Source organism: Vitis riparia, chromosome 8, assembly GCF_004353265.1.
Source record: "Vitis riparia cultivar Riparia Gloire de Montpellier isolate 1030 chromosome 8, EGFV_Vit.rip_1.0, whole genome shotgun sequence".
Taxonomy (NCBI): Eukaryota; Viridiplantae; Streptophyta; class Magnoliopsida; order Vitales; family Vitaceae; genus Vitis; species Vitis riparia.
Window position 1 is genome coordinate 4,845,511 of NC_048438.1, and position 72,089 is coordinate 4,917,599.

General features: G+C 35.6%; 3 protein-coding genes across 5 annotated transcripts; 2 read left to right on the forward strand and 1 right to left on the reverse strand.

The window, feature by feature from the left end:
- Window positions 1–14,712: 14,712 nt before the first annotated feature.
- LOC117920412 (E3 ubiquitin-protein ligase RHF2A-like) lies at window positions 14,713–24,703 on the reverse strand. 3 transcript variants are annotated; one of them, XM_034837914.1, is made up of 9 exons: window positions 24,544–24,703; window positions 23,766–23,906; window positions 23,584–23,630; window positions 21,046–21,108; window positions 20,850–20,955; window positions 19,437–19,819; window positions 19,203–19,307; window positions 18,738–19,099; window positions 14,713–15,066 (listed from the first exon to the last, which is right to left on the reverse strand). In XM_034837914.1, the coding sequence occupies exons 1-8, from the start codon at window positions 24,547–24,549 to the stop codon at window positions 18,793–18,795; spliced, it is 1,158 nt and encodes a 385-aa protein (XP_034693805.1). In that variant the 5' UTR covers window positions 24,550–24,703; the 3' UTR covers window positions 14,713–15,066; window positions 18,738–18,792. The 3 variants fall into 3 exon arrangements, with proteins under 3 accessions (XP_034693805.1, XP_034693804.1, XP_034693806.1); XM_034837913.1 differs by having other exon boundaries at window positions 19,203–19,310; XM_034837915.1 differs by lacking the exons at window positions 23,584–23,630; window positions 24,544–24,703 and having other exon boundaries at window positions 19,203–19,310; window positions 23,766–23,900.
- Window positions 24,704–42,027: 17,324 nt separating this feature from the next.
- Window positions 42,028–42,647, forward strand: LOC117920247 (60S ribosomal protein L15-1-like). Its single transcript, XM_034837672.1, has one exon. The coding sequence runs from the start codon at window positions 42,045–42,047 to the stop codon at window positions 42,645–42,647; it is 603 nt and encodes a 200-aa protein (XP_034693563.1). The 5' UTR covers window positions 42,028–42,044.
- A 16,534-nt stretch (window positions 42,648–59,181) lies between these two features.
- On the forward strand, window positions 59,182–59,801 carry LOC117920248 (60S ribosomal protein L15-1-like). Its single transcript, XM_034837673.1, has one exon. It carries the CDS (start codon window positions 59,199–59,201, stop codon window positions 59,799–59,801), a length of 603 nt encoding a protein of 200 aa, XP_034693564.1. The 5' UTR covers window positions 59,182–59,198.
- The last annotated feature ends 12,288 nt before the right edge of the window (window positions 59,802–72,089 follow it).

The following is a 72,089-nucleotide window of genomic DNA, read 5'->3' on the forward strand; positions in this document are numbered from 1 at the left end:
ATTTTAGCATGAATTAATTGCATAAATTCCATTATTTTGGAATCATGAAAATTTATTCATTTTTATTAAAAAAAAACGAGAAAATCGGAAAATTATTTGAAAATCAAAGAAAATTTGTAAAAGTGCGTTCCAGAAGGAGAATGGCAGCAAGCTTATTAAAATTAGGATTTTTGGTAGTAACCTAAAACCCTAATGAGGGATGAAAAGTTAAGGAATCAAAACAAGATTTTTGAAAATCAATTTTTGAAAGCATGCATGAAGATGAGGAAAGAAATGAAGCACGTGGGCTTTAAGAATGGCCCACCAAAGGTGGCCATGCATGCCATGCGAGAGAGAGAGAGAGATAATGGGTCCCAAAGGTAGAGAGATGCTGGCAGGAATAAGGGCTTGTTCTTTTGAGTTTGATATTTCATTATGTCTTCTCTACTTGTCCCACAAATGTTATCATTTTTGTAGCAGATTCACTCAAATGATTTTACCAAACCATGTGCTCTTTGGCCAAAAGATGACCCCATTGTTGGTGGGAATTTAGATAACAACTTGTTGGGTCCCCCACTTCTGCATAAGAGTGCATGGCCACCTTTGGGTGCACCATTTTCAAAGCCCACAACTGTCGAGAATGCAAAGGATGAAGAGGACTCGTTCAATGCTTCTTCTAGGAAAAAGTTTGATTAGTACCATATTTTTGAATGTCCTCTCGTCACTAAACATATAATGAAGAAAATTGGAGACAACAATTGACCTTCTACATGCAAGGTGTCAGAGTGATTTTCTTGTGATTGAGAGAATTGTACCACACACAGTGAACTTCTAAAGCTATTGGTAGTTTGGGGCAACTTTTTCAAGACAAACGCTCTCGAACCTCAAGACGTTTGATAGAATTCTAGATGGTGGAGCCTGAAATAACATTGGCAAGCACTCTCTAGAATTTTCTTGGTGAGCATGAAACTTAGAATTGCCACGGAGAAGTTTAGAACCAGAATCTAATTGATCTTGGGAGTCCTTGTATTCCAATATGGTCATATTTAAGGAGGCCCTGCTAACACCAACTCATCTGGCTATGCACATGGAATATGCTGCTGAAAGAGAACAAAGTGGTGATACAAATGAAAGTTTTGCTCATACTAATGCAACGAAAGCCTCTTAATTGGTGTTACTAGCAATATGGATCAAGAGAGACACACAAAAAGCTATTTCTTTGGGGGCCCAACGAGTTGTTATCTAAATCTCCACCAATAGTGGGGTCATCTTTTGGCCAAAGAGCACACGGTTTGGTAAAATCATTTGAGTAAATTTGCTACAAAAATGCTAACATTTGTGGCAAAAACAGAGAAGACATAAAGAAAAATCAAACTCAAAATAACAAGCCCTCGTTCCTGCCAACATATCTCTACCTTTGGGACCAATCCTCTCTCTCTCTCTCTCTCTCTCTCTCTCTCTCTTTCTCTCTCGCATGGCATGCATGGCCACATTTGGTGGGCCATTCTTAAAGCCCATGCGCTTCCTCTCTTTCCTTATCTTCATGCATGCTTTCAAAAATTGATTTTCAAAAATCTTGTTTTAATTCCTCAACTTTTCATTCTTCATTAGGGTTTTAGGTTACCAAAAATCCCGATTTTAATAAGCTTGCTGTCATTCTTCTTTTGGCATGCATTTTTACAAATTTTCTTTGATTTTCAAATAATTTTTCGATTTTCTCATTTTTTTAATAAAAATGAATAAATTTTCATAACGTCAAAATAATGGAATTTATGAGATTAATTCATGTTAAAATAAATTGGGCTTTAGTGGGAACGCAACATCCATGATATTTTCTTTAAAAATGATTTGAGTGAAATGCATAATTGACATTGATGGTTTTTGCTCTATTTTGTGACGCATGAGATGTATTTTGTATTCATTATTGTGTACAAACTTCATTTCATAATAGCACATTATTATTTGCTGCTAATGTACGATCCTGCTCCTACTTTGTTTATTTATTCTCTAGGCATGATTAGCTTTCAATGTATGATTATTCCTTAGTATTTATTGATTTCCTTATCAATTGTCACACTTGTCTCACCTTATTTAGTAAAGACCCGTTTTTAGGGACTTAGAGGGGTGCTACGGTTTTTCATCGTACCTTCCTAATAAGTAACATGACCCTTGGACCCAACTTTGGTTTTTTGCAGACATGTCTTTTCCAAATAGTCACACAAGATTTTTTTTTTTTTCTCTTATTTTGTTTTCCTTAAAAAAAACAAAAAACAAAAATAAGTGGCAACTCCAAGTTTTTTTTTTTTTTTTTTTCTAAAAATCAAACTTTCACCAAATAAAAAAATGAGTCTCACCGTCGAGTGGGAATGCATCTTGCAAAATACGGGGTCCACATTAGTATGAAAGATATGAAAATTGAAAGACAAATTTACCCTTATCACTTGTCATGTTAGAAAACACATCATCGAGTGTGTATGAGTTGGAGAAAGGTTCTCCTAAAATTGCTAACCAAACACGCCTTAACCTTAGATTAAAACCAAACTGAATATAAAAATTTATTTTATTTTACAAGTTTGGAAGAGAAAAGTTGAAAAGTATTTAACTCACTTTGGAATACCTTTTACAATAATGAATTTTTTGTCAAAATAGTTGGTTTTCTCAAGTTCAAATTCGCATAACTTTTTTCTAGAGTTCCCTTCATATCTTTCCTAATTCTACGATAATTATCTATTTTGTTTTAATGCAAAGTAATTTTAGACCTTGAGTTTATCAATTTTTATGTATATTGTTTAACATGTAAGTTGTAAGTTTACATGTACTTGTACGGCAGAAACAAGATTGGAGGCTTGCAAGATATAAAAGGTGGCATCCAAGAATTAGGCAAGGGGCAAGGATGATGAGCTTTTTAAGACAAAAACAAACACCATTACTAGAATGATTGTGATCCCGCATTTTTACAAGTGTTCTCACTCGATGGGGAGACTCGTCTTTTGTTTGTGAAAAACTAATTTTTTAAATAATGGAGTTGCCACTTATTTTTATTTTATTTTTTAAAAGGACAAACAAAATAAAAAAGAAAAACCCTAAATGTGACTCCTAAAATAATAGACAAGTTTGTGAAAACCAAATTGGGTTCGGGGGTCAGGTTACTTATTGGGAAGATACGGTGAAAAACCATAGCACCCCTTTAAGCCCTAAAAACTAGGTCCCTACTAAGTAAGTTTGAAGAAATTATGATAATTAATTGGTTAATCTACGGATACCGAGGAATAAGAATCTTAATAATAATAATAAAAAAAAGAGTAAGCGAGATAGATTCCGGGTGTACCTTAGATGCAAGCTGAATGCTATCATGATAGATGAGGTTAATGTATAATAATAAATATGAGATATCTCATGTATATTCTGTAGTAAAGTTAAATCAACCGTTTATTTTAATAAACAAGATAACCAAAAATCAATCCACAAATGAGTGCATCATGTATATTGAGTCCCTCCATCACCTATTTTATTTCATGTGGACGTGGGAAATAGAGGAATGGGCTGTCTGGGACTGTGGACCGAAGGTGGCCTTTCCTTGTTGACACTGAAACAGACACCTCCAGCTCTTTGTCTTCTGTTGTATCAAGTATCCAAAAATGCTTTATTTTCGAAGCTTGCTGTATTTGAAGAGCTTTTGGGCAATACCAAGTTATACAGTGTTGAGTAAATTGAGTATACCCCTTCTGGAAGTGTAATCTCATGGATTTCTCATCCACTTGTAGATGCTTTAATCAATAGAAGAAAGGAGGATGACCTAAGTAACTGGTATTCTTCTGATTTTCAATTTGATCCTCAATCGACCTCTTTGAGTCTTTCAAAATTTTCCAGTTCTATTCTTTAAGCTTCCAATGCTCTGTTCTGATTTCTCAAGCTGGTTCATCAAGGCCAGGTTATTATTAGTTACTAATTGTAGCTTTGCTTCCAAATCTTTCTTTGCAAATTCTATCTTTCTCAATTCGTCTTTCCGCCTCCTGTTTTCATGTACCTTGGATTCTTTGATTGCTCTAGACTAAAAGCATTAGGTTACACTCACCATTCCCAGGAAAAATCTAAGGTTCAGATCAATTTATCCACTTTTGTCTTTCCATGGGTTGTATTATCAACTTTCAAGGTTGGAGGGTCCATGGTTGTAATGCATTCTCCAAGCCATGCTTGTGACTGTTTGCCAGTCAGAGTAATTCTAGTACTCCACCTTACCTACTCACCTTCATGGGAATTTGAACATTTAGACTTATGCTCATGAGAGGAAAATATTCAAGCTTGTAGCGAATTATAGTCGATAAGTTAGCAATGAATGACCTCTCACCACTAACAACACAAACTGCTTATTTACTCTTTGGTGCAGTCTCATCCTCACTTTACCATTTGAAGAATCACTGGGTTGAGCTTCTAAATCTGATAACATGGTAGTCTCCCGAAGACTACCAAAGGAGTCTGCAGAAGAAATTTCCTTTTTAGTTGTGGCATCATCAAGTGTTGCTTTCTCTGCCATCTTCTTCATCGATGTGCTTTTGTTAAAGTGACTCTTATTAGACAGAATATTTTGGAAGAACAAAGTTAGTTTCAAGTTGGTTTTAGAGTTAGTTGACGAAGATCTAAGATCCTTTGATTCTTGCAGAATCACTAACCAAGAATATACATTATGGCATCGACAAGATCAACTCCTATTGAGTTGGTTATTATTATCAATCTCTGAAGGAGTGCTGGCCCAGGTAATTGGTTGTTCCACATCTTCTGAAGGATGGCTTACGCTGGAAAAACTCTTTGCATCCCAGTCAAAGACAAGAATATTACAATTGCATATCCAACTCCAATCAATCAAGAAAAATTCAGTAACAATGGGTGAATATTTTGCAAAGATAAAAAGAGTTGCTGACAATCTTGCAGCTGTCGGACAACCAATCTCCAATGATGATAAGATAATGTACCTTCTTGCTGGGCTTGGATCTAACTATGATCCAGTTGTAGTAAGTGTTACATCCAAACCTGATTCATTTTCTCTTCAAGAAATACAGGCTTTACTACTCAATCAAGAAGCACGCCTAGAACAACTACATTCAGAAAAATCAATTGAGTTTCAACAAACTACTGCCAACATTGCTTCACATACTTTTTTCAAAGGCAATGATCCAAAGGTATCAATAGGTGGTCATACCACCATTCCTCAAAATATTAGAGGTTACAGAGGTGGTCGCAATTGAGGAGGTCGAGGCAGTAGATACAACTTCTCAAAACCAATCTGTCAAGTTTGTGGCAAACCAGGCCATACTGCTCTCACATGCTACTATCGATTTGATCACAATTATCAATCTCAAAACTCTCAGGTTGCTACCTTAATTGATTCACCAGAAATGGTGGTTGATCCAGCCTGGTACGTTGATAGCTGGGCAACAAATCATGTCACAAATGAGCTGGGACGTATGCAAGCTGCCACTGAATATCTTGGAAACCAAAACTTAACTGTGGGCAGTGGCCAAGGTTTGCCCATTCAACATATTGGTCATTCTTTTTTATCTACTTCAGATAAAACTATTCTTCTCAAGAATATATTGCATGTTCCAAGCATTACAAAAAATCTTTTAAGTGTCTCAAAAATTGTTTGTGACAATGATGTGTTCTTTGAATTTCATGCCACTCAGTGCCTTTTCAAGGATAAAGTCACGGGGAAAATTCTGCTTTAAGGGAGAATCAATAATGGACTATATCAACTTCTAGGACCTAACTCTACCACAACAAAAGGAGCTCCAGTCAGCATTCCATATGGAATAAAGACTACTACTCAAATAAAGAGGAAATTGAACTCTTCTTTGGATCAGTTGCATTCATCCTTCAGCAATCTACTATAGAATAGACCTAGGTTCTCTTTCAAACATCAATGTTCCTCAGATAACTGTTTTGCCTTGAATGTTCAATCTAAAGACTTAAATACTTGGCATAATAGACTTGGGCATCCTTCTCATCGTATGCTTCATCAAATACTCAAGAAATGCAATAAATCGCATATTAGTAAGAAAGCCGTTAGTAATTTTTGCTCTGCTTGCCAATATGGAAAAGGACATAAATTGCTTTTTCATTCATCCCCTACAAAGACTAGAAAACCTTTAGAACTTGTCCACTCAGATGCGTGGGGACCGTCACCTCTTCTCTCTACTGAAGGGTATAGATATTATGTTAGTTTTATTGATGATTTCACCCAGTATACATGAATTTTTCCACTCAAGAACAAATCTGCAGTACCTTCTATATTTCTGCAGTTCAAAAAGTTTGTTGAGAATCTCCTTGAAGAAAATATCAAAGCCTTGCAAATAGATATGGGTGGTGAATACAAACTATTGGCACAATTTCTCAATGACAATGGTATAATATTGCGACAATCGTGTCCCTATACGCATCAATAAAATGGTCGTGAGGAACAAAAACATAGGCACATTGTTGAACTTGGCTTAACATTGTAAGCACAAGCCTTCATGCCTCTCAGTTTTTGGTGGGATGCTTTCAACACTGCAGTTTATTTAATCAATAGGTTACCTACATTGCTACTGAATAATAAGTCTCCCATGAGAAAATTATATCATCAAGAACCTGATTACTCTTTCCTCCCTATTTTGGATGTGCCTATTTCCACACATCAGACCATATAATAAGAACAAGTTTGATTTCCATTCACTCAAATGCGTATTCATGGGTTATAGTAGTCTACACAAAGGATACAAGTGCCTAAGTTCCTCAGGAAAAATTTATATAGCATACAATGTGGTATTTGATGAACAAACATTCCCTTTCTCCATGGGATTTTCAATTATCCCGACTCTTGGTTCTTATAAAAAAACTATGAGTACAACCCCAACTTCAAGACTTCCTGTGGTGTTACCCCAGCTTGACAAGCCAATATCATCTGTTGTTAAAAATCAGTCTACATCTTACACTCCCAATGGAAACTCAAGAGAACCAACAGTCTCCTACAACTAGTACTTCCAAAAATCATTCTACATCCCAGTCAGTTCCTCATAATGACTTGCATACTGATTTGTCTATTCCTATCTTGAATACACATCCAATGACAAGGTCAAAGGTAGGAATATTCAAACCAAAGCTACTCACAGTTGATAGCACAACAGGACAACCTGAGAGTGAACCCAATAGTGTTATGGAAGCTTTGAAATCTAACCAGTGGAAAAAAACTATGGAAGCAGAGATTTAGGCACTAAATCAGAATCAAACCTGGTTCATAATACCTTGTCTTCCACATTATAATGTTGTTGGCCACAAATGGGTGTATAAGTTAAATACAACCCAGATGGTTCAATTCAACGTCACAAGGCATGACTTGTAGCAAAAGGATTTCATCAAACACCAGGAGTTGATTTTTCAGAAACATTCAACCCTGTCATAAAGCCAACTACTGTACGCATCATCTTAACTATAGTAGTTACAAAGGGCTGGAAGATTCAACAACTTGACGTCAACAATGCTTTCTTAAATGGAAAGTTGCAAGAAATAGTTTTCATGTCTCAACCTGAAGGATTTGTAGATCCAGAGAAGCCTGAATATGTATGCAAACTACATAAAGCATTGTATGGACTCAAGCAAGCATGACGTGCTTGGTTTGAAGAATTACAAAGTACTCTCTTCAAATGGGGTTTCAAAGACTCAAAGGTTGACACGTCCTTGTTTCTATACAGTGAAGGTTGTAACTCTTTTTTCCTCCTTTTGTATGTGGATGATATTCTCATTACTTTGAATAACCCCAACTTAGTCACAAGACTTATTCATGATCTCAACTTCTCATTTTCACTCAAGGACTTGGGAGAGTTACATTACTTTCGTGGAATAGAAGCATTTCGAGATTCCACAGGACTTAATCTAACTCAGTCCAAATATATCCCTGACTTGTTAAAACGAACTAACATGGAACCAGCCAAAAACTGCCCTACACCAGCAAGTATGGGACTACAGCTATCTACTTCTAAAGGATAAAAATTGAACAATGAGAAGTTCTATCGCAACATTATTGGCGCATTACAATATCTCACGATCACTAGGCCAGAAATATCTTACATTGTAAACAAGTTGAGTCAATTTCTACATTGTCCAACTGATATGCTTTGGAAAGCTTGTGAACAAGTATTAAGATACTTACGCAGGAGTATTGATCACGGTCTACACATTCAACCAGCCTCCCGTTTTAGTCTCACTAGCTTTTCAGATGCTGATTGGGATAGTTTTGTTGATGATCGAAGGTCTACTAGTGGCTTTTGTGTTTTTCTTGGTCCTAAGATCATCTCATGGAGTTCACGCAAACAGAAAGTTGTTGCAAGGTCAAGCACCGAATAAGAATATAGAGCATTGGCTTACACAGCAGCAAAGGTAACCTGGGTACAAGGCTTGCTAAAAGAACTACAAGTACCTAACTCTTCATGTCCTGTGATATGGTGTGAGAACATTGGGGCAGCTTGCATTGCTGCAAATCCAGTTGCACATGCCCGCACAAAACACATCGATTTTGTACATGACAAAGTGCTACAAAAAGAACTGGACATTCGGTATATGCCTACAGAAGACCAGATAGCTGATATACTGAAAAAACCTTTGACTATATCCTGATTCAATACTCTTAAGGTCAAGCTCAATGTGAAGGTATCCCCATTTCGCCTCAGGGGACGTGTTAGACAGAATATTCTGGAAGAACAAAGTTAGTTTCAAGTTGGTTTTAGAGTTAGCTGAAAAACGGAATTTGTTAGTCTTTAATCAGTGCTTTGTAAGCTCTCCTATATAAAGGGAAAACAGAGATAGAAGAAATAAGAAAAGATCTGCTATATTTCTCTTAGAAAATACGTCTCCTCTGTTCTGCCCTGTTTTTTACTCTCTCTCTCCACATTCTTTCTCACCCAAACTCCTTAACAACTCCTCGTTATGATCATTAACTGAGGTGGTAGCATCCACGACTGAATCTGAGGCTCTATATATCCTTTCTTCTAAATGTCTCTCCAAGAGATGACAAACCAGTTTGGTTCAGGTGGATATTGCATGCATGAACCACGTCCATACAGGTAATTCATATGAAAATGCAACATCCGCGTCCTTGGTGAATTCATCATAAATTTGTTCCATTATCTCCCTTGCTCTCTTCTCACATTCAGGTTCTTTAACTGTTTTCATAAAAGATGCCTTAATGGTAGAATCAGGAGGCCATACTTGCCCATAAACCATCCCAGACATGGCAATCACCATTCGAATATTCAACAAAGAGAAATCTATCTGACATGGAGAGTGCATTGGGGAACACATGTGAGACTTCATTGTCTCCACGCTGTTGATGACATACTTGGAGTTGATGATTTTCCCTGATGTCAAATAATCTGCAGGTTCCACCGTCTGAACCTGTTCCAAATACATTCCTATCTAGAAAGGACCTCACAATATTAACATCGTCCTCATGGCCATGAAATGTACACGCAACTTGACTTGCAGCATGAGTGTCCTCTGCACACAGAAGTTCTGAGCCTTGTAGGAATATTCCATGGAATATATGTCTAAACACCGGAACTAATTGTTGGGTGAGTGTCTTCAGCATTGGACACAATAGAATGCAAGACGGTAGACAGAAGTGCAGTAATAGGTGCAACTTTCCTCTTATTACAGCCAACAAACAATATCTGAGAAAAACGAATGAAATGCCACATCATCTAAGCATTCACTTCATGGCAAGAGGACACATCTGATCCCAATTTTCTGAAGTAAGCAGCCCCAAGGCCAAACTGATCTTTAAGTTAAAACTGATATTCCAACTTTCAGTCATCTGGTGCACTGGTACCATTTCCAATTCATCAACAGTTTCAAACAGATTAGAAAGAGAAAGATTCTGGTGCACTATGAAGGTAGGGGCTCCCATATGGCCGAAAGTCTTGCTGAATCAGGCATGAATACAGACTTCATAATAATGCCGAATGATACCCTGGTGAGCCAACTGATTTTTCAGCTTAGTTGTGGCTTAAAACTCGGTCTGGAGCAATGTTTCACTGACTTCACAATCTGGGTCATAATGGCAACCTGAGAACACCTCTCTTCCTCTCCAAAGATCGGTAAGTTCTCTTTCTCTAAAACCAAAGAACCAGCTGAAATTCCCCTCTCCTTCTCAACATAGATGAACATGGTGAGACCCAGGCTTTCCATGCTACAACTTTCTTGGCGACTTTTAGGACAATAAAAAATGGGACCTAGATCATTGTCCCACACAGTTGAATAACATATCCTGTTGTTTTTCTTACTTCACTAAGCAAACTTGCAGATATTTTAACATCATCAACACTCCACTCGTGTCTTCCTCTACCTTACAAAGAGGGATGGGATATTGAGGTTCTCATGCCAACGTTAAAACCCTCACTCCATCAATTAAAACCCCAACTCCCCTCCATAGTACTAATTTAGCTCAACTCTTATGCAAATACAAGTATATCAATTTAAATAATCACATAATCACAATGAAGGAAATACCAAACACCAAATTTAAGAATTTCAAAATAATTATTCTCCTTTCGTCCGAATCCTTTTATTCCAAATACAATGTAAATAAAAATAAATAAATTAAAATCAAAATACAAAGAAATAAAGTTAAAATAAAAAATTTATATCAAAATAATATAGGCCAATAGATGAGAAAATTCGGTCTACTCAACTTGAAATCATTTCTCGGGTTCAAGGTTTTCATTTTCATAGATTCAGATTTTATGACCACTTATGAAATGAAAGCAAATATTAAAAGATGGTAAATAATTAAACTCTAACAAAACAAGGTAGTATTAAAAAAAATTCACAACCCTTTTGCTCTCATTTTCCCTCTAGTTTTCTCAAGAACCAAACAAAGGGTTGAAACTAGGGATTTTACCTAGTTTGATACCGCCTTAGAATATAGTTCCCATGTGTCATACCAAAGCTCCCAAAAGTCAATGGTTTTATGACAAAGTTTAGGGATGCTAGTTGGATTTTGAGAAGACTTGGAGTTTGAAAGCTTGAGAGATCTTAGGCAAGTTGGTAGGGATTTGGGACTGTCATAGATTTTAGGGATATCGATTTGATTTTGAGAAGATTTGAAACTTGAAAGATTTTGGGACGCTAGTCAAGAAAGGAACTATGAGAGATTTTAAGGTTTTCAATGTCATGTAGATTTTAGGGTTTTTAAAGTCACATTTACTAATGTTATGTCAAAGACTACTTTATTTTTAAAGGACAAGACTCTTAAGGGAATTTTTGACATTTATGACTGATAATTACCGTCATATCCTCTATAGCAATTTCATAAGTTTCTCCGACTTTTCACACTACTTATACAAAGTTTCACTCCTTTATACTAATTTTCAGCCCCAACAACCCCTTAATCATAATTGTCCTAAGAATTAATTGATTAAAAGAATAAAAGATCTTGTATTTGTAAATCTAATCTCCTCCACTTTTTGTTTTGAAAAATAACATGTTTTTAACATAAATATCCCTTAACATATTGATTATTTATATGTATATTTTAAAAGAAAATATTGATTTTATTAGAAAAAAAATTAGGGCATTTTGTCCAAAACGGAAATTTTTTAGGGTTCAAAAAAGTTGAGATTAGATTTATAAAATAGGAAAGATTTCATCCCTTTTAATCAAATAATTCATTTTAAATTTATACGGAGAAATATGGGATGATGTGTCACATAAACACCATGAGTTCATTATGAGAAAGTCGTCTAAGACACCATCTTTGTGTATTATGGTATGATTTTGAGAATAATTTTACCGCATGGAAGCATTAATAAGACCATCTAAAAACGTGTGAAGAAATAGTTGGATTGTATGGGCTGGAAGGACCTAATTGTAGATGGACTATATCATTTTGTTAAATTAGGCTTACTAGAAAGTTTTTGCTGAAAATGAAACCACTAAACAATTACCTACGTCATACGTGGGGCTGCTTCTCAGCAATGGGGGGATAACCTTTTTCGACACAGAAAAGGAGAGGATGGAAGAGATGTTCCAATTATAACATTAGTGGATGGGTACTAAACATATATTTGCTTTAATCATTCAATTTCTATTACATTCCTCCTCCCATGGACTCACTACCTCAAGTTGAGAAACGGATACATTTTGTCAAATGTTGCTGAAACCCATTTGTCTTTTAAGGATGGAACCATGGAGGTATGAGTAGAAATATCTGACATCCAATGTAGAAATGGTAGTTTGCAATCAATTTAAGCCTAAGAATAAAGAGTTAAGTACTTTTGATAGTGTTTTTGTGAAAATGTTTTCTATAAAAGTGTTTTTAAAAGAATCATCTACCAACTATTTCTCCCAAAAGCACTAAAATTTATATTTTAGCTTTTTAAAAGTGTTTTTAAAATTTGTCGAACATTTGAATTTGTTTTTTCAAACGGGTTTTTTATACTAAAAATGTTTTGATTTAATTGGTATTGATTGTCTCTAAGTGAAGGGAGAGGAGGACGGTTGGGTTATAGAAAGGTAAGGTGGAGGTAGTACTTTGAATGACGAAGAGAGGTGGCTCAATAGGGAAGGAATGGGCGATCATCAAGGATAACTTCTTTGTTGGTGAAATGAAGAGTTAAATAGCACCAATGATTCTCTAAGCTAGTTTAGATTTCCAACGCCTCAGGAAATTGGTCTAGCCTCACCCCACAAGCACCTTACCTTCCTTTTGCCCTTCGTTTGAATTTGCATCTACGAATAGGAATGGCAATGGGGCGGGTTCGGGACGGGTCGCCTCCATCCCAACCCCGCCCCGTTTATTAAAAACAATTTCTATCCTCGTCCCATTTAAAAAATTAAACGGCGGAGCAGGTATGGGAATTCCCTATACCCGCCCCGCCCTGCCCCGCGCCGTTTAGTTTTTTTCAACATACACCATTGGGAATCATATTGATGGTACACCACGACGATCTGAGCTAAGATTGCAGTGATGGTGAGCGGCTCTGTTCTATACCAGAAGAACTGGTTCAAAAACGAGAGGAGCACGCACGAGACCGTCTCGAGAACCCACATTTGGAAGGTAAGCACTGGCAGAGAAGGGTCGTATGTGGTGGGCACGGTCAGAGCCACCTGTTTGATCGGTGAGTTCTCTTCGTCTGGGTCAGGTTTCAGTGAAGAAGACGATGGCTCCAAGCTCGAATCACCGCCCTTAGATACTGCAGAAAACAGAGAGAGAGAGAATGTTAACTATCTTTTGCAAAGATGTGAAAAAGAAGAAGAAGAACAGAGGACTTACTAAGAGGGGAGGTGATTTCGTTTAATTTTTGGGATTGAATCATGAGCTAAGAATCTGATGGAATTATTATGGTTCTGGGGTGGACTTGTGCATTTTTTATCCTGGATCCTCATGTTCTTGGCTTGAAAAGTAGTTTTGGTTTCTGGGGTTTTGGTTTTCTTTGTTCCTGATCTTGTTTCATTTTTCAATTTGGGTGTTTTTGTTGTTTGGTCTTCACTCCAATCCCTGCTTTTGTCATTTCGATGAAGTTCTGTTTGAGTTCATTGCTCAATCTGTTATCTTTATGTTTATTTTAAAATTTTTTTTCTGTAATTTTATTATGGGTTGCTCTGAAAGCAGATGTATAGTTGAAGAATGGTACAAATCATATTGATGGTACATCATTGGAAATTTTATATGTAAACGGGGCGGGACGGGATGGGGTAATACCCGAACCCATCCCGAACCTGTCCCGGGTTTTTTAAAAAATCTCATACCCGTTCCAAACCCGTTTATTAAATTTAAACCCTATCCCATTAGGGACGGTACCCGAAAAAACCCGCCCCCATTGCCATCCCTATCCACGAACATGCCACCTAGGAGCCCTACTCATATCCCAAAGGCTACCTCAATTCAAGTGCAACCCCCATCTATTGCATAATCTAAAAAAGTGTTTAGCAAAGTACCATAGTAGTTACCAAAATGATTAGATTTGGTAAACAACGATCGCTTTCAAAGTTTCTTGAGTTTTTTTTTTTTTTTTTTTTCTGAATTGAAGTAGTCTTTCGTCGCCCGCCCAATCAAATGAAAGAAGACGCTATCAAATAACTCAACCTATTGAAGTACCAAAGGGGCACTCCAGTCAACTTAGAAATTGGTTTTTTCTTGAATTTTAGTGATGAGGTTGGTCATAGATATTAGGCAGACTGACCATAGATCTTAATGGGCTCAAGAGGGAAGGTACAGCTCTAATTCTCTCCCTCAGGAGACCAATTTTCAATACTAGTTACATGTTACACTACCATTTTTCTAATATTATTGAATAGCATGACTTGGGGCTAAGGTAACTAAAATGGGAGAGCCATGTTATGGGTAACCTTGTTCAGAAAGCACTAGTGTATGTTGTTATGCAAATGAACGTGTACGAAAAAACTGTCATAAAATTTCATTGTTCATTTCTTCGTTGGCCATATCCATGTTTCAACGATGGCCCAAGGCACTGAAGTCAACATGACCTACTTCAACAAACCCAAGACAAAGGGCCCCTCCCCACCACATTCCCCAATCCAAAAATGTGTCGAGGTCCACCCACATCATCTGCCTTGTATCCCCAAGGGCACTGCCCCTCTTAACTTTTGATAACTTTTCAAATCAGAGGCCACATACTCACCTTTTGGTCTGCAGGTTACCACCATAGATCATACACACAGACACACATGCATGCGCCCCACAGCTACTATAACAATATTGGGCGCAATTAGGTTCCTAGAGTTCTGGCACCTAATTTTCCCTCTGATTTATTAATATTCAACACAAATATCTGCACGAAATTATACCCATTCAGACATTAGATAAATGCATTTGGTACTCAAATCTCTGGGTAATATGTATAAACAAATTTACAAGCAAATACCCAATTTATGAATCTGTCCAAATGGAAGCTCTCTCATTCTCTCTCTCAGCACCTTATCTTTTATTCTGAATTAGACCACCACAACCACCATGGTTCTTTCCATATGCACTCTGCCCTATAAATGCAATGCATCTTCTCCTCAGCATGTCATATCCGGAGAAAAGGATTGAACAACCTGAAAAAACAAAATTAATCTCAGATATAAAGTTAACTATGCTGTAAAATTTAGGCTCAAAGAAATATGCATGGCCCAAAAATATAAAAGCAAGTTTCCAGGATTGTGAACTCCAACAGCACTTAGTTGTCTCAAAAACCATGCCATTGCCCATATGTTCTCACAAAAATGAAATGGTCCAGTGAACAAACAGTCTACTGGTGAACAGTTAATTGATACACCATACAAGAAAACAATAATCAAAATGATCAACTTCTTTTATCATGAGTGGGTGTTCACAAATACAAATATGCAAACGTAGGATTCATGGCCCAACAAAGCAACATAGTGATGATACGTTCTTTTTCCATTTTCCAAAGACATGCTTCATAAATTAGAAAAACACACTAAGGCATTAATTCCATAAGTATTAATTCAATTGTCAGGATGACAGTTTTAGCCAAGTCATCTCCCTTTCCCTAGTATCAGCACCAAATACAATCAATCAAATCCCAAGGCAAAGGATCAAGGAACTTAAAATCACTGTACTACTGAATATGGAGCCAATCCTCCTTTCCACGCTATTAAAGATAAAAAAAAATAATGGGATGCTTTTGGATCAAATGTCGAGCTCTAAGGAAATAGGAATTAAGGTGGCTCTTAGCACCTGGCTTCATAAAACATATGATTTTCCAAGATTAAATCAAGCAGTTTTACATGAGGAACTAGATTTGAAGAGAAAAATATTAACAGAGACTGCTAAATACAATGGGCATGCGTGGATACAATTTATACATATGGAATACCATTGGTTTGATAAATTTGGGAATTCAGACACATGCGTACGAGCATGCGCACACACAAATCCTTGGATTGGAAAGGAATAGGAAAATTAGCAATGTTCTTATTCATAACCTTTGGACATCTTTGAGTTTAGAATTGTATTTATCTCACTAGCTTGTGCTTTCCTCAAGTACCACAACAACCAGACACCCTTTTTCCTTTACATTAGATGATTGGCCCATGGGAGGACTAACCTTTCACAGGAATAACAATCCACACCTTCTAAATTTATCTTTATCCATCTTTCTTTTGGTAAGATATTTTCATCCCCTCTCAAGTTGTAGTACATGATCAATACTTCAAATTTTAGCCATGCCATATCGTTCTCAATGGTTTCATAACTTTTGAGAGGGAACCAACTTTATAACAGAGCTCTGTATTTGTCATGATGATAGATTTTTGGTTTTTTGATAGGCAGTAACTTTTTGGCACATGAAATTGAACCTGGAATCTTTCCATCCCCAATAATTTATCATCAGAGTCAGGCATCAGGGGTTCTAGTCATGATGATAGAAAGAAAGAATGATAGAATGAAATCAAACACTTCAGAAAGGATTATTAACTGTGGAACTGATGCCAAACTGGTGCAAGATCTTTCAAAGTTGCACACTACAATGGAGAATTCGGACTAGGGTTTATAGAATAGGTTAGATGAATAGCAGTTGGTATAAGAGGGTGGTTCCAGAATAAAATTAGGGTTTAAGAGCTGGTTTCATGGTCTCAATGTTTTGTACATCAATCACATAGAAATTACAAAAAAAGACTTAACCCCCTTGCTAAGTAGATTAATCTCAACCAATAATTACATTATTAATGGAACCTAAAACCTTTAACACTGTATAAAGCATTGAAAATCTCAAGTAGACAAAAGGAATTTACTCACTGGACATTTGCAACTTGCCATTTCAATGATACGTTAAAAGCACCAAATCACATTTATCTGACCACTACTAACAACCAAAGTTTTTAAAGGCGGAAAGTTTAAGGTGTAGAGTTTTCACTGTGAGGCCAGGCAAAAGCCTCGAAGCATTGAAGCATAAGCCTTTTGAGACCCTCATTTTTATAATTAATAAATATTAAAATATATAAAAAAATTAAAATATAATTGAATTATATAAATTTTTGCTATAAATATTAAATCAATCACATAACCTTTTTTTGGAACATAAAAGAGTAAAATTTCAATTATATAATGACGTTCATATTCTACAAAGTCATATTTTAAATAATTTGAATATTAAATCAATTGCCTAATTTTTTGTTGTTTCAAAATAATTGAAGCTAAAGAATTTTAAAAAGAAAAATAAAATCAATTAGCTATTTTTTTTTCTATTTGAAAAAAAAAATCATTTGTCTAAAATTTTTTACCATTGGAAATCAATTATAGAAAAAGAAGTTAAAGTTTATCTAGTTTATTAATTTTCTACACACAAAAAGGAAAAAAAAAAAAAAAAGGTTGGCCTCATAAAACAAAGAGATCGAGATGCTACTTTAAAAAAAAAAAGGATAAGAAACAAATAGGCGTGAAATAAAGCATTATTTAAGGTTAAAAAAAGAAAAGGGAAAAATATAAAACCAATTCATGAGAAGAGAAGGAATTAGAACTACAGAGAAAAGAAGAATGGATAACAAATAGGGGGAAGAAGGAAGAGCCCCTCTTCAATAAAAGAGACACTCTTAAGTTGGCACAGATTTTTTGTGGGTTAAAAAAGGAAAAAGGTGTGACAAGCCACTCCTCTATGCCTCTTTCAGACAATTTGGAAGGAAATGAACAGTAGGGCATTCGATAATGAAGAGCATTCTGTCCAAAGGATTAAACTTACTTTTCTTTGTAATCTTTGGGTGTGGTCCAAATTGTTTATAGCTCATGACCCTTCTATTGTAGATTTTATGGATTGGTTGGGGTCTTGTTGAGAGGTGCTGTTTTTTGTTGTCTCTCTTTGTTTTTTAGAGGTGCTTTAGGCACCCGCTGTAGACTCTGTACTTTGAGACGCTTTTTTGGTGTTTCTCTTTATATCATATGTTTCCTTTATCCATCAAAAAGGAAAAAGAAAGAGCCAAGGACCATACTTGGATATCTTGTCAGAGTAATGGGAAGATGTCAAAGCCACCTACACCAGAGTGAGACGCTATTGATGGTCCACCAACAATGAGTTAAGAGTTAGGGTTCTCTATGTTTTCTCCTCTTATTGCACTTTCCACAAGCTCTTTTGGTTAAAGGACAACCTTTTGTTTTTTTGATCTGGTTGCAACAACAAAAACATGTTAGAGGCTTACGCCTTTGACAATTTGAAGGCCTTACATACACTTTGACTCCTAAGGTGTTGCCTTTTAGGAGTATAGCACTTTTGTGAACACTTCGATGCGTTTTGGGAATGCTTCGCCTTGAGGTGTGCCCTGAAGAGCACCTCACCAATACCTTTAAAAACACTACTACCCATGCCATAACAAATATGCTAATTATCCAATATAAACCATAATTTCAACTAAAACAAACTTAAATGTAATCAAATTTAAAATTAATCACCAGAAAAGAAAAACAATTAAAAGGAAAAAAATTATAGCATGAACACTATGAACAATATCGAACAAAAGAGAACAAAAGAATCTAACATGACACCTTTCACTAAAAGAAAAAACAAAACACAAAAAGGCCTTCATAAAAACCAGTTTTATGAGAAACAAATTTTAAAGAAAATGTAGAAGTCATAAAAAGGGAACGCCAAATGCATGTCAAAATACAGATATTCAAACACAGTTAACAAGAAACCAGAATCTTGGGTTAGAATGCATGTCAAAATGTGGATATTAAAATGCTGGTGAAACCACATAGCAACATCATTACTCACCTCCAAAGATGAAATGCTGAGGACAGATGCAATTGCTGAAACAATGTCCGACAACTTAATTTGAACCCGAGCTTGCAGCACAAGCAGCTGGTGTATTGCTGTCGTTCAGAGGGTTTTCAGGAGTCTCTCTCTCATTCTGGTTACTCTGCTCCGTAACAGAATCAGCCAGATGATTTGATACAGAAGCCTGGCCGGCCCCATTATTTTCCCTGGTGTCAAGACGCTCCATCATGCGAGATACACTAGCAATTCCAGCATTCACCTCTCTCCGAACTTCAGAACCAAGGTCAGCCATGGAATTGTTACGAGAGAACAGCCTCTCCTTCCACCCTCTTGTACTCTTTGAAATCGACTCTTTGTATCTTACAACATGCATGAATAATAATAAATTTTCAGATCCAGAAAAGAAATTTAACAAACTTGTCGTAAACATTGTGACAGAAAGAGTTTTTATGCTGCTTATACCTCATTGATACTGCATTAAGTCGAGACTTCAGGGATTCTGAAAAGGACTGTAACTCAGAAGGTCCTGCTCTATCTTGATCTGGAGGTGAGGATTGACTTGCAGAGCTGCTATAAACAGATGATAAATAATCAAAGAAATAAGTCAACACAGTCCATACTGGTGGTGGAGCTGGCAGAGGGCGGCCCCCTCTCAAAAATGATTAACAAGGCAATTAAATCAGAAAATTATGATACCGATTATTAAAGGAAATTCGTCGTGGTGTGACAGCAGATCTGGATGCTGATGCAGACATGTGATCAGTTTGAACAGATGGAAATTGTGGGATTTCCTGCGATGGTTCATCCCCACCAGCTGGAAGTGGGATAGATGGACTAGCTACAGTTATTGCAGCTGGTTCATTTTCTCCTACCTGAGCCAGAGAGGCAGGAACAGGACTTGAAGCAGTTGCATTAGGATGAGTTGAGAATACCAAGAAGTGTGAACGCCCATGAGCAGATGAACGACTCCTCTGGCCTTCCCTTCGAGCAATGTGGTGAGCCCTTCCCATAGCAGCAGCAGCAGCCAAGTGCTGAATTATTCGCTCTTCGAGTTCAGGATCATTTGTGCCCACTGGTAACTGCATTACAGAGAGATATCATAAAAATATAACCAGACAGGCTTGCCTTGTAATGTGTAATAACCAAGGATGAAAATACCGGAAACTGACGAAATATTGATGGCTAGATGTTATGGAATTTCAGGAAATATCAAATGGAAATTTGGAAAAGAATATTGGTGAAACAGAATTTGATCAAAACTTGTAAAAATGTTTTAAAAAATCCCCAAAATAATAAAACAAGCAACAATACACATATTAAAGTTGTTTTAAATAAATAATATATATAATAAAATTTGTAACATTGAACAACAATATGCAATACTTGAAAACACATTTAATACTAAAATAATGATCTACATCTAATTTGAATGTACTCGAGGAAATTAAAGAAATTATAATATATATGTATAATTATTTTTTGTTTAAAAATGTTTATAATTTTATTTACAATTTTATATTTTTCTTGTATTTAATTGCTATACAAAAGATATAAAAAAGAGACTTATTAAGAAGATTATCATATAATTTTTATCTTTTGAACAATCATTTTATTAGAATTTAAAATTAAAACATTTAGAAATAAATGATTGACTAAAGTTTAATTTTCAACATTTCATTTCTGTATGGATGTAAAATTAATGCTGTAGATGATGCAAAGACAAAATAAGTATATATATATCCTTGTAGGAGAGTAGGGTTCACACTCCAATCCCTCATAATTAGTTTTAAAATATGTCATTTGAGGTGTTGCCAATTTTGATGTGAAAAGTGACAAAATCAGTATAAAATCCGGAAATATCAGAAAAATCAACAACAACCAGAAATAACTAAAAATTGGCGATTAAATCGCCAAGAAATCCAAAAAGATGTGAGATATCGTCAAATTTCCTCCAGAATGACTTCCATCCTGTTTTTTCCCTTTGCCACCTCCTTCCAGTATCCAATATTTTGCCCCAAATATCAGCAAAATTTGCCGACAATTTGTTCCTTGGTAGTAACAAAAAGATAAAAGAATGATTCTTTCAATTGGTACTCATGGAAAACAGACATGCTGTAATTCAAAATCCCCAAGGGTGGGATGATGAAATATTGCACTTCTTGGTGGAGTAAGCCTAATATTCCTCTCCCGTTCTACAGCCTCAAGCAATTCCTGACTGGCACAACATAAAAATAGACACCAAAGAAGTAATTCAGATCCAAATTGCAAAGCAGAAAATCAATAAATGAAAATGACCAAGATGAACCTGGTTGGATCCTTCAGGCTAATTGATTGCCAGCACATTGGACATTGAGAGCTTCTCTGGCACCTACAGAATAACTAGAGTTAAATTCCAGATTCACATTCACTTTTACAATCATTAACTATGGTTCAAAACTTCATTTTGGTGTAAATTGATGATTAACTTCCTGAATAGATTACCTTTGACATTAATGTATTGAACTTCTCATAGGAATTTAAAAATGACTTGTGAATTTACATTATATATTTACACATTGAACATTTGAACAGGTCCCTAGGTGATTATGGATAATGACAGAATGAAAATTCAAAAGAAGCAGGTAACACTTTTTTGGAGTTAAATGATATATTGATCAGAAACCAATCTATAGAAAATTTGGTTGATTCCAATGAGCATTCATATAAACTAAGTTTTATCAAACCAAATTTTAAAAAAGACCATTTCAATCTGATAAGAATCATACCTAATTTTTATTTCAAAAACCAATAAAACATGACATTTTAACTGGATATCCACTGATGTCCATACATCCAATCGATATCAGATTGCCGACATGTCAACTCCAATTTTAGATGTAATGATTGTGTGCTATTACTGTGATTACAGAGAGACAGCCATTGAGCACTGTAGGAAGCAGAAATTCTCAGTAGATGAACACTGTAGGTAGGAATTATTGCATTTGAACACCAACAACAAAGACACAGCAAATGAGCACTGCTGGGAGCAGACACTCTCAAAGGATGTTAAGGTTTGACATATTTCCAGGCAAGAGATTTTGTTGGAGATATGAAGTAGAGGTCAACAGAAGTTCAAGCGACTTGCATTATTAGGAAGTTAGGCACTAAACCTTTATCATGGATCTCTCAACGACCTAATCCTTCCCTCATCTCCAGCACGGTTGATCTTTTCATTTTCAAGGAGGCCCAATGCCAGCCTGTATTGAGGATAATGTTGGTATCAAGACTACAAAAATGTGTTCAGGCACATGCCAAAGGTATCTTGTCTGTTTAAGATGGACCATTGGAAATTTTTTGTGGATCAACGTTTTCAAACTGAGACTTGAGAAGGCATCCTGGGAATTTATTCACTAAGTATTAAAAACCTTCTAGATTGGTGAAGTTATTCCTACTAGGAGGAGCTGCTGTAGCTTTGGTCATTGAGATTTATTTTAGTTGGACCACTTTTTCATCTTGATTAACAGTAATTCGGTGTGCTTAAATCTATTGCTACTATTTATGCAGGACAGCAATTGGTGAATAAACAGAATTACTAAAAAGCTCTCAGGAAAAACCTGTCCAAATTCTTATATTACGTTAGAAAACACTCTCTAATCACGTCATATATATGTGATGATTAACAGATTCTTCATCAAGCAACTGCCCAACTTTTCAGTTCCAGCAATCTATTTCCTCATTGTCTATAACCCTGTTGTATAATCTGCTTCAAAATACACCAGCAACTATGCCGCAATTAAATTTCTTCTTCAAAGGTCCACCAAGAAAAAACTTCTTCAGTGCCAATATGGTTTCTCCAGTACAGATAGGTGTGTCTTGCCACTTCACATAATTCAATGTGTGGTTTAGTCAAGTGTCATTAACTGATCACATACTTTCAGATCAAATTTCGGCACAATACGCTTGTTCTAAAATCTCTGCTCACCATAATGCTAAACTTGAATGACAGGTCAATTGGTGTTCACATAAAACTTCCAAAACATTCTAGAATTATCTGTTAACATCAAGACAGGTCCATATTTTATGGGCTTAAGACTTAATGAATGAAAGAAATTAAATGTCATTTTTGATGGAAGATTGTAGACAGCAGGGGCACTTGAATCTATGTTTGAAGAACTACCTCCAACAGAATTTAACAGGTATTTTTTTTTATAGGTAAATTTTTGTCCCTATTGAGACTTGAACCTAGAACCTCCCACAAACCCTCCCCATCCTTTTACCACTCGAGTCAGGCCTCAAGGGCAATGTAACAACTAAGTATCATCATTGAACAATTAATTCCCTTGATACCTTTTAATAGACAATCCTTATTTTCTCATGAGCATAATTACATATTTCACATATTTAATTTCACACGGCTAAATGTACATTCACCTTTTTAGGGGGGTGGGGAAAAGAGAGAGAGAGAGAGAGAGAATAATTTTTTTCATTTTTCTCATAAAGGAGTTTATAGTGTTTATTTGGATTTTAGAAAGTGGTAGGAAAAGTAAAAGAAACAACAAAGGAATCTCAGCTTTTGTTTGGTTTACCATGAAAAATATGAAGAAAAATGAAATCAAATAAAAATTACTTCAAACTTATAAATTTTCAAATTCTTCACTCTCAACATAAAAAGGAAATAAAATTGGAAAAGAAAAAAAATTATTGAACTCAAATTTATGTTTTATTTTCCTTCACTTTTTCTTTCCTTTCCCTCACAATTCCTGGTCCAAATGTAGTCTAAATAAGTTGGCAACCAAGAAGTGGGAGAATGATACAAGAAGAAGATAATTAAAAAAGACATAGTTGAAAAGATGTCAGATCATACCATTCAAGAATGCACTGAAGGTGAAACTCATGCTTGCAACTAGTCAACTACAAGACAAAAAATAGAATCCACTTTCAGGAAAGGCATTCCTTTACAACTAAAACACATAAAAATAAGACACATAGTCTTCAAGAACAGAGAGTATATGGGCATCACAACAAATATCTAATCAAATGTGTTACCGTAGAAGGATCACTGTCACAGAATGCTTCAAGGCATATGCTGCAAGCATCATCACAAGCTTCTTGCACTCCTCCTTCAACAAAAGCTGCAGCTGATGTCATATGATTCTCAGAATTTTTTACCTCTTCCATCCCCTCAACCTTCAAAAGACAAAACCCAACAGTTCTAAGTCGAAATCAGAAAACAATAATCTAATTGTGCATTTTAGTCATCAAATACAGCACATCCAAATCACATTCTCAAAGATTTAATTCGAGTTCAATTCTCAAAATTAACAAGACATGTTTTGGTCGGGGGTTTTCTCATATTTTTAGTTGCTTTAGGATGCAGAGAAAGCATTGAACTCTCTCAGAATTTTCCTTTGTTAATATCTTTTCTATTGTTGTATAGATCTAGACATGAAAGAAAATCCCAGCTACAATTTCCCTCTTGCCAAACAACAAAATGAAACCATCCCAGCCCATTTTTAGAATTCCAGCCACACATCAAAGAACGAAATCTATTAACAGGGTAAAGCTTCTACAACCCAAAAGAAATTTCCACCAAAAACGATCGAACCAACAATGGCAAACACAAAAGACCAAAGCAAAGACCTTAATAACAAAATCAATACCAAAAATTGCAAGGAAAAATAAGTGCCAAGAGAAAGCCAAGTAGGAAATCTGGAAAATTGAACACAAACTTCTTATGAATCCAACAGAAACAAAAAAAAAAAAAAAAGGGAAAAAAAGGGAAAAAAATCAGGAAATCAATAACAAAAGATCCTTTTGGGTTTACCTCCATTGTGGAAAATCAGAAACAGTCCGGAAAATGGGGTGAAGGAATTGTTAAAAGAAAAATCAGCGAGCCATGAATTGGTGTCGAAATGAATGCTAGAGATCCATGGGGTAGAAAACCCTAGACTTCTAGAGAGAGAAAGAGAGACAGAAAGAGGGGCACAGAGCTTTACCTTTAATTTATCCCAGCTTTTAATTGAGTGTTGGAAAATTCACACACCATTCATGCCCTCTCCATCCCCTCATCTTTTGCCACCTTTCTCAATCATTATTGCATCTCATCCTAAAATAAATAAATTATTAAAAAAAAAAATCTATAATAATAAAATGGGAATACTCAGAATTTTTTTATTTATGAAAAATTAATAATTATTCTATTGTACAAAATAAAATAAAATAAAAAATAAATAAATTACTTCATATTAAAACCAAGTTGCTACATATTATTCTTTAAATTTACTTTTTATGTGAATAAATTGAGATTTATTTAAAATTAAAATTAAAATAGAAATAAAAGCAATTACAATAGAATTTTCAAATATTATATTTCAAAAAAATATATTCCCATTTAACATATAAATAATTATAATATTTTAAAATTTTTAACTAAATAAAAATCCACTTTGCAAATTTCTTAAAAATTAATATTTAAATGTTTTTTTAATATTATTTTAATTTTTTATACCATATCATAGTCCTCACATTTTAATTAATTAGTGATATATGAAGCTATTGCTTATTTCTATAATCTTATTTATCCACCATGGATGCTATTTTAAAATCTTAATGTACCTATAAAAGGTGACCCATTCAAAGTTAGGCGGTTTAGTTGTCAAACTTTGTGGGTCCATCATAATGCCTTGCCATAAATGTAGTTTAACTAACAAATTAGTATGTACATATAAAACAAAAATGATCAAATTTGAAAGGAAACAATTCTAAATAAAGAACTTACCACTTTTTGAAAGCAATAATGGATGAATTTCCACCTCATACAAGAACACAAAATATACCTTTTTAATTTTATTTTGAAATTATAAATTAATTTTTCCCATACCCATAAGATTATTTAAATGTTAATTTAGATGATAGTATAACTCATGAAAATGTTTATTAAAGCAGATTATTAAAGATGAGTGTTGATGGTTAGTTAGATTTATACATCCTTTTTTTTAATACCATACAATATGGAATGGGATTGCCATAATAAAATGTATAGTTTTGAAATTTCATACAGAGGCAGCAAGTCAAATCAATTCTCAAAATGTTCACACTCCTTTGTCAAGGGCTTCACCAATGTGTTCAATGGATGGTGGGTGTGGAATAAATTATTGGTACTTGCTAATCATGCCATTGATCCATCATTTTTCTTTAACACAAAAACAAACAAACAAGAGAGAATGGATGGTTGGTCAACAAAATTAGAGACTTTTAATGTTATTTTTTTCTTTAATGATAATGGTTATTTAGGTGGGTCATGGAAGCTCATGGAGGCAAGTCCATGACCCTTCTCAGCAGCCTGAGAAGACTTGTAATTTGAATTCTATGAATACCAACTCAAGTCCATGATCCTCAATAAGCACCAACCAAAGGGTTTCTGAATTAGCTGAGGAAACCACCCAGCAATTCCTCTACATCAAGAGCGGGCTCTGCCGTAAGGATTATGTGACCAAGGTTTTAGGCTGATATCAGGATTTGCTTTACTATAATCTAAGATACACTGGAAGATAGAAAGCAGTTTGCCCATTCATTGGAATGGCTTACCCCTTACCGTAATAACTATCAGGGATTCTTTTACACAAAAACAAACAAACAAGAGAGAATGGATGGTTGGTCAACAAAATTAGAGACTTTTAATGTCATTTTTTTTGTTCGTTAATGATAATGGTTATTTAGGTGGGTCATGGAAGCTCATGGAGGCAAGTCCATGACCCTTCTCAGCAGCCTGAGAAGACTTGTAATTTGAATTCTATGAATACCAGCTCAAGTCCATGATCCTCAATAAGCACCAACCAAAGACTAATGGCTGAAATTCAACAATTTTCTAGAGGAATATAAACACACACATAAGGTATAAACTATGATCATCAATATATCAAAATCATTAACATAAGGTATAAACTAGCTTATGGAAGGTAAAGATGACCAAGTGTTAACTAACTATTTTGGTTAGTTGGTGTTGATGACCAATCTTCTAGTGACATTAAAATTTATTTATCAATCTCTCAATTTTTATTTATTTATTTTTTTTTGTTTTTTTTTTCAATGAGCTAGGTATAGATGACATTAGTTTTGCACCCAAAAAAATGATTGGTTATAACTCCATTGTGTGTGTTAAAAATTATTGCTAAATCAACAAAAATGCTTAGAGTTCAAAAAACAAAATTTTGTTCTTAAATTAGAGATATTTTTTTAATGCATTCAATTAATGAGAGCTTCTCAATCTAAATTCTAAGGAGAGAAAGCATGGGTATTAAGGTTTTTTTGATAAAAAGACATGAGATTAGAGCAAATTATTCAACATTTTCACAAGAAAATTATACAAATCAATAGAACTGGTTTAATTGGTTTTAAAGTATCAAAACTCATCTTAATAGAAGGAAAGATAGGAGTCATGATATCTCATAGGATTGAGATAGTGTGTTCTCTTGGGTGATCCAAATGACATATGATCATAAAATCTATGGTTGTAATAATTCATTTAATGGAATTTGAATATACTCCTTAGAGTTAAAGTATATCAATTGATCACACAATATGAGGATCTATTACTCAAGGATTTGAGAGATAATCTTGATAGGTTGATAACACTATTTTGTTAAATTATAGACATAAATTCATAGAGAGTTGCATGCAATAAATAGTAGATCACTGACTTGAACTTTGTCTTGTTGTAATTTTATAAGATATTAGAGTGTAGTTGACTCTTTTCAATGGAGTGTTGAGTCAAATTCGAAACTGTATTATGAGGGAACCATTATTTTCCTATGGGTCCCAGTAGTCCCCACTCAAGCTCCTAGTTCATGGTGGCATACGTTTTGAGGCTATTTTGAGTATATAATTCATAAGTATGCATAAGGGCGTTGTTACTAGGATTGAACCTCTAAAAGTAAGACATGATGTAACAAAGTTAAACTTAATTGTCCTCTTACTATCCTTTTGGTGTATTGACATTGATTTGAGCATTCAACCCATGTCTATTACATTGTACATTACTTGAGTGCATTAGGAGTTGCATAAAAGATACAAGCCATGGGTTCTTTGTAAGTAGATAAATTGTTCACAATTGGTTCATGGATTTGGGCAACCTAGTAGAGACTATAGTGGACTACCTCTTAATTGGAGGGATGACTTATCTTGGTCGTTTGGATGAGTTTCCCATGGTAAGTGCACTAGTGTATGTGATGCACATTGGATATGACCTATGGTAAATCATGATGCAAAGTTGCCAAATTTCATGATTCACCAAACTACTATACTGATAGACTCTCAACCTTAAGAAGATGTTGAGCATGTGCTGAAAACAATAAGAGGTTTTGACCTATGGGTGAGACCCTAAAGTAGTTATTTATTCGTATAGATTGAGTCAGTATTGATGAAGGGTAGTAGCAACATGTATTCTTAATAGAGACACCATGATATTTCATGGGATTGAGATAGTGTGTCCCATTAAGTGATCCAAAGGACATGTGATCATAAAATCTATAGTTAGTAATTCCTTTAGTGAAATTTGACATATGCTATTTGGAATTAGAGTATGTCAGTTGATCACATAATAAGTGGAACCTGTAACTCAAGGATTTAAGAGGTAATCTTGATAGGTGATAACACTACCTTGTTATATTATAGGCATCAATTCATGGGGAGTTTGCATGTAATGGATAATAGGCAATGTTTTTAGAACTAGACCAGTCATTGAACCGGAAAAGTTATCGGTTCACAGTTCACCGGTCGAACCGATGACGTCATAAATATGTAATTTATATATTATTAAAATTAAAAATAATTATAAAAATTTTAAAATATATATGAATATATCAAATTAATATTTTAAATTTTATTAAATGAAATGTGTATAATATTTAAATGTGAATATATTAAAAATGAAAATTTTAACTAATTTTATAATTTTTAAAATATTATATTATTTTTATTTAATATTATAAAAAAAAATTAAATCCAATATATATTATTTTGTTTGGCAAATCAAATATCAAATCTCTTGTAGCCGAGTGGTGTCAAGTTTACTTCCAAACATGAGGTCCCAGCTTTAAATCCTCTTGGTTGAAATTGTTAGCTTTTTTTCATTAATATTAGTTTGCAATCCCACATCGAAATTTAAGGGAAATAAGGGTGCAAAAGATGCCTATAAAAGGTATCCTCGTTGAAAGCAACAACACCATCCCATCTTGAGGGCTCAAAGATTTAGCCCACTTAAAATGATTGGGTGGGTATGGGCTTTGTCACTAAGACATGGCCTAGTAGGGTTTTTTGCCATGGCCTAGTATGGTATTTTGTTAAGTTTTTATTCAATAGGGTCTTATGCTTGCAAAATGATGGGCCAATTTGAACCGTTCGGTTCATTTACGACCGTCCGGTTCCACCGATTCACTGGTTCAACCGCTGGTTTAGGCGGTTCGTGACCGGTTCAAGGTCTAAACGGTTTAATAGGGTGAACCGGACCAGATTGGAGACCGGTCGACGATTGAACCGGTTGGACCGGCCGGTCCGGTCCGGTTTTTAAAACATTGATAATAGGTCATGAACCCAAACTTTGTCTCATTGTTATTTACGTAGGATACTTGAGTGCAGTTGATTCTCTTTAGTGGAAAGTTGAATCAACTTTAGAATTGGATTTTAAGGGAGCCAATACTCCTATGGGTCCTAGTGGTCCTTACTCTAAGCTTATATACCATGATGACATGGTTTATGAGGGTTGGATTGACTCTAGTCCTTTCCTAGAAATCTAGCAATTATACTTACAAATATTTTATGGTCAACTTGACAATAAAAGTAATAACCCCTAGTTCATTTTGGATACCCAATAAATGAATAAACTTCTGATCTTAGTTCCAACTTGTCTACCTTTGCTTTCAGTACGTGTGTTCCCTATATGTGAAAATGGTGTAAACTAGGTTTACGATCCATCCACATCTCTATAGGAATCAAAGGTACTAACTTAGATGGAACTAAGTTTAAAAGATATCTAGCAGTATCTAAGGCATATCCCTAATATTTTGCTATTGAATACTAAGAGCAGTCATTTGAGATATAATCTCATGCTCCTTAAGGAAATAATCAAACTCATTGGACATGTACTTTCCACCTCGATCAGATCAAAGTACCTTAAGGCGTTTACCTAGTTGGTTCTTCGATTCTACTGTACATTCCTTGAATTTATCCAAGGCATTAGAATTTCTATGCATAAGGTAAACATAACCATACCTAGAGTAATGATTTGTAAAGGTGATGATATACTCATACCCTCCACATGCTTGGACATTAAAAAGTCCATACACATCAATATGCACTAACTTTAAACATGTTTTAGCTCTAACCCCTTTAGTAGTAAAGGGTCTCTTGGTTATCTTACCTTCTATATAGGATTCACATACTGGAAGATCTTTTGGAACTAATGAGTACAATGCTCTAGACTTGACTAGTCTTTGGATCCTGTATAGATTAATTTGACCTAGGCATAGATGCCATAGATAGGTTTGATTAGTGTTAGATATTTTCCTCTTGAGTGAGACATGATTATTTTCAACAATAGATAACAATGATATAGGAGTAATATGAAAGAAGAAAGACTATGTTGGACAAGGATAGTTCAAGGATAAAGAATGTAAAAACAATTCTTTTAGTACATGTGTTGCAATTTCAGAAATAAATAAAGGATTTGAAAATTCTCATGTTGGAGAATTTATGGTTGAAAAGTTATCAAAATAGCTTTGAAAATCCAAAAGTCCAATAAGGAACACCTAGAGGGGGTGAGGGTGAGTGAATGGGTGATTTTAAAATTTTTAATAAAGATTTATATGTTATAGTCAATTCTCGTACCCTACAAGATGTTAGGGATAAATTATTCAATCAATTATAGGCAATTCAAACAAAATATCAAATATAAACGATATAGATAATGAGGCACGCGATTTTTATAGGGAAAACCCCTACACTAACTGTGGAGATAAAAAAAACCACGAGGTCTAAGACTTACTAATCTAAATCCACTATTTGAAATCAAGTTACACAGATTTACCTAACCATTTTTCCCTAAAGACTTACTCTCCAATATCTACAACTTGATTCATGTTCACGACACAACAACCTCCTATTGCTTCCTAGTAGATCCTTCAACCACTCTAAAGGGACCATGGTCTTCAACCTAAGATTCAAAGAATAATATTTGAATGTGAGATTAGGAATGGTGTGACACTTTAGGCTTTCTCTCTAAGAGATACTCTCTAAAGAATGAAAGGTTTCTCAACAATCTATCTCTAATTTCTATGATCTATAACCCTTAAGGGGTTAAAAGAGAGGTATTTATAGGTAAAAGCCTGAAAAGTCTTAGTTTTGAAAGGCTTCTCAATTGAAACTACATGAAAAACTTGGCATAAATTGCATGACTGCTCGAGCCAACTCATGGACCGCTTAAGCACCTCAGGCGCTTGAGCGACATGGCTCGCTTGAGCGCTCTTAAGCACTTAAGCACTCCAGGCTGCTTGAGCGGTCCTACTTTCTTTCAAAAACCAAATTGAAATAATTTTAAGTTCAAAATAAAATTGATCATCTTAATACCTCAACATAGCCTAATTTTTCTTAAGCCAAACCCTTGAGATGTAGTTGTGACTTTCCAGTTAGATGAACAACAACCCTTGATCTTCAATGGGGAGCAATAAAATGAATGTTCTCATAGAACATGCATACCAAATGGGGATAGGAAGTCCCCTGAAGAGAAAATAGGGTCTCCTAACCCTGCTCAGGAATGATGGCAAGAATGATTGTGTCTTGGAAGGCTCGGAGGTTGGCGACATGCTCGATCTTGACACTACGATTGCAAAAAGAAGCATAAAAAATATCTTGTGCCTTCTAGTAGTGAAAACACTCAATGATAAGTGCACCTAGGTCAAAGAACCTTAGAATGGGATGCCTTAGACGGGCATAGGTGACTTAGGAGGGATCACCTCCCTTTGACGTTTACAACTAGTCATATCTAAGTGTAAGAATATGAAAAGACACAAACTAGAGAAAAACTGAAGAAAAATCCAAAGAAAGCTAAATCGTTAGAAATGCTAAACTTGAAACATAGAACAATACTATACAAATGTAAATGGAAAATATGAAGCAAACTAACCTCAAAAGATGGAAGAATGACAACTTAGAGCGCTTGAAAAAGAATAAGAAAGTTTGAAATGAATAAGACACATTGGAAAGGCCTTTATATAGGTTGTAGGAGCATTTGATGCAAATTAACGCTCGAGTATCACAAACACTTGAAACAACACTAGATACAACTTATAGTGAATGAGTATTGGGAGTGCTGAATGGAGCGCTTGAGTGCTGGGCACCATGCTTGAGTGCTTGAACCTTTAAGCTAGTTTAAGAAGAAACAACAAAACAAACCAAGGGAACTTGGGAACTAGGAATAATCAATTTTAAACAAATGATAATAAAAAAAAAATGACTAAAGAAACATAACGATAAACAACTTAGGCAGATCATCATGTTAAAAAACTTTCAAGATTAGCTCAACTAATAATAAATCAAGTAAGTTATTTTAGATCGTATACATCAATTCATCAAGAATGAGGTTTCAAGTTCAAAGGTTAAAGTTAATCATAATGTCAGTTTCAAAACCCAATGCATAACCCTCAATGTATAAGAAAGCCAAATAGAAACATAAGTATTGATTTTCAAGGGAATACCACTTATTGTCTAATTCTATATTTTGAAATTGTTCACTAAAAAGAGATCTAGTCATGCCTTTGGTCAAATTAAAGTGCACATCTAGTCAATTTGATTTAAGATCACATGATTTCTATTTAACTTAACCTCGTTGATCTACATATAACATAACTTGACTCACTTTTAATTTGATATCATTTTTTTTTCTTTTTTTCTTTTTCTCTTGAAAGTAGAGGCATTGTACACCATGATCAATAGATTTTTCATTTTGTTTTCATTCATGATCGCCTTTATATCCACTTTAGGGGTGTTTTCAAATGTTGCAAGTTAACAACTTATATTTGAGAGCATGAATCTTGGAAAAATTATGAGAGTGATGCTTAACCAGTGATTCAATATTTTGTACTAACTCACTTTGGCAAACAAATATAATGATCATAGTCAAACAAGGTATGTGGATAATAAAATTTGAGTATGACAATGGATCATTCCAAAGAAATCTAAGTCTACTTTATGAGTTAAACTTAAGAAGTCTCCCTCTTGATCAAGTACAAAATATAACTAAAGTTGTAATTCCAATATACAAAGACATTTAATTATCAAGAATCAAATACATTAATAATGATTAACACATATCTATGATTCAATCCACATCAAGTCTTATAGATATAGTATATTCCTTTAATTCACAAGCTCGAGATATTATGAATCATGTTAATTTATCAAGTAAATAAACACAAATCATTTACCCAAGCTAATATTAAAAGAAGGCAGAAGGTAACAAATAGAAAATAAACAATAAACTCAAAACCTTTGAAGCCTATAACTTTGATGATTAATAGATTAGGCATATGCCTAAGGATTTCCTAAAGAACTCAAAACTAAGAGAATCCCAAGGTTTGATAAAAATATCTGCCAATTGAAGTTCGATAAGAATATCTGCTAATTGAGGTTCATTAGGGACAAACTTTAGAGAAAAAATATTTTTTTTCAACAAGATCTCTAATGAAATGGTAAAAATTCAATGTGTTTAGTACGGGAATGAAGAATAGGATTCTTTAAGATATTTATAGCACTAGAGTTGTCATAGTGTATGTTCATGGTTCCTTACTCAATTCCATAGCGTATGTTCATGGTTCCTTACTCAATTCCATAGCGTATGTTCATGGTTCCTTCATCCACGAGAGTTGCGTATAACAACTTCCAACAACAATATATTCAGCTTCAGTAGTAGATAATGATATAGAGTTTTGTTTCTTAATAAGCCAAGCCATAAGACAATCACTAATAAAAAAATAAATACTTGATGTGTTTTTTCTATCCACAACATTTTCGACCCAATCAACATCATAATATCCAGCAATCACAAGAGAAGAATCATAGGGATAACACAAACCATAGTCAAGAGTTCCATTTATATAATGAATTATTCTTTTAACAGTAGTTAAACGTGACTCTTTGGGGTTTGCTTGGTACCTAGCATAAGCTCTAACACTAAAAGATATGTCAGGATGACTCATTGTGGTATAAAGTAAGCTTCCTATCATGCTTCTATAAAGCTTTTACTCAACATCCTTTCTAAATGTATCCTTACTAAACTTAGTGGTAGTGGTCATAGGTGTCCTAGAGTGTTTAGTGGATTCTAGACCGAATTTATTAACTAACTTCCTAGCATACTTGGATTGAGAAAAAAAATATTCCATCTTTTAGTTGCCTAATCTGCAATTCTAGGAAGAAAGTTAGTTTACCTACCATGCTCATTTCAAATTTAGTCTTCATATCCTCAGCAAAACTAAGGGCAACGTCGCTAGATTTGGCTCCAAAAACAATATCATCAACATAAATCTAAGCCACTAACAACTCATTTTTAGACCTATTTATAGACAAGGTTCTATCAACTCCCCTTCTTTCAAACTTTTTCTCTAAAAGATAAGTTGTGAACCTCTCATACCAAGCTCTCGGAGCTTGCTTTAATCTATAAAGGGCTTTCTTTAACCTATAGACATGATTGGGGAATTTCGGATCCGCGAATCCCTTAGGTTGCTTAATATAAACTTCTTTACTCAAAATCCCATTTAGAAAAACACTCTTGACATCCATTTGGTAAAGCTTTATCCTTCAGGAGCATGCTATTGCCAAAAGTATCCTAATTGATTCTAATTTGGTTGTGGGTGCAAAAGTCTCTTCATAATCAATCCCCTTCTCTATGAGTATCCTTAGGCAACCAACCTTGCTTTGTTTCTCACAATGACCTCATTTCTATCCTACTTGTTCTTGAAAATCCATTTTGTACCTATGACATATTTATCTTTAGGCCTAGGGACTAAGTACCATGCATCATTCCTAGTGAATTGATTTTACTTTTCATGGAGTGCGGTAGTCAAAGATTCATTTCCTAAAAATTCCTCCACATTCTTTGGCTCTAATTGGAAGGTATAGAATATAAGACCCATCTCATTTAATATTGACTATCTCCTGGTAACCACTTGTTCATTTACATTGCCTATAACATTTGGGATTAGGTGGTTCTTGGGTACTCTAAATCTATTCTTATTTCTCATTTCTTTAGGAGTGTCATCTAGAGGTACATCTTCATCCATGCTAGGGTCAATGTCTCTTTTAGGGATATCATTAGGGTTATTTTTTGTAGTCTCCACATCTTTAGGGTTATCCCCAATCGATTCCTGGGTTAAAATTTGACTCTTAATTATATCCTAATCATACCTAATATCATTTATAACCACATTAGAAGATTCTTGGATGACTTGTGAATTTTGATTATACACCCTATAGGCTTTACTCATAGTAGAATAGCCTATGAAAATACTTACATCAGATTTAGCATCAAACTTCCCAATGTTCTACCCATCCTTGATTATATAGCATTCATTGCTAAAAGTCCTAAAATATTTAAGATTGGGTTTTCTCCCAATCCACAATTCATAAGATGTCTTCTTTGTTCCAAGCATAAGAAAAATCTTATTAGCAATATAACAAATTGTATTAATAGCTTTTGCCCAAAATTGCATAGGGGTATTATGCATATGAATCATCACCCTAGCCATTTCTTGTAAAACTCTATTATTTCTTTCATCCACTCCATTTTGTTGAGGAGTTTTAGGGGTCGAAAACTCATGTTTAATTCCTCTTGACTCACAAAAGAGGTTAATATCCACATCGCCAAACTCTCTCCATTTATCACTCATAATCCTTACAATTGGATGGCATATCTCCACTTAAGTTTTATTGAATAAAGACTATAAGTACTCTATGGTCTTTGATTTCTCCCTAAGAAAACTCACAAAGGAGTATCCCAAAAAATCATCCACAACCATAAGAACATATCTCTTGCCACATGTACTTTCAGTCTGCATTGAACCTATAAGATCCATGCGAATAAGGTCTAAAGGTCTAATGGTCCTTATTTCTTTAATCTTTCTATGTGAACTTTTAGTTGTTTACCTTTCATGCACTCACCATAAATAGGTTTAGGTTCACCACTAAGTTTAGGGATACCTCTATTTTTTTCACTACTCCCTAAATGCATATAGTCTTTATAGTTTATATGACTTGGTCTTCTATGCCAAAGCTCAGTAGGATCTAGTTTTGCCTTACTACACATAAGAGATGTTCTAAAGTTAGGATTTATTGCATAACAATTATCCATTGTCCTATGTCCTGTGATGACGACCTTTCCTTCTTTATTGAAAACCTCAAATAAGTCTTGTTGAAAAATCACCCTATAGTCTTTGTCACACATTTAACTAATGCTTAGAAGGCTTGCCTTGATTCCTTTAACATAGAGAAATCGATCTAGTTTAGGACAACCAAGGATAGCTATACTACCTTTACCTTTCAATCAAGCTAGGCTTACATCTCCAAAGGTAACAATGCCACCATTATAGTTTTCAAGAGAAGTGAAATAGATTTTATCACATGTCATGTGTCTACTACAACCATTATCGAGGTACCACTTACTAGAAGATTTAGTTTTAAGAGCATTGAACACACCTTGATACTTAGGCCTATTATTTCTCAACCATACTTGTTTAGTCCTTGGTGGTGACTTAGAGGAACTAGGTTGACTTTTAGGCTTTTGATTAATTTTATTCCCTTTCCCATTGTTTAAGATATTATATTTAAGGAAATTGAAGTCATTCATAAGCCCGTTCATTTGAGTTCCAAATCTTTCTAGGAACCTAGTGTAGCATCTAAATTGAGAACGTCCAATTTTCTTACAGTGTGTGCATAGTGATGCCTTTTTAAGAGATTTTGTTTGGTTAGGGATTTCATCTCTACCTTTGAAAAACATAGTTTCTACATTAAAGGGAGTTTCATCTTTGTTGATGTACTCCAAACCTCTTTTATCACCATGGGTTTTAAATTTATCAAGTATTTCATTAAGCACTTTAGCTTAAGGGTGAAAAGTTTCATTCACATATGAAAAAGACTTATTACTCTTCATCTCTTAAGTGAGAGAATTATTCTTCTCTAGGAGAGAATGAATCTCATATTCAAGAAATCAAATTTTCTCAAGTAAATTAGGTTTTTTCTATATTAAACATATCAATCTTGTTTTTATGAGCTTCAAGAATATCATGATCTTTTAAATAACTCTTGATTAGTTTCTCATGCTCAATAACTACATTATTTAGGAATTCAACCCTTTGTTCATCAATAAACTCATCATCATTATCACTATCACAATCATTATTATTCACATATTCTGTAGATGCAATAAAAGTTAAGAAGTCATTTGGATCATACCTTTCATCTTCAGAAGTTGTAGAAGCTCTCTTTTCAGAGTTTGTACCACTCCATGTTGCATGCATAGACTTTTTAATATCTTTGGGGCTAGGATAATCATTAGTATAATGTCCCAGACCTCCATAGTTAAAGCATTCAATTTTGTTACCTTTGGATGAACCTTTTACTTTGTCATTTAAATACTTTTTAGGTATTTGTTCATTAAGTCTTTTTCTTTTTCCAGAAATAAAACCTTTTGTTAAATTTCATGACATTTTTTTATTCTTTTAGCCATATGTGTCAATTCATTCCTAGTTATATCATATGACATTTCAACATCTTTCTCCTCATTCTCGAAATCCTTAAAGGCAGAGTCTTTAGGCTTTTAAGAACTAGGTAAGGTCATTTCATAAGTTTGTATGGAACCTACAAGTTCATCTTCTCTCATAGAATCGATGTCTTTACTCTCCTCTATGGCAATTAATTTAGGTCTAAATTTGTCTAGTAGAGATCTCAATATTTGTCTAACTACCTTTGAATATGGAATAGGTTCTCCAAGGTTAAAGGAACAATTAACTATATCACTTGATTCAGAATAAAAGGAAGAAAAGTTTTTATTTTAATGCATTCTAATATTCTCAAATTTATTGACACGCATTTGTAATTTAGAAATATTTACAGTAAATGTACCTTGATGAGTGACTTGCAGAATATCCCATGCTTCCTTTACATGCCTACAGTTTGCTATCTTGCAAACTCACCTAGACAAACTTTGTTAAAAATATTGAATAAGAATTGGCTTCACTACTTTTATTATTATCTTTGTCCCATTCGTGTTTAGGTTTAAGTTCTTCTATTGATCTTCCTTGAGCATTAAGGATCAATAGGGGTCCCCATCCATATTCAACTAAATTCCATACCCTTTCGCCTTGCATTTTAAGGAAAAACATTATATGTGATTTCTAATGGGAGTAATTATTCCCATCAAAGTAAGGTGGACTATTCAAAGGAGCACAATTTTTTTTACTGTTCCATATCAGATTTACAAGATCAATAATAATTTGATTTTTATCCTATGTGAGTAATAAATATTGATTTTTAAACAATATGATCATTAAAATAGGATTTTTGATCAATAAGATAAAGAATCGATTATTTATCCCGCTTTGATACTAATTAAAAAAACTGAAAGCCAATAGGGAACACCTAAATGGGGGGGTGAATAAGTGATTTTAAAATTTTCAATAAAGATTAATATGTTATACCCAATTCTTTTACCCTGCAGGATGTTAGGGATAAACTATTCTATCAATTATAGGTAATTCAAACAAAACATCAACTATAAAATATATAAACAATAAGACACGATTTTTTCGTAGAAAACCCTCACACTAACTGTGGAGATAAAAAAACTATGAGGTCTAAGACCTACTAATCTAAATCCACTATTCAAAATCAAGTTACACAAATTTGCCTTACCGTTTTTCCCTAAAGACTTACTCTCTAAATAAAGACTGACAAGAATATCACAAGCAGTTGGCATAGACACGTGTTAATGTTGCAACATGTTATCCAAAGACCCAAGTATGATACACTTAGTCTTTGATTTGCCCTCTACCAACTATGACAATTATCCTTCTCCTCCTGAGTTGAATGTTCATTAGGAGTAGAAGGAGCAATTTCTTGAGTTAGCCACTTTAGCTCCTTAGAAGTGAGTACTATATCCAGATTCCTTTTCCAATCCACATAGTTTGGTCCGGTCAACTTATTAGTAGTGAGAACGAGATTAATTGGATTATAAGACATGATATTTGTAACATAAATAAAACCATGTATTAACTAATTGAGCAAACACAACAAGTTGGTAATTAATTCAACAAAAATGTAGTGCTCTCAAACTACATATCCTTTTGCAAGGTATCCTAGTATTATAAGGATCAAGCCTACGGGGGGGCATGTCATGACCTTATTACTAGTTAGAGACCCTCTCAAATTGATCTCCTTGTCTTAACCATAAAGGTATCTAAAGACAAGATCAACATACCTTTTAATTTAGCCTATGGACTATGCAAGTAGGACCGCGTGGGGTGATTTGACCACCTCATATCCATTGTTAAGTATATAACCATTGTCCTTGAACTATCAATGTCACCAAGTAAAGAACCCCATCGTAGGGATGGTTGTTCCCACTACAGACATGTCAAGTCTTATCCATAAGGAGAGTCAATGTCCCTTGATTCCTAGGGCCCAACCCACCATGAGGGTGCTGATGAACCCAAATCAAAATAGGTTTGACTATGGAGATCATGGGTTTTGCTAAGGTCCTCTCCTACTTAATCTTTTGTAAAGAGAGACTTTTTTAGTAATTTTGTAACCATTCTTAAAATAAATTCTCTATCATGAGATTTTCTAAGTCTATTATTTACTTCTTAAACCGGGACTCATGTGCTAAAAGAATTGCTCTCTTATTTCTTATCATTGAGCTATGCAAACAAAACAATTTCCTCCTTCTCTCTAAGGGGGAGAGCCTGAAGGACCAACTATAGGTATAGTTTTACTTCTATCATCGAGAAAGACCAAGAAAATCTCCTAAAGTTTAATAATTGGATAGTTCTAAAGAAATAACCATAGATTTTAACAACAACTAGTTACAAGAAAAAATAACATTGGAAAAACTTCCCATGAAAATTTATTTTCTTAAAAAAAATTCCAAAATTTAATTTAAACAATATCTTGGTAAGCTATCTTAATTATCCATCATATATTTTTCCAAAAATAATTTATTTCCTTAAATTATAATCTTGTACTAAATAGGAAAGATTTTATTTCATAAAGACTTAGAAAAATAAAACTTCTTTAAAATTAAAAGATTCGTAGAGATCTAAAATCTAAAGAGATTTAGTTTGAGAAAAAAATTTCTAAGTTTAATTTTGAAAATGAAGTAGGTTCCTTATTTCTTTCCAACTCGTCTTTTACTAAAATAAAAAATTTCCTAATACCTAACACATTCCAATTTAATAAATGATCTAAAACAAAGAAAAACATATGAAAATTCATTTACTTAAGAATACCAAAATATATTCTATGCCAAAAATTTAAAAAAAAACATAAAAGACATAAAAAGAAATTAAATAAATAATTCTCATGGCTTTAGGGATTTTGTTGCAAATTTGGTAATTAAAATTTAGATAAAATCTAAATTACCAAAATAGCCCTACAACCAAATATAACTTTAGTGAAAATTAAAAAAAGACCCAAAGGGCCCAATTGCCACAAAAATTTGAGCCTAAAAAGAAGCCATAAAAATTGAGCCTAGACAACCAAAAACAATTTGGCTCGAACTAAATCCCGTAATTGTATGCTTTTTACTTCAATCAACCATATCCCCTTTGTTTCAAATATGACTTGAGAATTGTTTGAAGCATTGGATTCCTGACTTCTAAGCTTCAAAACCATGTGGTTTGCATAAAAAAACTTACGGGAGGTAGCCCCAATTTTGAGTTAAAGTTAGTGTCACTGTGTTACCATGTTTTTTGTGTAACCTTGCTTCAATCGACTATATCTCTCTTGTTTCAACTCTGAATTACAATCTATTTAAAGCATTGATTTCTGACTTCCTAAGCCTCGAAATACTAGGGAAAGGAATAACTTTGCATAAGAAGGATGACAAAGCACATGAATATATATGCAATGAATAACTCAAGGATATAGATGCAATGAATAACTCCAGATTGTGGGCTCTGAAAACCAAACTAAAAATAATGGCTCTAATTGCCAAAAATATGAAAAATGAGAAGCAATTTGCAACTCCAAATCTACTTCTTAAAGGTATAAAAAAAAAAAAAAAAATCCCATAGATGTCAATCAATGGTAGTGAAAACTCTTAAAGGCCCACAAATGAAAATCTATGGTTATAATATTCTCAAAGGCTCATAGACACCAAATCTATGGTGTTGAAAACTTGTCAAGGGTCCTGTAGACCCTCAATTTTGTCCCTTTAGCACATGTCTTTAAAATTCGTTTTCAATGCTCCACAATAGTTCCTTGGTGGCCCATGGCTACTCATACCACTTACCTTTTTCTGAGTCACCTCGGAGACTCTGGTTAAGGGATTGCCTAACTCCTTTATCGTGACCCTTGGCAGTTTTGATTTAGACTTAAGCTTCTCATTCCTTTTTAGGATAGTTCTTAGGCATGTTTAGGTCACTTAGACAATATCCCGATCACTTTAGGACACTTAGGTTCACCTTAGATCCGCTTAAACACTTCATTGAGGCTCAACTTTTTATACAATCTTTTTATTATTATTGCATGCATTTGATAATTATATTTATTTTGTTTGTTTATTTATTTATTTTTTATCTTTCTATTTTTCTTATACTTTTATTTTATTTTATTTTACTTATTTATTTGCGTACTTATTTAATAGAAAATTGCTTGAATCGTTCAGACTTTAAATACACATACGATCCCCTTATTAAATCATGGAATTATATGATTCGATCTCTCCTTCTTTTGTTTGTTTCTTTTTAATCATCTCATATTTTATTATCAATCTCATAATTTTCATTAGTTCCTTCTCTCTTCTTCTTCTACTTTTTAATCTTATTTTATTTCATTTTGCATGAGGAGCGCCATCTTGGGAAGTTGTTGAGGAAAAAAAAAAAGAGAGGAGGCTAGAAAGAAGAACAAGGAGATAAAAGGATTTTTTGGGATAGAAAACTAGAAAGGATTCCAAGAAAGAACGCCTTCAAAGAGTTAGTGGGTTGCCCAAAAGTGAAGACGGTAAGCAAAGAAGGGCCTACAACTAAAGGCAAATTGAGTAATGGTGGACCTTTGAGCCTGTGAATTATGGGGGCTTACAAGTATGTTTCTGAATTATGGAGAAAGAAGCAGTCCGATGTTATGAGGTTTCTGCAGAGGGTCAGGTGTTGGGAGTATCGCCAACACCCTTCAATTGTTCGTGTTACAAGGCCCACACGACCTGACAAGGCTCGCCGTCTGGGGTATAAAGCAAAACAGGGGTATGTTATCTATCGTGTTCGTGTTAGACGTGGTGGTCGGAAGAGGCCTGTTCCCAAGGGCATTGTTTATGGAAAGCCTACAAACCAGGGTGTCACCCAGCTGAAGTTCCAACGTAGTAAGAGGTCAGTTGCTGAAGAACGTGCTGGCCGGAAATTAGGTGGTCTGAAAGTTCTCAACTCGTACTGGATAAATGAGGATTCTACATACAAATACTATGAGATAATCCTAGTTGATGCTGCCCATAACGCAATTCGAAATGATCCAAGGATCAACTGGATCTGCAAGCCTGTGCACAAACACAGGGAGCTTCGCGGTCTCACATCTGCAGGAAAGAAATACAGAGGACTCCGTGGAAAGGGTCACCGGCACCACAAAGCACGCCTTTTTCGCAGGGCCACTTGGAAAAGGAACAGCACGCACTCCCATTGATAACAGGAACATGCACTAGATTGAGAAGCACCACGACAGTCGCATAAGGAAAGCACAACACGCACAATTTTATTCTTTTAGGAAAAAGGTAGCACGCATCACCAGATTTTAGAGGAACATGCGACTGCATCCTTGGGAATCTTCAATGTGAACCACATATATGCACCTTCCTATACCACGTGCATCTTCGGAAAGGAAAGGAAATATTAGAGTGAGGCTGCCATATAAGAAAGGAGGACGCGGAGAGAAAAGGAGGATTTTTTTTAGGAGATCTCCAATGAGTCACCGTGTATGCACTTTCCCTATACATGTGCATTAAAAAAAAGGAAATAGGATTTTTAATGGAAGGAAGGTTCTGCCATATAGAAAGAAGGTGCCGCCATATAAAAAAAAGGAGAGAGAGCCACAGGGGGAGAAATATGATTTTTTGGCTGAAATAGAGAAAGAAAAAGGAAATTTTTGATTCCAGAGGGAAGAAGGCAATTTTCCAGAGAGTACCCACACGGCTGCAAGTTGAAGAGGAACTCACCATAGCCGCACCACGCATTGAGAACCAGCCGCACCACTTCTTTGAAGGAAGATTCAACACATATCTCCACGTAAAGGAGATACATTCACACGGCTGTCATTTGGAGAAACAAGCAACCTACGCACCTAGCCGTTGGTAAGTTGATTTGTTTTCTACATTGGCTTGCTTTGAAAAATATATATATATATATAAAAATCTGGTTTCATTTCAGTTTAGATTATTATATTAGGTTGAATGGTTTATTGGGTCCAGCACGTTTTCATTTGAATAAAAAAAAAATGTTGCTTGTGGTTTAATTGTTTAAGTTATTGCATTGGGTGGAGCTTTGATGTCTTGTGATGTACCATTTTCGGATTATTATATGGGGTTGAGTGGGTTGATTTGTTTGAGCTCCAATACGTGTTTGCTTTAATATGGCAATTGTTTATTTATTTTTTCTTTATTCATCACGTTAAAGGTTAGTTTTAATGTATTATATTAAGTTCATAAAATATGATTTTAGATAGCTTCACATGAAAAATATATATATATTTTAATCTTCATTTGATATGGTTTTAATTCATCTAATTATTGATTGTTTATTTATTTATTTGTTACCAATTTAATGTTTTGTAATTTATTTAGTTATAAATAAAATTGATTCTATAGGATAGAGATTTAGTTTTAAAAATCATTTTTGTTAGTTTTTAATTTTACTTTAGGTTTATGCACTCTTATAAAATTTTAGTTCATTGAAATAATTGATCATATATATAAATTTATCTATTTATAAATAAAATTGATTTTATAGGTTAGGGATTTAGTTTTTAAAAAAATCGTTTTTATAAATTGATTCTATAGGTTAGAGATTTAGTTTTAAAAATCATTTTTGTTAGTTTTTAATTTTACCTTAGATTTAAGCACTCTTATAAAATTTTAGTTCATTAAAATAATTGATCATATATATATTTATCCAACTATTAATTAATTAATTAATTAATTATTATTGATTTATTATTCCATCTTGAAAATTATGATTTTTGTCTAATGTGGTTACAACTCATTTTCTTAGTTTGACAAATTAGTTTTTTTTTAGTATTGGTTTGGGTAATTTTTGTTAATAATGGAAAAGTTAGGATTTTTTTTTTTAGAGTTTAGATAATTTGTGATGATAGTTAAAAATTTAGAATTTTGATTAGCATTATTTTTGTTCTCAATTAGGAAATTCATAATTTCTTTTAGTTTAGTTTTAATTTATCTTTTAGTTTAAATGTTATTAAAATTCAGTTTATTAGTTCAATTGCTTCCATGTCACTCTTTTCATATCTAAAGGTTGTTAAATTTAATTCATGATTCATCCTTTTAGTTTATTAGTTTTAGAATTTAAGTTGGTTAATTTATTTCATTCCGCGTGATATATTCATGTTTTAAAATAAAATAAAATAAATAAATAAATAATTAATTAATTATTTTAGTTTTGACTGATCCTGTGTTAGTTGATATTTTTTTAGAGTTTTAATTAATTTGGTTGGTTTCATATTGTTTAGTTTATGTTAAGATTTTTTTTTATTCCATTTTTCCATTAATTCTATGCATTTCGAATTGTAGACAATTAGTTTAATCCATCCCCATGTTATCATTTTGTGTTTAAAAATAGTTCATTTTAGTTTTTGACTAATTTTATTTAGTTTGTGTTTGTTTTCTTTTATTCAATTGTTTAGTTAGCCGATCAAATTTATGACTCCAAATCGTTAATATTAGTTTATATGTATCGTTTGTACTATTTTAAAGGTCACATAATATTTAGTGCTTGATTAAGTTTATCTTAAGATTAAATGTTGTTAAAGTTTCAGTGCTTGTAAGATCTAAGGTTTTGGTTTGTCACTTTGGTCATCCTTTGTCAAAAATCAATTTTTAGAGGCTATCGAAAAATAGTGAAGATTGGCCTCCATTCCCACCACTTCAATTTTATCTGTTGTAAAAAATTCTACTTTGTGATTTGTTCTTTTTTTTTCTTTTGCTTGGTATTTTGATTCATACATTTTATTGTTTTTAAATTAACTTCTTTTATCTTTAAAACATAACAATATTCTCAAAATCTCATTTCCTTAAAAAACGATTTCAAAAATTCCTTTAGGATTCTTAGAATCAAAATCTCATTTTTTAAAATAATGTGCAACCATGTTTTGATCGGTTCACATCTTTCAAATAAAATTACAGTTTTAAACAAAACACGAATCAAAGCTTGTGGTCCCAAATAAATGGGATAATTCTAGGCTCAATTCGTGTATATCAATTGGGGAATTGGTGAAACCCCTACATAAGAAAATATTTTCAAAAATTATTTTTGTTGCCACTTTTGTCACTTGTTGAAATTATGTCTATTTTTCTTTAGGAATTGTATATAAGATGAGTGTGATAATTAGTGTTTTCATATACTTTGATAATTTTTGCTATGCCAATTAGATAACGAGCATGCTAGGATTTCTATATTTTATTATCTATTATCTAACCCTTCATGTCTTATGGAAGCGCATTGTAAGTCATCTATGTTATCCAGGTACGTCCCTTATCACCTACCTTCTAAATTTTTTGTAAACAATCATGTCATTGTGAAATATGCATATGTTTGATAATCCTTAGGTGCTTAGATGTATGCTAGATTCGCTATGATTAAATACATGTTGTGTGCGGTACTTCTATACTAACTTTGATGTCTTGTGATAGCACTTAAGAAGCAGTCCAGGTATGTACCCTAAATCTTCTTCATGATAGTGATTGGTTTTCCTGCTAAGCATGCTATTTTTCAAAATCACCTAGCCTACTTGGGTATCCATAACTAACCGATTAATTGCCACGTTTCCCTCAACTTAGTCAGTAGAGACCTTTTTAGGGCTTAGAGGGGTGCTACCTCCTAGAGGTACCTTCCCAATAAGTAACCTGATCCCCGGACCAAGACTCGGGTTTTTCAAAGACATGCTTTTTCCAAAAATTATGGAGTCACATTTTAGGGTTTTTCTTTCTTGTTTTATTTTCCCTTTTAAATAAAAATAAAATAAGTGGCGACTCCAACTTTTTTCAAAAATTAATTTTTCACAAATAAAAAAGCGAGTCTCGCCGATCAAGTGGGGACGCACGTGAAAAATGCGGGTCCACAAATTGGCGACTCCATTGGGGAATCTCGAGGATCAAGCTTGAACACTAGTTGAGGAAAATGTGGCGTTTAATTGGTCGATTAGTGGGTACCTCTTTTTTTAGGCAAGGTGATTTGATTTGCTTGCTTGTTTGGTTTGCTATCTTAACATGTTTGATTGCCTTGGATATCACTTGATTGTTTTACTCACTTGATTGTTTTGTTCACTTTAGCATGATTCACTCTCACATATGTTGGATAGGACTTTGTTTGTTAGATGTTTATTTGCTTCGCATGACTGTTTGATGTGATCACTTGATTGTTTTGCTCACTTTAGCATGATTCACTCTCAGATATGCTAGATAGGACTTTGATTGTTTGATATTTATTTGCTTCGCATGACTGCTTGTTGCATGACAACCCTTTCTCTTGCATGTTCGTATGATTGTTTGTCTTTGTTCACTATCTCACTTTAGATCTTAGGATTTTCGGATGCACCCACATCCTTCATTGTTCACTTTAGATTATCCTTGAGTGTTGAGAGATGGGAGAGCCTTCACCATTAAGAAACCCCCCTGGGAATGCGAGGAAGTGCATGTGTGGAGGTGATGACCACCTTGCATGGAAGCACCCCGTCTCCTTGGAGGCGTGCAGAGGGTTGCGTACCACCGGAGGGTACGATCGCTTCTGCTAGGGATTCTTTGACCCACCCATTTTATCTTATAGAGCCACCTCAACCTTGTAGGCTAGCCTAGATCCAATTAAGATTTCATTCCTACACGTGGGTGCATCTGTGGACCTTCAGAGCTGCCTTGGTCACGATCGAGATTGGTTATCCCTTCCGTAGTCTCTTTTGGTGTAATCAGAAGAGGGTATCAGACTGAGTATATTTGGGCTATTCTTCTATGTATTTGTCAGTTGATTCATACAGAGTCACCTTCGGATTGCACCTTATCCAGTGTTTCCATATTTGTAGGAGAGTTTATCGTGACCAGTCTGGATTTGCCTTCGTGGATTAGAGTTGGAGGTAGATTGACCAGAGCATCAGACCAGATACACCAGAGATTAGATCAGGGGGATATGGATTCTCAGATAGTTACCGTTGACCAGTTTGCTGCGGCCATGGCTTCGATCCAGGAGGCTATAGCTAGCCTTGGCCAGAGGATAGATGGGCAGCAGGCCCGACAGGTCCCAATTCAGGAGGATATCCAGTTTGATAACACAGTACCACCACCGCCTCCGCATAGCCAGCCAACACCACAGACTATACCTTTTACTCTGCATAGTCAGACTGAGGTTGCACCACCTCCTGCCATAGTGCTTACTCCGATCTCAGAGGACCCACATGCTCGTATGGATAAACTTGAGCAGAAGTTGAGACAGATGAGGGCTTCAGAGGGAGCTATTACTTGGGAGGATTTTGATGGAGCACCAGTGGCTAGTCTACCGGCCAAGTTCAGGATGCCTGAGATTGAGAGGTACACAGGCATAGGATGCCCTCGCATTCATTTGAGACTCTATAGTACAGTTATGAGGGCCCATAGACTGGATGAGGCCCAGATGATTATGCTTTTCCCCATGTCATTGAGTGGTGCTGCACAGCGTTGGTTCGCTTCATTGGAGGTATCACGCCGTAGGACTTGGGATGACTTAGCCCAGGAGTTTTTGAGACAGTTTGCATTTAACACTGTCATTGATGTTTCGAGGAGAGAGTTGGAGGCTTTGAGACAGAGGCCGGAGGAGTCAGTCACTTCATTTATCTCCCGTTGGAGGGAGAAGATTTCACAGATTATAGATCGTCCTTCAGAGAGAGATCAGATTAGCAAGATCATGAGGAGCTTGCAGCCTAGATTTGCTAGACACTTGATGGGATTTCCCCATACGGATTTTAGATCTTTAGTACAGGCTTTGTATGGTATAGAGGAGGGCATTGCTAGAGGATTATGGTCTGAGTCTTCCCCTACTGATTCTAAGGGGAAGAGGCCTTTAGGAGGATAGAGATCAGGAGATGTTGGTGCTATCAGTTCAGCAAGGATGAGACCTTCTAGACGTTATCAGACAGTTGGGCAGACTCCTGGGTACTACTATCCACCTTCACCTCATGCGCATTACAGACCACCCACTCCTTCCAGACCTATGACTCCTACTTATCTGCATCTGGACTCACAGCCTGTTTTTGCTGCACACGTCGCAGAGAGGCCTCCTGCCCCATATACTCGACCCCGAGCTCCACAGACCACTACTTATGTGCAGAGGCCACCACGTTAGTTTGCTCAGTTGGGTATGCCTTTGAGTCGAGCTTTTCGGAAGCTCGCAGAGGGTGGATTATTGACTCCATTAGTATCCAGGCCTTTACCCCATCCCATACCACCTCGCTTCAGGATGGACTTACATTGTTCCTACCATCAGGGACCAGGGCATGACACAGACCATTGCACTGCTTTGAGACATGCTATTCAGGATTTGATAGATCAGGGTTTGGTCAACTTGGGGCAGCCAAGTGTGACCACTAACCCTCTTCCTGCTCATTCTACACACGCAATGTCTCCATCTTCAGGAGATATTCATCACATAGACCTTATAGAGGATGACAGTATACATATGTTGAGTTGGGATGATGGATTACCCGAGCCGATTGTTTTGCATGACAGTTATGAGATTGATGGGTTTCATTGAGTTCTCAGGCCCCTACACCATTCTGTTTGATCCCAGACGAGGCACCATTCCAGTTGACTCATCCCATGCCCTTGATCGTTGGATATCAGGATACTTTTGTCCCATTCACTTTATGGCCGGAGGATGATGATTCAGCAGGGGGAGAGATACAGATTGTGACTCGTAGTGGGAGGATAGCTCAGCCACCACCACCAGCAGTCAGACCATTTGAGGGTACAGCCACTCATGAGGAGATTAGGAGAGAGGATGATGAGGTTTTGAGATAGCTACAGAGCACTCAGGCTCGCATTTCCATCTGGAGTTTATTAGCATCATCCAGTACTCATAGAGATGCTTTGATTCGAGCCTGAGTCAGATCAGAGTAGAGACTACCACCACTCCAGAGGGATTGATTCATATGATGACGGCTGGCAGGGCCACTTGCATTGTATTTTCAGACGATGACTTGCCACCTGATGGTTTAGACCACGTGCACCCTCTATACATCACAGTTGGATGTTCAGGCTGTAGAGTCACGTCTGTCCTACTGGACAACGGCTCAGCCCTGAATGTTTGACCTTTAGCCACTGTTATAGCCCTTGGTTTTGCGCCTTCAGATTTTGGTCCTTCTACTCAGACAGTCAGGGGCGTATGATAGCACCAAGAGGGAGGTTATGGGTACCTTGATGATTGATTTGCAGATTGGTCCAGCACATTTTCCACTTTGTTCCAGGTTTGAGGATTCCTACATCCTTTAACTGCTACTAGGCCGACCATGGATTCATGTAGCTGGAGCTATTCCTTCTTCCCTTCATCAAAAGGTGAAGTTTATTCATGATGGGCAGGTCATCACAGTGCACTCTACCAGGGATATATTTGCCGCTTCTGAGCCAGTACTTCAGATCAGTCACAGTGAGGACGACCTACTTCTGACTGGGTTTACTTTTGACGAGATACGGACTCTCGAGATTGAGGATTTTTGTAGAGACTTCGTGGCTATGTCATTTGATCAGCATAGTAGCGTAGTGGTCCTTGATATGATGAGGGGTATGACCTTTCTACCTGGCATGGGTTTAGAACGACGTCAGCAGGGACCAAGCGAGTTCATAGCTGCCATTGACCATGATACGACATTTGGGCTTGGATTCATCCCTACTGAGGCCGATTATCGTCACATGGCGCGGCTGCGCAAGGAGAGGGTGAGAGCCCGTTTATCCCGCACACCATTTGATTATCCTATTCGACCCTATAGGATGAGTTTGGCTGACTACTTTGTCAAAGGATCAGAGACTCGACCTCGTCTAGAGGAGATTGATAGTGTGGTACATACAGATAGAGAGACCGATCTTCAGCATCTATTTCACCAGCTACAGTTGAGTGATGGGGCTCCCGGCTCTTCTTTCCCTTTGACGATCACTCCCACGTCTCCAGATCGAGCTAGCATGTTGTCTCTATGCTTTCCAGAGGAGATCACTAGTGATGGGGTGATGGTTGATTCTACTGAGATGATTGATGGAGTTGTTTCCCATGATGAGTACCGAGATGAGATGGACATGATGACCATGAGCCAGATTACCAGCATTGTTCAGCTTCAGCCTGTTTCAGCATTTGATATGTTTGGGGTGTCTACCATTGAGGTTTTTGAGGGGACTCAGACTCTTCCTGTTCCAGAGCTTCTAGAGGATGATAGTAGTTTGTTTGAGGGCATTGTTAGCCCAGTTGAGGGAGCGTCCGACCTTGTGGACCCACCTCTTCCTTTTGATGTTTTATCGGGATTTGTCTCCCGCTCTGACGATGTTTCTATTGCTTCATTTATGGATTTGAGCATTTTTGAGTATTCGCCTGTCTCTTGTGATAGTACCTCTATATCTGCACCCCACTCACCCACTTCACATATATTTGATATAAATGATGAGGTTGCATGGCCCGATTCGAATAGGGACTCCTCTGATCATGACCTTGATCCCGTGGATGAGAGAGTTTCACCTGCTACAGGGGATGTTGAGACTGTTGATTTTGGCACAGAGGATCAGCCTAGAGAGCTGAAGATTGGTTCACCCCTATCTACAGATGAGAGAGATAGACTTATTCATTTACTTAGGGCATACTTGGATGTTTTTGCATGGTCTTATGAGGACATGCCTGGTCTTGATCCCTCTATAGTTCAGCACCACTTGCCTATCCTACCACATGCCAGACCAGTTAAGCAGAAATTGAGACGATTACATCCACGTTGGAGTCTGCAGGTGAAAGAGGAGATTCAGAAACAACTCAGTGTTGGATTCATATCAGTGGTTGAGTATCCAAGTGGTTGGCTAATGTCGTCCCAGTACCCAAAAAGGATGGCAAAGTTAGAGTTTGTGTGGACTTCAGAGATCTTAATAAAGCCAGTCGTAAAGACGACTTCCCTCTCCCACATATTGATTTGTTAGTTGATAGCACTGCAGGCCATTCGATGTTGTCTTTCATGGATGGGTTTTCAGGGTATAATCAAATTTTGATGGCTCCAGAGGACATGGAGAAGACAGCCTTTATTACTGAGTGGGGTACCTATTGTTACAAGGTTATGCCATTTGGGTTGAAGAACGCAGGAGCCACTTATCAGAGGGCCGCTACTACTTTGTTTCATGACATGATGCATAGGGATGTTGAAGTTTATGTGGATGATATGATTGTGAAATCCCAAGGCAGAGCAGATCACCTAGAGGCTCTAGAGAGATTCTTTGAGAGGATCCGGAAGTTTAGATTGAGGTTGAATCCTAAGAAGTGCACTTTGGAGTGACTTCTGGGAAGTTATTGGGACATATGGTTAGTGAGCGAGGCATAGAGGTCGACCCAGATAAATCAAAGCCATACTTGACATGCCTGCACCAAAGACTGAGAAAGAGATTAGAGGTTTTCTGGGCAGATTACAGTATATTAGCCGTTTCATAGCCAGATTGACAGACATATGTGAGCCCATATTTCGTCTTTTAAGGAAGAACCAGCCGACAGTTTGGAATGATGATTGTCAACTTGCATTTGAGAAGATCAAGGGGTATTTGCTTTCTCCTCCTGTATTAGTGCCTCCTACGCCAGGACGTCCACTTCTTCTATATTTGTCAGTTTCAGACATGGCTTTGGGATGTATGTTAGCTCAGATTGATGACTCAGGGAAGGAACGGGCTATTTACTATTTGAGTAAGAGGATGCTAGAATATGAGATGAGATATGTTATGATTGAGCGCCTTTGCTTAGCACTAGTTTGGGCTACCAGGAGATTGAGGCATTACATGACAGAGTATTCAGTGCATTTGATATCCCGCCTAGACCCGTTGAGATACTTGTTTGATAGACCTGCATTGACTAGTAGACTGATGAGATGGCTCGTACTTTTGACAGAGTTTGATATCCAGTATGTTTCTCAGAAGTCTATTAAGGGAAGTATTGTCGCCGACCACTTAGCCTCACTACCGACATCTGAGGATAGACCAGTTGATGATGATTTTCCAGATGAGGAGTTTGTTGCTATGACCAGCTTATCAGGATGGCGCATGTACTTCGATGGTGCAGCCAATCAGTCAGGGTATGGGATAGGTGTTCTATTGGTATCCCCTCAGGGTGATCATATTCCGAGGTCCGTTCGTTTGGCATTCTCTGATCGACATCCTGCCACGAATAACATAGTTGAGTATGAGGCTTGTATTCTTGGTTTAGAGACTGCATTGGAGCTTGACATTAGACTGATGGAGGTATTTGGTGACTCCAATCTGGTACTTAGACAGATTCAGGGGGATTGGAAGACTAGGGACGTGAAGCTTAGGCCATATCACGCCTATTTGGAGTTGCTGGTTGCGAGATTTGATGACTTGAGATATGTTCATCTACCTAGAGCGCAGAACCGGTTTGCCGACGCCTTAGCTACCCTAGCTTCTTCTGTGGACATTCCGATTGATGTAGTTATTCGTCCACTGCTGATTGAGTTGAGGTCTGCACCCGCCTACTGTTGTTTGATTGGAGAAACAGAGGTTCAGGATGATCTACCTTGGTATCATGACATTTATCAGTTTCTTAGATCTGGCACATATCCTGAGGTAGCCACTGCCAAGGATAGGAGAGCACTGAGGAATTTGGCCACTAGATTTGTCATTTGTGGAGATACCTTGTACAGACGATCAGCTGATGGTATGCTTCTGTTGTGTTTAGATCGAGCCTCTGCAGATCGAGTGATGAGAGAGGTTCATTCAGGAGTTTGTGGTCCGCATATGGGAGGACACATGCTAGCCCGTAAGATTATGAGGACGGGCTATTTCTGGTTGACTATGGAGACAGATTGTTGTCAGTTTGTCCAGAAACGCCCAGAGTGTCAGATTCATGGTGATCTCATTCATGCACCGCCATCAGAGTTACACGCTTTAACCTCGCCATGGCCATTTTCAATATGGGGTATTGATATTATTGGGAAGGTTTCACCAAAATCTTCCAGTGGTCATGAGTTCATCCTAGTTGCCATAGACTATTTCACCAAGTTGGTGGAAGCCGCGTCATATGCGAGGTTGACATCTGCTAGGGTTGCCAGTTTTATCAGATCACACATCATTTGCCGCTATGGGGTTCCTCATGAGTTGATTTTCGACAGAGGGGTGCACTTCCGAGCTGAGGTAGATACCTTGTTGCAGAAGTATGCCATCCGACATCATAGATCTTCAGCATATAGGCCACAGACCAACGGGGCAGTAGAGGCTGCAAACAAAATATTAAGAGGATTTTGAGGAAAATGGTTGAGACTTCTCGAGATTGGTCAGAGAAGCTTCCTTTTGCGTTGTGGGCATATCATACATCTTTTCGTACTTCTACAGGAGCTACGCCTTACTCTCTAGTGTATGGTATGGAGGCTGTTTTGCCAGTCGAGACAGAGATGGGCTCATTGAGAGTAGCCCTTGAGCAGCAGATTTCTGAGACAGAGTGGGCTCAGGCTCGATTTGATCAGCTTAACCTTTTAGATGAGAGGAGATTGAGAGCGGCAGATCATGTTCAGGCCTATCAGAGAAAGATGGCTCGTGCCTTCAAGAAACGGGTTAAGCCTAGACCATTGCAAAAAGGGGACTTAGTTCTGAGGATTCTCAGAGGTTTGATTGGAGACCCTAGAGGAAAGTTTAGACCTAGTTGGAGTGGGCCTTATGTTATCCGAGAGTTGACTCCAGAAGGGGCTGCATGGTTGACTGACTTAGATGGAAACCAATTTTCAGAGCCTACCAACGTGGATTAGCTAAAGAAGTATTATGTTTGAGACCATGGTCGCAGGATGGGTGGCCATCATTTCGGTTAGCCTCATACTTTATCACCTCTATATATTAGACCGTTGCTAGCCCATTGAGCTTCACGTGGTATATTACAGCCTTATTTCTTTCTTATAGCTTTGATTACCATTTCTATACCCGGGTTGGGGCTCTTTGACGTATATGCATGCTTTGCTAGGAAAGTCTCATGAGCTTTAGACTTATAGGTCTATCTTCTCATTTTCTTACCATCCTCTTATCACCCTACTTGTTCTATTTTATTATCACCATATATTCATTCTCTTTCTTGTCTCTATCATTATTTGCTTCATCTTATCTATTCTCTTCCTTGGGTTGATGATTCTTCGCCTCTTAGTGCAAAGAGGGCAGTCATATCGCTCTATTCATTCCATCATTTGACATTGATTCGGAGATTTTGGTTTGAGAGGTTATCTCATGGGATGAGGTTCATGTATTCACTAGTGATTTGAGAGAGTTTGTTCATTCCTTATATTTTTCCCATTGGAGTTTGATTTATTGATGATCAGAGCATGCGCAAAAAAAAAAAAAAAAAAAAATATCAAAAAGAAAAAGAAAAGAAAAGCGCAATGATATGCTCATGTATGGTATCTCGTTCCATTGGGCATTTATGCCACCTTTTGAGGTTCATTTATTGGGTATATTTGTCATTATGGGTTTTTTGTGAGTTTTTATGAGTTTTTCACTCCTTGAGCCGCTCTTGTTATGCATTCGGAGTGTCGAGGGTTTATATGAGAGTTCTATGGTATCCTATGCTTATCGGATCATGATTGATATGTATTAGGTATGAGAGATGAGCGACCTTTTACTAGGGTCTCCGAATCATTGTCTTACCCACCATTCCATCATTGGTGATATGACTTTCCTTTATTGTACTAACATGGGTTGATCATCACTCATTCCACTTTCTCATTGCTTCCTTTTGTATCCCATTATCTCTTTCCAGATCTTTGTTCCACCTTTTTATCCATTCTTTACATGTTGATACACATTTTTTATTCGATACCTTCTTCACATCATTCACCTGTTTCATTGATGGTTTGACCACTCATTTTTCTCTCATTTCGCCATCGGCATTTCCTTTGGTTACCCTTAGGTCCATGGCTCATGAGATTTTTTCTATGCATTACATCTTGTACACGAGGGTATGGGTTTGATCATTGGGTATTTGAGCCTAGTTTCCCTTCATTTCTTTCACCCTACCACCTTGGCCTACGTTACGTCCCGTGTCTTAAGACCACCCTGAGGCCACGAGATCAGACATTATCTTTGACAGTCTTCACTTGGACAGGTTTTTGGTAGATTGGTTGAAGTATGGTCGTTACTATGTTCTCTTTTATGGAAGATACTTTTGGAAGCATTTGGTCTCTCTCTTGCTTGGTATATTGATGTTTGATGGATTTTTTGGGTTTGGAGATAGTTCATTGGGGATATTGGATTCATCCTTTGGTTGTGCATTAGATATCCATACTGGGGCATATTCCCCTTTCATTTGGTTGAGATGAGCCCTTAGTGGAGCACTTTCTTTGAGTCCGGGTATTTTCACCGATCAGAGATCCCTAATGAGGGATGTAGAGACTAATCAGTTCTAGTGGAGCATCTTTGAGCCCTAGTGGTTCCATTCGTGGAATACTTCTGAGATAGACTAGTGGATTATTACTGAGTTGGAGGCAGTTTTCAGTGCAGTGTATAGATCTGGCATACTGAGGCATATTTCCCCATTTTGAGGTTACCAGATTCCTATCAGATTCAGTCAGGGATTCATTAGAGACATGTTTCTACTCTTGAGATTACCACACTCCTCATCATTTTGGCTATTCATTTGAGATTAGATTTAGAGTGTCTCCCTTGAGGCATTGGTCGATACTTCATTCTGACTTCTTAGTGGATTATTGTTGAGCTGAGGACAGTTGATTGATGATGTTGGATTCATCCTTTAGTTGTGCATTATATATTCACACTGGGGCATATCTCCCCCTTCCTCCGAGATTCCTAGTTGTTGTTAGACGGTATGGTTATCCCTATTTATGGTTATGGAGATGTTTGATTGATTTTGACAGATTCTTTATTGTACGTCAGATATTCATACTGGGGCATATTGCCCTTTCCATGATGAGATTGTGTTTAGACAGCGGTGCATAGATGGATGATCATTGTTAGTTGTTTGCTTCATGACTTCGACATCAGATATCCATACTGGGGCATATTCCCCTCTCCTTGATGAGATTTTGTTCGCGCAGTGGTATGAGGATGTATGATTAGTGGCGGTTGTTTACCTCATGACTTTGATATCGGATCTTATACTGGGGCATTTTTCCCCATTTTCTTTGAATATCCTTGAGATTGGGACAGTAGCCAGTTTGGTTTCAGATTGAGTACTAGCTCAGAGCTTTCGATGATTGACTGTATCAGGACCCCCCTATATGGATTTGTTGAGATAGAGATGGATCACATCAGATTTCACCTGAGGAGCATGGGTGGATCCTTTAGCTAGATGTTCATGAGATGGATTTGTTTTCGATCATCATTATTATCTTGTCGATTGGGTTATCCAGATGAGCACCATTTTGTGCACTTTGAGATTTGCTTTTAGATGAGCCACGATATACACGCTTTGAGATTTACCTTTTGAGATTCGTCGACAGAGCAGTTTTTCAGACACAGAGGCCTCTTTCAGTTTTGACTTTTCAGAGGTTTGTTGTGATGTATTCGGTTCTTGACCCATTGATTCTAGCAGATGGTTGGTTTACTGGTTGTTTCAGCAGTGTGAGCACCCTGGATACTGGGGCATATTTCCCTTCTTGGTTTCAGTAGTCCGACCCTTGACATTTTGAGTATATGGCTTTGAGCCAATTTATTTCATGTCCACTTTCGAGTTGGCCTTCTCTATTATTCCCTTCTAGGCCCTGAGCCTCGTAGCCATGAGCTATCCATTCCTTCTAGACCCTGAGTCTTATAGCCCTGAGCTATCCTTTTTCCCTTAGGCCCTGAGCCCGCTAGCCCTGAGCTATCATTTCCTATAGACCCGGAGTCTTTCCAGCTCTTAGCTGAGCTTTCATCATTTGGTCGCCCATGAGTGGTTTGACCTGGAGTTTGCGTATCGCATTCTCCTTCTAGCCGATCAGTCATAGAGCCCAGAGCTCATAGCCCTGAGCTATTCATTGACCCAGAGTCATTTTCCATCTCGACCCAGAGTCATTCATAGCACCCCGAGCCCTGAGCTCACGACCCAGAGTCATTTGCACCACTCACATCCCTGAGATGTTTCGTTTTCATCATTCTAGCCACTTGTGAGTGGCCTCGACCCGACACCTTGAGTCGGAAATTATCCTGATCGGCTATCTATTTAGAGCCCGGGGCTCTCGACCCAGAGTCATTTTCCATTTTGACCCAGAGTCATTCTTTCCTATTTAGAGCCCGGAGCTCTCGACCCAGAGTCATTTTCCATTTTGACCCAGAGTCATTCTTTCCTATTTAGAGCCCGGAGCTCTCGACCCAGAGTCATTTTCCATTTTTGACCCAGAGTCATTCTTTCCTATTTAGAGCCTAGAGCTCTCGACCTAGAGTCATTTTCCATATTGACCCAGAGTCATTCTTTCCTATTTAGAGCCTAGAGCTCTCGACCCAGGGTCATTTTCCATCTTGACCCAGAGTCATTCTTTCCTATTTAGAGCCTAGAGCTCTCGACCCAGAGTCATTTTCCATTTTGACCCAGAGTCATTCTTTCCAATTAGAGCCCTGAGCTCATGACCCAGAGTCTTTTGTCTTATTTTTTGGCTCAGTGTCGTTCATCTTGTCCATGATCTAGAGTTATTCATCCATAACTTTGAGTCATCATTTTCATCTCCGTCCATATTTGCGCTACTCATCACATACTTTCTCTCTTTACTGCCATTCGCCCACGTAGAGTTGTTCCATCCTTATCGTTGAGACCCCATCTTTTGACCTTACCTCTTCATGTGCTAAGACAAAATCTCCGGTCCTTCTTCAATTCTTCGATATAGTTCACTTCATTCCGCTCATTACTCGTGTTTTAACTCACATTCTCTACACTCGTGATCTATACCGAAGAGGGGCATATTTGTAGACCCTCAATTTTGTCCCTTTAGCACATGTCTTTAAAATTCGTTTTCAATGCTCCACAATAGTTCCTTGGTGGCCCATGGCTACTCATACCACTTACCTTTTTCTGAGTCACCTCGGAGACTCTGGTTAAGGGATTGCCTAACTCCTTTATCGTGACCCTTGGCAGTTTTGATTTAGACTTAAGCTTCTCATTCCTTTTTAGGATAGTTCTTAGGCATGTTTAGGTCACTTAGACAATATCCCGATCACTTTAGGACACTTAGGTTCACCTTAGATCCGCTTAAACACTTCATTGAGGCTCAACTTTTTATACAATCTTTTTATTATTATTGCATGCATTTGATAATTATATTTATTTTGTTTGTTTATTTATTTATTTTTTATCTTTCTATTTTTCTTATACTTTTATTTTATTTTATTTTACTTATTTATTTGCGTACTTATTTAATAGAAAATTGCTTGAATCGTTCAGACTTTAAAGACACATACGATCCCCTTATTAAATCACAGAATTATATGATTCGATCTCTCCTTCTTTTGTTTGTTTATTTTTAATCATCTCATATTTTATTATCAATCTCATAATTTTCATTAGTTCCTTCTCTCTTCTTCTTCTACTTTTTAATTTTATTTTATTTCATTTTGCATGAGGAGCGCCATCTTGGGAAGTTGTTGAGGAAAAAAAAAAAAGAGGAGGCTAGAAAGAAGAACAAGGAGATAAAAGGATTTTTTGGGATAGAAAACTAGAAAGGATTCCAAGAAAGAACGCCTTCAAAGAGTTAGTGGGTTGCCCAAAAGTGAAGACGGTAAGTAAAGAAGGGCCTACAACTAAAGGCAAATTGAGTAATGGTGGACCTTTGAGCCTGTGAATTATGGGGGCTTACAAGTATGTTTCTGAATTATGGAGAAAGAAGCAGTCCGATGTTATGAGGTTTCTGCAGAGGGTCAGGTGTTGGGAGTATCGCCAACACCCTTCAATTGTTCGTGTTACAAGGCCCACACGACCTGACAAGGCTCGCCGTCTGGGGTATAAAGCAAAGCAGGGGTATGTTATCTATCGTGTTCGTGTTAGACGTGGTGGTCGGAAGAGGCCTGTTCCCAAGGGCATTGTTTATGGAAAGCCTACAAACCAGGGTGTCACCCAGCTGAAGTTCCAACGTAGCAAGAGGTCAGTTGCTGAAGACCGTGCTGGCCGGAAATTAGGTGGTCTGAAAGTTCTCAACTCGTACTGGATAAATGAGGATTCTACATACAAATACTATGAGATAATCCTAGTTGATGCTGCCTATAACGCAATTCGAAATGATCCAAGGATCAACTGGATCTGCCAGCCTGTGCACAAACACAGGGAGCTTCGCGGTCTCACATCTGCAGGAAAGAAATACAAAGGACTCCGTGGAAAGGGTCACCGGCACCACAAAGCACGCCCTTTTCGCAGGGCCACTTGGAAAAGGAACAGCACGCACTCCCATTGATAACAGGAACATGCACTAGATTGAGAAGCACCACGACAGTCGCATAAGGAAAGCACAACACGCACAATTTATTCTTTTAGGAAAAAGGTAGCACGCATCACCAGATTTTAGAGGAACATGCGACTGCATCCTTGGGAATCTTCAATGTGAACCACATATATGCACCTTCCTATACCACGTGCATCTTCGGAAAGGAAAGGAAATATTAGAGTGAGGCTGCCATATAAGAAAGGAGGACGCGGAGAGAAAAAGGAGGATTTTTTTTAGGAGATCTCCAATGAGTCACCGTGTATGCACTTTCCCTATACATGTGCATTAAAAAAAAGGAAATAGGATTTTTAATGGAAGGAAGGTTCTGCCATATAGAAAGAAGGTGCCGCCATATAAAAAAAAGAAGGAGAGAGAGCCACAGGGGGAGAAATATGATTTTTTTGGCTGAAATAGAGAAAGAAAAAGGAAATTTTTGATTCCAGAGGGAGGAAGGCAATTTTCCAGAGAGTACCCACACGGCTGCAAGTTGAAGAGGAACTCACCATAGCCGCACCACGCATTGAGAACCAGCCGCACCACTTCTTTGAAGGAAGATTCAACACATATCTCCACGTAAAGGAGATACATTCACACGGCTGTCATTTGGAGAAACAAGCAACCTACGCACCTAGCCGTTGGTAAGTTGATTTGTTTTCTACATTGGCTTGCTTTGAAAAATATATATATATATATAAAAATCTGGTTTCATTTCAGTTTAGATTATTATATTAGGTTGAATGGTTTATTGGGTCCAGCACGTTTTCATTTGAATAAAAAAAAAATGTTGCTTGTGGTTTAATTGTTTAAGTTATTGCATTGGGTGGAGCTTTGATGTCTTGTGATGTACCATTTTCGGATTATTATATGGGGTTGAGTGGGTTGATTTGTTTGAGCTCCAATACGTGTTTGCTTTAATATGGCAATTGTTTATTTATTTTTTCTTTATTCATCACGTTAAAGGTTAGTTTTAATGTATTATATTAAGTTCATAAAATATGATTTTAGATAGCTTCACATGAAAAATATATATATATTTTAATCTTCATTTGATATGGTTTTAATTCATCTAATTATTGATTGTTTATTTATTTATTTGTTACCAATTTAATGTTTTGTAATTTATTTAGTTATAAATAAAATTGATTCTATAGGATAGAGATTTAGTTTTAAAAATCATTTTTGTTAGTTTTTAATTTTACTTTAGGTTTATGCACTCTTATAAAATTTTAGTTCATTGAAATAATTGATCATATATATAAATTTATCTATTTATAAATAAAATTGATTTTATAGGTTAGGGATTTAGTTTTTAAAAAAATCGTTTTTATAAATTGATTCTATAGGTTAGAGATTTAGTTTTAAAAATCATTTTTGTTAGTTTTTAATTTTACCTTAGATTTAAGCACTCTTATAAAATTTTAGTTCATTAAAATAATTGATCATATATATATTTATCCAACTATAAATTAATTAATTAATTAATTATTATTGATTTATTATTCCATCTTGAAAATTATGATTTTTGTCTAATGTGGTTACAACTCATTTTCTTAGTTTGACAAATTAGTTTTTTTTTAGTATTGGTTTGGGTAATTTTTGTTAATAATGGAAAAGTTAGGATTTTTTTTTTTTAGAGTTTAGATAATTTGTGATGATAGTTAAAAATTTAGAATTTTGATTAGCATTATTTTTGTTCTCAATTAGGAAATTCATAATTTCTTTTAGTTTAGTTTTAATTTATCTTTTAGTTTAAATGTTATTAAAATTCAGTTTATTAGTTCAATTGCTTCCATGTCACTCTTTTCATATCTAAAGGTTGTTAAATTTAATTCATGATTCATCCTTTTAGTTTATTAGTTTTAGAATTTAAGTTGGTTAATTTATTTCATTCCGCGTGATATATTCATGTTTTAAAATAAAATAAAATAAAATAAAATAATTAATTAATTAATTAATTAATTATTTTAGTTTTGACTGATCCTGTGTTAGTTGATATTTTTTTAGAGTTTTAATTAATTTGGTTGGTTTCATATTGTTTAGTTTATGTTAAGATTTTTTTTTATTCCATTTTTCCATTAATTCTATGCATTTCGAATTGTAGACAATTAGTTTAATCCATCCCCATGTTATCATTTTGTGTTTAAAAATAGTTCATTTTAGTTTTTGACTAATTTTATTTAGTTTGTGTTTGTTTTCTTTTATTCAATTGTTTAGTTAGCCGATCAAATTTATGACTCCAAATCGTTAATATTAGTTTATATGTATCGTTTGTACTATTTTAAAGGTCACATAATATTTAGTGCTTGATTAAGTTTATCTTAAGATTAAATGTTGTTAAAGTTTCAGTGCTTGTAAGATCTAAGGTTTTGGTTTGTCACTTTGGTCATCCCTTGTCAAAAATCAATTTTTAGAGGCTATCGAAAAATAGTGAAGATTGGCCTCCATTCCCACCACTTCAATTTTATCTGTTGTAAAAAATTCTACTTTGTGATTTGTTCTTTTTTTTCTTTTGCTTGGTATTTTGATTCATACATTTTATTGTTTTTAAATTAACTTCTTTTATCTTTAAAACATAACAATATTCTCAAAATCTCATTTCCTTAAAAAAAACCATTTCAAAAATTCCTTTAGGATTCTTAGAATCAAAATCTCATTTTTTAAAATAATGTGCAACCATGTTTTGATCGGTTCACATCTTTCAAATAAAATTACAGTTTTAAACAAAACACGAATCAAAGCTTGTGGTCCCAAATAAATGGGATAATTCTAGGCTCAATTCGTGTATATCAATTGGGGAATTGGTGAAACCCCTACATAAGAAAATATTTTCAAAAATTATTTTTGTTGCCACTTTTGTCACTTGTTGAAATTATGTCTATTTTTCTTTAGGAATTGTATATAAGATGAGTGTGATAATTAGTGTTTTCATATACTTTGATAATTTTTGCTATGCCAATTAGATAACGAGCATGCTAGGATTTCTATATTTTATTATCTATTATCTAACCCTTCATGTCTTATGGAAGCGCATTGTAAGTCATCTATGTTATCCAGGTACGTCCCTTATCACCTACCTTCTAAATTTTTTGTAAACAATCATGTCATTGTGAAATATGCATATGTTTGATAATCCTTAGGTGCTTAGATGTATGCTAGATTCGCTATGATTAAATACATGTTGTGTGCGGTACTTCTATACTAACTTTGATGTCTTGTGATAGCACTTAAGAAGCAGTCCAGGTACGTACCCTAAATCTTCTTCATGATAGTGATTGGTTTTCCTGCTAAGCATGCTATTTTTCAAAATCACCTAGCCTACTTGGGTATCCATAACTAACCGATTAATTGCCACGTTTCCCTCAACTTAGTCAGTAGAGACCTTTTTAGGGCTTAGAGGGGTGCTACCTCCTAGAGGTACCTTCCCAATAAGTAACCTGATCCCCGGACCAAGACTCGGGTTTTTCAAAGACATGCTTTTTCCAAATTATGGAGTCACATTTTAGGGTTTTTCTTTCTTGTTTTATTTTCCCTTTTAAATAAAAATAAAATAAGTGGCGACTCCAACTTTTTTCAAAAATTAATTTTTCACAAATAAAAAAGCGAGTCTCGCCGATCAAGTGGGGACGCACGTGAAAAATGCGGGTCCACAGGTCCATAGATGAAAACTTATGGCGGTAATAATCTCAAAGGCCCATAGATGAAAATCTATGGTGGTGATAGAAATAAAGTGCCTATAGATGATAATCCATGGTGGTGATAATCTAAAATGCTCATAGATATCAATCAATGGTGTTGATACTCTCAAGTTCCCATAGATGATAATCTATGTGGTGATAATCTCAAAGGCCCCACAGACATCAAATATATGGTGGTGGAAACTCTCAAAGGACCATAAATAAAAATCTATGGTGGTGATAACCTAAATTGCTCATAGACATAAGATCTATAGTAGTGATACTCTTAGATTCCCATAAATGATAATCTATAGTGGTGATAATCTCAAAGGCAAGGTCCACAAGCATCAAATCTATGGTGATGAAAATCTCAAAGGCCAATAGATATCAAATCGATGGTGGTGATAATATCAAATGCCCATATATGAAAACTTGTGGTGGTGAAAACTCTCAAAAGACCATAAATGAAAATCTATGATGGTGATAATCTCAAATGCCCATAAATGACAATCTATGGTGATGAAAACTCTCAAAGGCCCATAGATGAAAACTGGTGATGGTGATAATCTCACAGGCTCATAGACATCAAATCTATGGTGTTGATAATCTCAAATGCCCACAGAAGACAATCTATGGGTGTAAAAATTGATCAAGTGCCCATATATGATAATCTATAGTGGTGAAACTCTTAAAGAACGAGATATGCTCCAAATAAAACTGAAACGATAATGATCTCAAGACTAAGAATGTGTAACTATGGGTTCTAAATGCTTAATGGAAATCACTAACCGTAACTTCGAGTCAAACTATACAAGGGCAACTAACATAAATGGTGATTTGACTCTTAGAAAAGGATAATCTAAACAACCTCGAACAAAGGAGTAAGCCCCATATGTAATTAAAAAAAAAATGATGTCACAAACAATCTCAAGGAAGGGGGATGCCCCATCAACTCAAAAAAGGTGAATAGCCTAAACAAACTTAAGGAAGATGAATGCTTTAAACAATCTAAAGAAATGGAAATGCTATAAACAAACTCAAGGAAGAAGATGACCTAAACAAACTCAAAGAAGAGGGATGCCTTAAACAAACTCAGGTAAACTCTATTAAGGAAAATAGGATAATCAAATTGAACAGCTCGACAATGAGTAAAGATAATAGTTTACCTCACTAACTTAAGAGAACTCTACTAGAAACTAGGGTAAACGGATTATGAAAATGGAAACCATCATAAAAAATGGGCATAACTAGGATAATGACGCAAAAAAAATCTTAATGAGAAGGTGTATGTCATAGTATGTCATAGTGATCAACATGAGACACAAAATTTCAAAACATAAGATACTTTAGGATATGCTCAACAATCATATAATGAAAATTTCTAGCCTCAATCAATAAATGCTCAAAGAAGACTACACACCATGAAAACTATGTTGATGAGGTAAAATAGTGGACAAAATAAATGTTGATTGGGAATCTAAGTCTAAAATGAAAGCAATACCAAACATGATATATCAATTATCAAAATGAGCATTATCACAAATACATCAATAATCCAATAGGCCATGTCATCATGGAAGATGTTGAACCTAACGTCTAAAAGGAATGTGAAATCTTGACCAAAAAACTAAAGACTGGTTTACATCCACCTCTTATAAAGAAAGCAAGATAAGGTCATGTACGATGGTGAATTAGGTAGGCTCAATATCGGTTAGGTACTAAAATGGTGGATGTAGGTATAATGGTGTCAAAATTAGGATATATAGGTATGTAATATAGGTAAATGGATATCCAAACCAAACCAAACCAAGTATGCTAAGAAGTTTGAACCCAATGAGCCATCATCTCTATAATCCATCAAAATAGCAATCATAAACAGAAGATCAAGTCTTAATGTTGAAAAACCAACAATGTGGCTACGCCTTAGTGTGAATACATCCTCTCAAAATGGAAAAGCCTTGAATAAAACAATTCCAGAATCAATCCTGATGAGAGAAACATGACCCAATATAGGTGAAAATGAAAAATGATCACACCCCATGTAAGATAACCTTTGGAAAGTATATGTCTATTATAAATTGTTATCTAAAAAATCCATCACTAATGAGTGGCTACGCCCTAGTATAAACTACTATCTCCAAATCAAGTCATCAATGAGAGGTGTATCACCCATCATACATCATGTGATCAAAATGAATCTTAATTCCTTAGAGTCTCCTCACATTGTAACATGAAAGGGGGGTGAATGAGTGATTTTAAAATTTTAAATAAATATTTGTAAATTATAACCACTTTTCTTATCCCAATATGTTATAGGGATAGCCTAGATAATCAAATTGGATTTCACCCCAATTAAAAATCTAATTTTTATGGTTAATTGATATCCAAAGATTAAAAGTATATGTTCAACTATGTTAGGGATAATAATAATCAATACTAGAATACCATAATGACCAATGTAGCAAACTCAACAGTAATTCCAACAAATCAATAATTGGTTATAGGTATAATCACCACAAGATAATCAATTCAACAAAGTCAATAAGCAATTAACCAACTAATTTAATATATTTAATATTTTCAACCAGAATATATGCAGGAATAAATATAAATCTTTTAGAATAGCTCTGCAAGATATTAGGTTAAAACAAATTAACCTATTCGAGGCAATTCAAATGTAATATCAAATATAAAGATATAGACAATGAGATACAAGATTTTTTACATGGAAAACCCCACAAACTGTGAATATAAAAAAACCATGAGGTCTAAGACCTATTAATGAAATCCACTATTCGAAGTCAAGTCACATAGATTTACCTGACCGCTTTACCCTAAAAACTTACTCTCTAGTATCTACAACTTGATCCACATCCACAACGTAACAACTACTTGTTGCTTCCTAGTAGATCATTCAGTCCCTCCAAAGGGATTACGATCTTCAACCAACAATTCAAAAAATTGAATCCTTGAATAAGAGAACGAGAATGGTGTGGAAAAAAGGATTTTCTCACAAAGATTTCTTCTAAAGAATAAGAGGTCTCTCAACAATTTCCAAAATCTCAATGATATTTAAGCCCGAATCTCTAAGCTCGAAACTCTAACCCTCAAAGGGTTACAAGTGAGGTATTTATAGGCAAAAGCCATAAGGATTTTAGTATCTCGAGTTTCCAAATTTGAGTTTGATTAAAATTCATTCAAAATACATTTCTAAACTACGTAGGATTGTCATGACTGCTTAAGTGGACTTAGGCCACATGAGCAAACCTAGGCTGCTTGAATGCTTTAACCGCTTTAACCGCTTGAGCGGGATTAATCGCTTAAGCGCACTAACCGTTTGAGCAGGATTAACCTCTTAAGTGATCACTACTTTTTGAAAAAACATTTTAAAAACCTTTTAAGCTAAAAAATGATACCAAGCATTTTATACCTCAAATAAGCCTTATATGCCACAAGTCAAACCTTTTTAGACGTACTTATGACTTCTCAGTTGGATGAACAACAATCCTTGATCTTCAATAAAGAGCAAGTCACTATATAAAAAGACTTCTATAACCAAACATTAATTAGAACAAAATTGCCAACATATAAACAAGACTAAATGTCCTAGCAACTATAACTCAAAGTCTATCATTAACTAAGAGGGATATGCTCCTGTGTAAGACAATGCCTCCAAACCATCCATTGTTGAAAAAACTTTGTCGTAGTATGATGATCATCTCAAAAATCAATTACCGACTAAGAAATGTATGCCAATAAAAGCTCTTTGAGGTGACTATGCCCTAGTGTAGGGTATCAAATAGAGTAGTTGTATATCCAATAAAAGTTCTTTGAGATGGCTATGCCCCAATGTAGGGTCATAGCACAACTCTTGGTCCATCATACTCCAAGTGATCTCTAACCAATCTTAAGTTTCTCTCATGTGTGAGCTATCAAATATAAGACATGAAATTATGGCCTTAAAGTGGTCTTAATACATAGAACATAACATGGACTAGGGTCATAGGGTAAAAGAAATGAAAGAAAATTGGGCTCAATAATCTTAATGATAAAATCCCATACTTTCATGTATAAAATGCGATATGTATAGAAAATCTCATAAATCATAAACCTAAGGATGTCCAATATGAATATATCAGTGATGGGAAAAAAAATCCAATGTGAATATATTAGGGATGCAAGAAAAGAAAAGAAGAATATCGAATTGTCAATAGGTCACATAAGAATGATGTGAGGAAAATATCAAACATAGAATGTAAATCAATATGAACGAAGAACAATGAAGATCAAGGTGAATGTGATAGAATGAGAAAAACAATGAGATCAAAGAAAAGCAAATGATCACTGATCCATTCAAATCAAGACATGGAGAACAATCAAATCACTAATGTGGAAGTGATACAAAAGACAATAATTCAAAGTCCTTAGTAAAAGGCTACTTGTCTCTCACATATAAAAATACATAACAAGATAGGCTCAAGAAAATGAGGCCTCAGAAAGCTCACATACGAACTCTAATAAACAAATGAACTCATTAGGGTATAACTCTCAATGATTATGTATACATTCAATGAGGAAAGACACTACATACATACATATATATGTGTTTTTTTTTTTTTTCTAACTATGCATACCCTGAATGTCAACAAATAAGCTCCAATGAGAATATATAATGAAATGGATATACTCTCAAGTAATGATATAGAAACAAACTCTCTATAATGAGATGACCCACTCAAACCAAGATTCTTTGAATTAATGTCCATGGAACAACGTAGAGGAAGTGATATGACCATCTTCCATGCAATGAAATGTGAAGGATCACACTTAAGGCACAAGAAGAGATGAAACAAAGCAAATGATAATAAAGACAAAGAATATAACGAAGAACACAAACAATGAGATACAAAGAAATGTGATGATATGATCACAACAAATGATGAAAAAGATATGCCTATAGGTCCAAAACTCATGAAACTCCTAAATAAAGCATGTATACGTCAAATGGCCTTAGTCCCAATGTAAAAGGTAAACAAGGAAAAGAAATGATAAGGCTTATGATGCTCACCTAAAGCTCAAATGGCTAGCAATGAATAACTCTATGTATAAGAGTGATAAGGTAAAACAGTTCATAAAATGATGGCCACCCATCCTTCGACCATAACTTCAAACATCATGCTTTTAAGTTGCCCCATGATTAGCACTACAAACTAATATCCGTCCAATAGAATCATGTCAACCCTTCATAATCATGTAAAATACCTCATTTAATGCTCTATAATAGCCTTAATGATAACTCCTTAATAGAAAAATAATTATTAGTGTCATCTAGCAATAAACACTCTCTCATGACAAGTGACTCGTTATCATCTCATAAAATTGACCCTATAGCTATGCTAACCCTCAAAAGTCATGTGCGAGGATCCAACCTAGATACTCTACAATAACTAAGGATGTTCCTCTCAACCATGAAGTAATCAATGATCTCATGAAACAATCCTGCCATTCTCATCATAAATCACTCCTTATATTGCAAATCTCACATTGGGCTCAATCTCCTCAAACTCTATGTGGTTGGATCGAAGAAAAGATATGCAAGCCTACAACACATAGGGAATCAAAAAGTCGTGAAAATGGTGTTTAAGGGTGATATTGGCCAAAACTCAAAATAGGTGGATATAGGTCAACAAGGTCAAAGTGTGGAATGGTAAAATGGAGTACTGCATTGATCATAAGATAAATAAGTCATAGTCTCAAACTCTTAAGTTGACTTTCTAGTCCTAGGTCAATAAGCTCAATATCATCCATGATGAGTCAGGCCTCAAGATCACAATATGCATGTGAATAAATACCTTAAGGTATAACATATCCTATCATAAAACTCAAACACATACTCATAAAGAAAAAATAATGCACTAAAAGAACTGATAAGTACATCCTGTCAAATGAAGGATAACAAAGACCAAACTTGACAACCAAGTTACAAACTCTAAATAAAAAATAAAAAATACCAAACAAAACAAAACATGACTCAAAATAGTGACTGATTCCAAAACTACATCTTTGTTGGGAACCCTAGATCACGTTGTTCTCATGCCCTGGATCTCATGGGGTGCATAAAAATCTATCTTAAGCTCTCTAAATCTATCGTAGTGGAAAACTAGATATCCAAAAACAGATATTGATACCACATATATCATAAATCTAGAGAATAAAGCCACATACCTTTGATCTAAATGTTTTCAGATCAATTCCAATCAATGTAGATAACTCCAAAGTCGTAATGGATCTCGTAAACACCATGATCTTCCGCCTAATGGATTTTTCTTATGTTTAGGCACTAAGATGGTAGAGATCTCAAGGGTGAAGGTTAGGGTTCTCTCTCTAGACTATAGGAAGAAAATGGCAAGACACAGAAACCTTAACCCCTAAAGATGTATTTATAGGCTTCTTACTAAGCTTAAGTAACTTAGCCCACTATGAGTTTAGGTCACTTAATCTAGCCTGAAAAGGTTACTAATTGATTAATTAACCATACAGGGCCCTAATTAATCAATTAGCTCAGTCTAGAGATACCACTCACTTATCCCTATGCAATCTTGCACAATTAACCATACATGACCCTAATTTATGCACAAAAGTGAACTAAAAACCCATCTAACCCTCATAAACTATACCATCAAGGAGTATGAGCTCAGAGTGAGGACCACTAGGACCCATAAGGGTACTGGCTCCCTTATAATCAAATTTTAAAATTGACTAACATTTTACTACAAAGAGTCAATTGCACTCTAGTATCCTATGTATATTACAACGAGACAACAAATGCTCAAGTTCGTGACCTATCCACTACATGTAAACTCCTCATGAACTAGTATCCGTAATCTAACAAGGTAGTGTTATCACCTATCAAGATTACTTTTTAAATTCCTAAGTTACAAATCTCACTTATTATGTGATCAACTAACATACTCTAACTCCAAGAAGCATATGTCAAATTCCACTAAATGATTTATTGTGGCTACAAATCTCTTGATCACATGTCCTTTGGATCACTCAAAGAGATACAATGTCTCAATCTCATAAGATATATGGTGCATCTATTGAGAATATCTGTTGTCAACAACCTTTATCAATAGTGACCCAATTTGTAGGGATATATGACCACTTTAGGATCTCACCGGTGGGTCAAAGCCTCCTATTGATTTTAGCATAGGTTCAATATCCTCTCAAAGTTGAGAGTCCATGTAGTGTAGTAGTTTGGTGAATCATGACAATTGATGGTCTTGTGTCATGATTTATCGTAAGTCCTATCCAGTGTGCATAACATATACTAGTACACTCACCATGGGAAACCCATCATGACAGCCAAGACAAGCCAATCTCCAATTATGAGGTGGTGTACTACAGTCTCTGCTGGATTGCCCAAATCCATGAACCGATTGTGGACAACTTATCTACTTACAAGGAACCCATGACTTGTATCTTCTATACAACTCCTAATATACCCAAGTCATGTACAATGTAAGAGACATGATTTGAATGCTCAAATCAATGTCAATACACTAAAGGGATAAAAAATGAACAATTAAATCTAACTTTGTTACATCGTGTCTTTCTTTCAATTCTAACACAAAGTCCCTAGTAATAGACATGTGTTATTGTTGCAATCCTAATAACTTAAGCTTGAGAGTGTTTTTGTCTATCTTCTTCTAGAGAGCCTCCAAAGAGAAACCCTAACCTTCATTTAGAGAGGAAAACTCAAACTTTTCTCATGCCTAGACCCTTTGGAGGAAATCAAGATCGAGTGAAAAAAAAATCGAGTAGACGAGTTTTACAACGTGTTTCACATCATTACTAGCTTTGAATTCATCTGGAAAGATCCAAATCTAGGTATGTTCATTTTATTCTCTAAATTTGTTTTTATTATTGTTTTTTATACCATAAATTCCGCTATGATAGACTTAGAGAAGTCTAGGTTAGAAAACATGCACCCTATATGATTTAGGGCCAGTGAACGAAGTAATCTAATGTTCCAAACATAGATAAAATAGAACCTTAACCATTACTAAGTTAAGTTAGTTAAGAAGCTAAGAAAAGAAAATTGAGAACAAAGAAGAGTAATGCATACAAGTTGATGGGGCCTCTAACTTGAGATACTTGATCATGTCATCATGATTTTTAGCTTTTTTTTTTTTATCTTATTTGATTTTGAAGTTTGAGTTTTCATTTTATCATCATCTCTTTTGTTACCAAGGGATTGGTAACAAGCTAGAAAAGAGAAATGATGAAATCTCAAACTTTGTTTCTCAATGGACTTATCTAAGCTCATTTAAGTCATTTGGTGTTTCATAACTTTAGTACACTAGAGGAATTATTGGCAGGTCCCTAGATTTTTAGACTAATCAATTTTTGAGAGAATCTCAAGAAAAGTTGTCAATTACAAATAAATGAAATTTTGTGTTGGAGTAGAGAAGTTGTATAGTTTTTCAAGGGTTCTCAATCAAATTTTGAAATGGATTGACATTTAATATTTTCCCTCCAAGGAATATATGAGTTAAAATTCAAAATGCAAATTGTTTAT

Bases quoted from the DNA above. Each gene is read 5' to 3' on its own strand.
- LOC117920412 (XM_034837913.1), bottom strand. The intron at 20,956-21,045 runs GTTCATCTTGGT...ATGTTGTGCCAG, and splicing joins AGCCTGAAGGATCCAACCAG to TCAGGAATTGCTTGAGGCTG. The intron at 19,820-20,849 runs GTCTGTTTTCCA...TCTGTAATGCAG, and splicing joins GGGATTTTGAATTACAGCAT to TTACCAGTGGGCACAAATGA.
- LOC117920247 (XM_034837672.1), top strand. From the start codon at position 42,045: ATGGGGGCTTACAAGTATGTTTCTGAATTATGGAGAAAGAAGCAGTCC.
- LOC117920248 (XM_034837673.1), top strand. From the start codon at position 59,199: ATGGGGGCTTACAAGTATGTTTCTGAATTATGGAGAAAGAAGCAGTCC.